Source organism: Mustela lutreola, chromosome 9 (genome assembly GCF_030435805.1).
Source record: "Mustela lutreola isolate mMusLut2 chromosome 9, mMusLut2.pri, whole genome shotgun sequence".
Lineage (NCBI taxonomy): Eukaryota > Metazoa > Chordata > Mammalia > Carnivora > Mustelidae > Mustela > Mustela lutreola.
This window is the reverse complement of record NC_081298.1, coordinates 26,882,921-26,955,009: the sequence shown is the minus strand read 5'-3', so window position 1 is coordinate 26,955,009 and position 72,089 is coordinate 26,882,921. Positions and strand designations below refer to the sequence as shown.

Genomic DNA, 72,089 nt, shown 5'->3' with positions numbered 1-72,089 from the left:
ACAGGGTATATTCAGAGGCAGAGAGGCAGGCAGAGAGAGAGGGATAAGCAGGCTCCTCGCTGAGCAGAGAGCCTGATATGGGGTTCGATCCCAGACCCTGGGATCATGACCTGAGCCAAAGGCAGAGACTTTAACCCACTGAGCCTCCCAGGTGCCCCTCTTTTGTTTTAAAAATAGATATATCTAATGCTTTAGTTTTCATCTCCCTTTTCTGCCATCATTCTCTTCTTGGTATGGAGAATTCCAGGTTACTTAGAGTCACTGAAGCCAGGAACAGAAGAGCAGCAAAAGCCAGAGGCAAGAACTTCATGCTTGAAGGATGGGGACATGTCTGGGGACAGTGCAGTGGGGTGGATGGACAGAGGTACCTATGTCACTTGCCTGGAGCTCTATCTTTTATACAATTTCAGATGAGATAAAAAGTTGGGCAGTGAGCAAGTAATAAGGTAAAATAAAGCAGAAATCTCAGCCATCAGGGCAAATGGATTTGGCCAGGCTGTCTCACTGGCTACTGCCTACATTTACTGAGTTCTACCAGAATATCTGGAAGACTATTAGAAATATACTTTAGAAATATACTTTCTAGAAATATACTTTAGAAATATACTTTCTAGCTACTGTTGGTAAGGGTGAAGCAAAACGGGGACAACTGTGTACTCTGTGTGTTTAAATTAATGGAATATATTTTGGAGAGAATTTGAAATATATATTCAGTGTCTAAAAAAATTTAAACAGCAGAACTATGCTATCCTTTGACCCAGAACTGATACACATGGAATAAATGGATAAGTTCACAGAGATGTCTAAGCACTACATTTCCTTCTTAGCATTGCTCATAATGAGGGTGTGAAAATCTAAATGTCCACCAACAGAGAATATGCTGATTTATGGTACATAACATATTAGAATTCCATCCAACTTTAAATAGTGATAATAATTGAGGACTTATGAGATAAAAAGCTGTCAATGATATATTCAGTGAGAAAGGAAAATTATGGGTTAGTAAGAGCTAGCCTTTATTGTATATATTTATACATAAACATACATGGGTTTAAAGTATAAAAAAAATAACCTGGGGGCGCCTGGGTGGCCCAGTGGGTTAAAGCCTCTGCCTTCAGCTCAGGTCATGATCCCAGGGTCCTGGGATCGAGCCCCGCATCTGGCTCTCTGCTCGGTGGGGAGCCTGCTTCCTCCTCTCTCTCTCTCTGCCTCTCTGCCTATTTGTGATCTCTGTCTGTCAAATAAATAAATAAAATCTTAAAAAAAAATCTGGAAGATATATACACCAAATTTTAAGGGTTCTTTATCTTTGTGAAGGGTTATTGTGATTTTTCGTTTTATTTTTCATAATTTAATATTTCATATGAATGTTCCAAAATTACTCTGTGTAACTTCATAATTAGAAAAAGTCAATTTGGGACACCTGGCAGGTTCAATCAGTAGAGGAAGTAACTATTGATCTCAGGGTTTTGAGTTCAAGACCCATTTTGGATGTAGAGATTTCTTAAATAAATTAAAAAAAAAAACCTTAAAAAAAGTCAAACTACTTCCATATAGGAAGCACATCTTATTCTTTTAAATAATTTTTTATTATGTTATGTTAGTCACCATACAGTACATCATTAGTTTTTTAAAATTTTTAATTTATTTATTAGCATATAATGTTTTATTAGCCCCAGGGGTACAGGTCTGTGAATCGCCAGGTTTACACACTTCACAGCACTCACCATAGCACATACCTTCCCCAATGTCCATAACCCAACCACCCTCTCCCTACCATCCCTCCAGCAACCCTTAGTTTGTTTTGTGAGATTAAGAGTCTCTTATGGTTTGTCTCCCTTCAGATCCCATCTTGTTTCATTTATTCCTTTCCTATGCCCTCAACCCCCCATGTTATCTCTCAACTTCCTCATATCAGGAAGATCATATGATAATTATCTTTCTCTGATTGACTTATTTCGACCAGCATAATACCCTCTAGTTCCATCCTTTCTTTTGATGGCTGCATGGTATTCCATTGTATATATACACCACATCTTCTTTATCCATTCATCTGTTGATGGACATCTAGGTTCTTTCCATAGTTTGGCTATTGTGGACATTGCTGCTATAAACATTTGGGTGCATGTGCCCCTTGGGATCACTACATTTGTATCTTTAGGGTAAATACCCAGTAGTGTGATTGCTGGGTCATAGGGTAGCTCTGTTTTCAAATTTTTGAGGGACCTCCATGCTGTTTTCCAGAGAGGTTGCACCAGCTTGCATTCCCACCAACAGTGTAGGAGGGTTCCCCTTTCTCTGCATCCTCACCAGCATCTATCATTCCCTGACTTGATAATTTTAGCCATTCTGACTGGTGTGAGGTGGTATCTCATTGTAGTTTTGATGCCGAGTGATGTTGAGCACTTTTTCATGTGTCTGTTGGCCATCTGGATGTCTTCTTTGTGAAAATGTCTGTTCATGCCCTCTGCCCATTTCTTGATTGGATTATTTGTTCTTTGGGTGTTGAGTTTGATAAGTTCTTTATAGATTTTATCTATATGTCGTTTGCAAATATCTTCTCCCATTCTGTCAGTTGCCTTTTGGTTTTGATGACTGTTTCCTTTACTGTGCAGAAGCTTTTGATTTTTGATGACGTTTAGGAAGAAGTTGTTGTGGCTGAGGTTGAAGAGGTTGCTGCCTGTGTTCTCCTCAAGGATTTTGATGGATTCCTTTCTCACAGTGAGGTCCTTCATCCATTTTGAGTCTATTTTCATTTGTTGTGTAAGGAAATGGTCCAATTTCATTTTTCTGCATGTGGCTGCCCAATTTTCCCAACACCATTTGTTGAAGAGGCTGTCTTTTTTCCATTGGACATTCTTTCCTGCTTTGTCGAAGATTAGTTAACCATAGAGTTGAGGGTCTATTTCTGGGCTCTCTATTCTGTTCCATTGATCAAAAACAAACAAGTGTGTCTGTTTTTGTGCCAATACCATACTGTCTTGATGATGACAGCTTTGTAATAGAGCTTGAAGTCTGGAATTGTGATGCCTCCAACTTTGGCTTTCAATATTCCTCTGGCTATTCGGTCTTTTATTAGGTCTTTTCTGGTTTCATATAAATTTTAGGATATTTGTTCCATTTCTTTGGAAAAAATGGATGGGATTTTGATAGGGATCGCATTAAACGTGTAGATTGCTTTAGGTAGCATAGACATTTCCATAATATTTGTTCTTTCAATCCATGAGCATAGAACATTTTTCCATTTCTTTGTGTCTTCCTCAATTTCTTTCATGAGTACTTTATAATTTTCTGAGTACAGATTCTTTGCCTCTTAGGTTTATTCCTAGGTATCTTATGGTTTTGAGTGCAATTGACTCCTTAATTTCTCTTTCTTCTGTCTTGTTGGTGTAAAGAAATACAACAGATTTCTGTGCATAGATTTTATATCAGTGTCCCACAGATTTTGAACCATTGGGTTTTCATTATCATTTGTTTCCATGAATTTTTTCAATTCTTCTTTAATTTCCTGGTTGACCCATTCATTTTTCAGTAGGATGCTCTTTAGCCTCCATGTATTTGAGTTCTTTCCAAATTTCCCCTTGTGATTGAGTTCTAGCTTTAGAGCATTGTGTTCAATCTTTTGATACTGGTTGAGACCTGATTTGTGACCCAGGATGTGATCTGTTCTGGAGAATGTTCCATGTACATTAGAGAAGAATATGTATTCTGTTGCTTTGGGATGGAATGTTCTGATTTATATCTGTGATGTGCGCCTGGCCTAGTGTGTCATTTAAGGCCTTTATTTCCTTGTTGATCTTTTGCTTGGATGATCTGTCCATTTCAATGAGGGGGTTGTTAAAGTCCCCTACTATTATTGTATTATTGTCAATGTGTTTCTTTGATTTTGTTTTTAATTTGTTTATGTAGCTGGCTACTCCCATATTAGGGGCATAGATATTTAAAATTGTTAGATCTTCTTGTTGGACAGACCTTTTGAGTATGATTCAGTGTCGTTCCTCATCTCTTATTGTAGTCTTTGGCTTAAAATCTAATTTATCTGATTTAAGGATCGCCATCCCAGCTTTCTTTTGATGTCCATTAGCATGGTAAATTGTTTTCCACCCCCTCACTTTTACTCTGGAGGTGTCTTTGGATCTAAAATAAGTTTCTTGTAGACAGCATATTGATGGGTTTTGTTTTTTATCCATTCTGATACCCTGTGTCTTTTGATTGGGGCCTTTAGCCCATTTACATTTAGGGTAACTATTGAGAGGTATGAATTTAGTGCCATTGTATTACCTGTAAGGTGACTGTTACTGTATATTGTCTCTGTTCCTTTCTGCTCTACTACTTTCTGCTCTACTACTCTTTGCTTAGAGGACCCCTTTCAATATATCCTGTAGAGCTGGTTTGGAGTTTACAAACTCCTTTAGTTTTTGTTTGTCCTGGAAGCTTTTTATCTCCTTCTATTTTCAATGATAACCTAGCTGCATATAGTATTCTTGGCTGCATGTTTTTCTTGTTTAGTGCTCTGAATATATCACGCCAGTTCTTTCTGGCCTGCCAGGTCTCTGTGGATAAGTCTGCTGCCAATCTAATATTTCTACCATTGTATGTTATAGACTTCTTGTCTGGGGCTGTTTTCAGGGTTTTTTTCTTTGTCACTAAGACTTGTAAATTTTACTATTAGATGACGGGGTGTGGACCTATACTTATTGATTTTGAGGGGGGTTCTCTACACCTCTTGGATTTTGATGCTTTTTCTCTTTGCCGTATTAGGGAAATTCTTACAATGATTCACACCAATTCACCTCTGTCCCCTTCTCTCTTTCTTCTTCTTCTGGAATCCCAATTATTCTAATATTATTTCATCTTATGGTATCACTTATCTCTCGAATTCTCCTTGTGGTCCAGTAGTTGTTAGTCTCTCTTTTGCTCAGCTTCTTTATTCTCTATCATTTGGTCTGCTATATCACTAATTTTTTCTTCTGCCTCATTTGTTCTAGCAGTAAGAGCCTCCATTTTTTATTGTACCTCACTAATAGCTTTTTTGATTTCAGCTTGGTTAGATTTTAGTTCTTTTATTTCTTCAGAAAGGGCTTTTATTTCTCCAGACAGGATTTCTCTAATATCTTCCATGCCTTTTTTGAACCCAGCTAGCATCTTGAGAATCATCATTCTGAACTCTAGATCTGACATATTACCAACATCTGTATTGATTAGGTCCCTAGCCTTTGGTATTGCCTCTTGTTCTTCTTGTTCTTTTTCTTCTACCTTTTTTTTTTTTTTTGTGGTGAGTTTTTCCATCTTGTCATTTTATCCAGATAAGGATATATGAATGAGAGAATAAAATACTAAAAGGGTGGCAAAGACCCCAGAAAAATGTATGTTAACCAAATCAGAAGAGACCCCCAAATCGTGGGGAGAGGAAAGGGGGTAAAAAGAAGTAAAAAAAAAAAAAGTTAAACAAAAAAGAAAAAAGAAAAAAATATATATTAGACTGGTGAATAGAACAGAGCCATCGACTTAATTTTGGGTGTATTTTGGTCTCTTAGAAGAAACTACCTCCCAAAATTTTAAAGAAAGACAAACTTTTATATATATACATACATACAAAAATAAGGGTAAACATGATGAAGGGATGGAATATGACTGTAAAGATGAAAATTTAAAAAAAAATTCTGAAAAAGGAGTTGATAAAGTAAGTTGCTTGGGAAAAGAAAGGAAAAGAAAGTGGAGAGAATTTGCTCAGGCTGGAGACTAGAACAAAGCCCTGTACTAGAATTATGGTATATTTTGATCTATTAGAAGAAGTTGTATCCCAAAATTTTTTAGAAGAAAAAACCCTATGTATATATAAAAAATAAAGTTAGATATGTTGAAGGAAAAAATATGACTATAATAATGAAGGTTCAAAAAGATTTTTAAAAAACATTTTATTTATTTATTTGAGAGAGATCACAAGTAGGCAGAGAGGCAGTCAGAGAGAGGGGGGAAGCAGGCTCCTGCTGAGCAGAGAGCCTGACATGGTGTTCAATCCCAGGACCCCACGATCATGACCTGAGTCAAAGGCAGAGGCTCAACCCACTGAGCCACCCAGGTACCCCAAAGATTTTTTTTAAAAGAAAGGTATTGTTAAGATAAGCTCGTTAAAAAAAATGTTAAAAGAGGAAAGAGTAAAGTTAAATTAGAATAAGAAAAAAAATTAAAAATAATTTAATAAACTTTGCAAGACTAAAGAATCATGGGGAGAAAGCTATGAATTCCATGTTTTGCTTTCCCCTCTTCTGGAATTTCGCTCTTCTCCTTGATCGGTGAGCTTGGTCTTGGCTGGATGTTCTTGCTGATCTTCTAGGGCGAGGAGCCTGTTGTAGTGATTCTCAGGTATCTTTGCTTGAGTCAGAATTGCTCTGCCCTTGCCAGGGGCCAGGGTAAGTAATCTGCTTGGGTTCGCTTTCAGGAGCTTTTGTTCCCTGATCGCTTTCCATAGAATTCTGGAAGACGGGAATGAAAATGGCAGCCTCCCAGTTTCCGGGGAAGAGGAGCTGAGAGCTTGTGGTCCCACTCCTCAGTGCACTCTTGGAGAAAAGCAGTCAATCCCTTCTGCTCCCTGACCTCTGGCCCCGCTCCAAGCTCACCCGGCCTATGACCGATGGTCTCTGTCTCTGGCACACAGCCCCGCCTGGAGTCTCCAAACCCAGCAGATCCCTGCTGCTCTTCCAGGGGCATCTCCCCAGATCTGCCACTTGTGGGGTCCATGCTCAAAGAGCAGTGGTCTGACTGTGCCACGGATCACAGTTTAAGGTAACCCTGAGTTGAGAGCTCACTCCCCAGTTCTGTCTCTGTAGCCGGCTTCCTTGCTCTAATACCTGTGAGCTCTGTGATACTCAGACACCCCTGATCCTTCTGTGACCCCATGGGACCTGAGACCATGCTGTCCCTGTGAGGGCTCCAACCCCGCTTAGCCTCTGGAGCAATGTCCCTCAGTGGAGCAGACTTTTAAAAGTTCTGATTTTGTGCTCTGTTGCTCCACCACTTGCCAGGAGCTGACTCCTCCTCCCGCGGTCTATCTTCCCGTTGCTTCAGATTCACTGCTCCGCAGGTCCTACCTTTCAGAAAGTGGTCAATTTTCTGTTTCTAGAAATGTTGCTCTTTTTCTCTTCAATCTTCTGTTGGATTTGTAGGTGTTCAGAATGGTTTGATAAACTATCTAGTTGATCTCCTGCTACCTGATGTCATCTCAGCCTGCTACTCTTCCGCCATCTTGACTCCTCCCCACTTCATTAGTTTTTGATGTAGTGTTCCATGGTTCATGGGGGAGCACATCTCCTTTGAAAACCTTTTTTCTTTTCTTAGTTCTTTGTTTTGTTTTATTTTATTTTAATTTTTTAAGTTTTTAAATAATAGTTGACATAGTATATTCGTTTCAGGTATACAACACAATGATTCAACAATAATATGCATTACAAAAAGCTCAGTGCAAAGAGTAGTTACCAAAGAGTAGTAGTTGTTGCAATATTATTTCCTATATTCCCTATGTTACACTTTCATCCCTGTGAATGATTATTAATTTTATAGCTGGAAGTTTGTATATCTTAATCCACTTTACCTTATATTGCCTATCTCCTCCCCCATTCTGCCCCCTGGGAAGCACCAGTTTATTCTCTATATTTATGAGTCTATTTCTAATATTGCTGTTTGTCTTGTTTTCCAGATTCCACAAATAAGTGAAATCATATGGTATTTGTTTTTTCTGTATGACTTGTTTCACTTGGTATTATACCCTCTAGTCCATCCATGTTGTAAATGGCAATATTTCATTCTTTTTTATGGCTGAGTCGCATTTCATTGTGTGCATAGATCACATCTTCTTTATCCATCATCTGTTGATGAACACTTAGGTTGCTTCCATATCTTGGTTATTGTAAATAATGTTGTAGTAAACATAGAGGTCCATCTTTTTGAACTAGAGTTTGCGTTTTCTTTGGATAAATACCCAGTGGTGGGATTACTGGATTGTATGGTACTTCTATTTTTAGTGTTTTGAGGAGCCTCCATACTATTTTCCAGAGTGTTTTTTGAAAAATTTTGAGATGAATATACTTACACAGTATTACAGTATTTGCTTTCTTTCCTGATTAACACAAAAGAGGTAAAGGATCTGTATTCAAGGAACTACCTTACACTCATGAAAGAAATTGAAGAAGACACAAAAAGATGAAAGACCATTCCATGTTTATGGATCGGAAGAATAAACATTGTTTTAATGTCTATACTGCCTAGAGCAATCTATACTTTCAGTGCCATTGTGATCAAAATTCCACCAGCACTTTTCAAAGAGCTGGAGCAAACAATCCTAAAATTTTTCTGGAATCAGAAGAGACCCTGAATTGCTAAGGAAATGTTGAAAAAGAAAAACAAAACTGGGGGCATCATATTGCTGGATTTCAAGCTTTGCTACAAAGTTGATCACCAAGACAGCATGGTACTGGCACAAAAACAGACGCATAGACCAGTGGAACAGAGTAGAGAGCCCAGATATGGCCCATATAGTATTACCACTGAATTTGTGACTTAAAAAGTGTGTGTATGTTTTTTTTTTTTTTTTAAGATTTTATTTATTTATTTGACAGAGATCTCAAGGAGGCAGAGAGGCAGGCAGAGAGAGAGAGAGAGGAGGAAGCAGACTCCCTGCTGAGCAGAAAGCCCGATGCAGGGCTTGATCCCAGGACCCTGAGATCATGACCTGAGCCGAAGGCAGAGGCTTGAGCCACCCAGGCGCCCCAGTGTGTGTGTGTGTTTCTTAACAGCAATTTTAAGTACTTTCATTATCATGGTTCCTATCCTGTGCTCTAAAGCCATTTCTTCTAAATTCCTTTTACAGTATGGTAGCCAGAAGAGAAGGCAATAATCCAAGTGTGAAATAACTGGGTCTTGAATTTGACAAATGCAGGAGTCGTCCAAGTTTTGGGGTTTATTAAATCCTTTAGGACAGGCATATTTGCTCCTCCTCCTCCTCTTTATGCTGGATCACCAGCAGGTGTAATAATCAAGTCCTGTACAGCTTCTTCCATGCTACTGCAAAAAGTACGAGATGAGGTTATCCATATAGATGCTGCAGTATGTAACTGACACTGGGCACATGCTCCAAAGCTGTTGCCACTGGCAGTCAAGGTAGCATGGCAACTAAGGGTAGAGGCTCTGTTCTTAGACAGACATGGATTCAAGTCCTGGTTCTGCTACTTATCTGTGACCGTCAGCAGTTTAACAGAAACCTCAGTTGTATTATTTATATAGTGTGTATAGGGTTGTTGTTAGGATAAAGGAGATAATGCATTCAAGGTTCTCAGTCCTGTACCTGACACTTTAAAAGTGTTCTATAACTCTTAAAATGTTCTCATTATTAGTGTTTTTCTATAGATCTTCTTCCAGGTTGCTATCTTTCCCTTAGCATCCTGTGGTGTTATGATCGAGCACTTATTAATTCATTGGGTTGCTTTTGAATTGAACTTCCATTTATTGATCTTGTTCACCCGGACTGATTTTTAATTCTCAGGTTCTCCAAGAGTTACAATGCACCAAATGATAAACTCTGGATATGAGGAATCTGGGGTTACAAGGGGTTCTTTGTCGTATATCCATAGAATCTCTAGAGCCGAAGTGATCTTACCATTAGCATCAAATGGTACTTTCACCATGAGTATGTGTTTGTTTCTAGGATTGCGCTCAAAGCTGAAATTCAAGATGGGAGGTCAGACAGTAGGAAGCACACTGAGTTTTCTTTCTTTGCCCAGACTTACTTAAGAGAAAAAGCAACCGACAATATTAATGATTACTTGTCATGTAATTCTTGAGCAATTTGTTTTCACCTGGTAGAGACTGCAGAGCCCTCTCATCATCTTCTCTTAGTTTTTCTCCCTTGGATGCACAGGATCTACAGTGTGCCAACTGGGCCTGGTGAAGAGAAAGTAGTTGGTAGCTTAGTTGCTTCCTATATATACACCAGGAAATAGAGCAAAACTCTATGAAAATAATGGAGACTTCCACTTCAGCAGAGTTGCTGTAGATCCATAGTTGGTTCCAAAGAGAAAGAGAGTTTGCCTCCTTACACTTACATGTTAGCTGAGCCTCTGAATTTTTGAAGTAGATTGAGAATGTTCTCATTAAAAGTATTTATCTAAGTGGATTTTCTGAGGTCAAGGTTTTAATAGTTTTTTAAAAAATATTTTATTTACTTATTTGACAGAGAGAGAGAGAGAGAGAGCGATCACAAGTAGTCAGAGAAGCAGGCAGAGAGAGAGAGAAGCAGGCTCCCTGCTGAGCAGAGAGCCCGATGTGGGGCTTGATCCCAGGACCCTGAGATCATGACCTAGACCAAAGGCAGAGGCTTAACCCACTTAGCCACCCAGATGCCCCAAAATTTTAATAGATTTTATCAAATAAAAACATTGCAGGGAAGAAGCAGAATTGTTACTTTGGACTTGTAAAAAATACATCTTTTAAATTGAAGACTGAAATTCTTTCAAGTGTGAAATGTAAACAAATTTATTTTTTAAGGTTAAGGGCAAGCTCATGAATGAAACCTTGTTAATGATGTCATTAGGTAAATTAGGAGAAATAACTTAAAATTGGATGAATTTAATTAAAAGAACTTGCAGTTTGAAAAGTACTTGGCTCAGATTTATTTTTTTTTCTAAAACAGAGCATGTTTTAAAGACAGTGTTTTTATGTGAACTGTACTCTAGGATAAATTGTATTAACAAAGAGTGATTTTTCTAGGTGTAATCATCCATTGCGTCTATGTCAAGATGGCATATGTGTTGTAACTGCCATTACAGAGAGGTAAATTGCTCTGTTTAAAGTGATTTTAATCCTTATTTAAACTTCTTATGTATAATATGTATTATGTCTGGATTTATATACCAAATTTTGGAATATAGTTTATTTATTTTGAGAAATATGTTTCCATGACACCTTTGCAATACTTGGAATATGGTACCCAAGGAATTATTATTTGTAAGTAATTTGAAATTTTATTGAAACAGTGGAACAAATGTTACAGTCTTAATTTAAATAAAATATTCAATATACCATTTTAAAAAATGTTCTCTGGCTCGTGACTTGAAGATTTTACTGTGGCCAAGAGTGAGCAAAGGTTTCCTATTTGGTCTAAGCTGTAGTGCAAACAACTCTGTCCCTTATTATCTGTTCCTTTCACCACCCCCCCACCATTGTTTTAGATCTCAGCTATGGAATGAAACACTCTTCTGCATTCATGACACATAATCATTGGTCTGTGCAAGGCCCATCTCTTGTTTTATCCATTCATTTCTCTTTCATTGTATACCTTATTTGCTTGAACGAACTTAATGAATATCTTTTACTTGTCTTTTAAATGTGTTATTCTCTGCATGAATTTTTAGTTTACATAAATGGTATTTTACATTTGTTTCTTATTTTTTTTCACTCAGGGATATAATAGTTAATGTCCACCTACGTAGCTATGTGTATAGTGAATCATTGCTTCTAACTTACGAGTTGTATTCTAAAGTATGCATCCATATAATCTTATCAATCCACTACTCCAGAATGGGTATCCAGATTGCCTTAGATTGGTAGTGGGATTACCCATACTAATAATGCTGTAACTAACAACATATTACATGTCCTCTTAGGACTTGGGCAAGAACATTTTTGGGATATACTGAGGAGTCAAATTCTTGAGTCATAAGATAAGTATATAATGAATTTAACTAAGTAGTAGATTGTTCTCAGAAACATGAATTATCCATACTTCTCCAAGTAGTATTAGAGGGTTCCTGTGACCCTACATCTTCTCCAACATGTGCCATTATCCAGCTTTCTAATTTTACCAGTGCTATTGGTTTGATTTGTTTTTCTCTGATTACCAGTGTATTTGAGCATCTCTCAGTATTGCTCTGTTGACTATAGAGTCAACACAATCCCTATCAAAATTTGGGCAGGACTTTTTTTGGAAACTGACAAGCTGATCTTGTCAATTATATAATAAGACCAATAATAATAATAATAATTTTGAAACAAGAGCAAAGTAGCAGGTCTTTCATTTAGTGACTTCAGAACTTATAGGGGCACCAGGCTGGCTCAGTTGGTAGAGCATGTGACTGTTGATCTTGGGGTTGTGAGTATGGGCCCCATATTGGGTCCCATGTTGTGCATGGAGTCTAGTTAAATAAAAACAAAAAATAAATAAAAATGAAGCTTATTGTTCAAAGATTTTTAAAAAAATTTCTTTATTTGACAGAGAGTACGAACAGGTGAAGTAGCAGGCAGAGGGAGACCTCTGGACCCTGGGATCATGACCTGAGCCAAAGGCAGATGCTTAACAGAATAAGCCACCCAGGTGTCCCTAAAAACAAACTTTTTAAAAAATGACAGTCATCAAGACATTCTTAGCACAGTAGGAAGAGAATGTAGCCCCCTAAATCTCATAAAGATCACTTGGTTGGCAACTAAAACCACAGTGTACATGTTTCTCTCCCTCTCCCCTACAAAATAATTCCTAATGTAATTTGCCCCCTAAAATGTGTCTTGCCCTGTCTTTTCTTTTTAGTTTATTTCTTCAGTCTTTCTCGGATCATTAAAAATCACCCATGTGGACATATATAAAAGTTATCTAGAGAGGGAAAGATTGAGGGGTTATCACTCTAGTTTGAGAAGTCCCAAAGTTGATGATGTCACAGACCACTGATCTGTAGGACAAACCCAAGTCTCTGTCACCAGGCAGCCCTTTCAGAGCTCAGAGGAAGTCCTTTAAGAACCCTCAACAAATTACTCTCCCTCTTCCCATATTAAAACAACATAAAGCTAAACAAAGTCAAAGTTGCACCCCTTCCCAGAACAGGAGTTTACTTAGAGAGCTCATCTGCAGAGAAGAAAACTACTGCTTACTGGAGAAAGTTGTTACGTGTGAAAGTCAAGTGGAGTCTGGTGAGACCCGTGGGGACAGTGCAGGGTGCTACAGATGATGCTGACTTTGGAGGGCTAATGACAACTTTGGGTGCTTCATCAGACACAGTTTTTGGCTTTAGACCCATGGAACTGTCCTGAAAAGAAACATTTCTGATCATAGATTTCTCTTGGGCCCTGTTCTTTCTATGGATAGTTAGATCCCAAGGGACTCATGGTTTGTGTGCTCCCCTGTCTCCCAAGCTTTTTCTTATTGGGGTGTTTTTCTTACCTTAACTGAGTTTCCTGGGGTCATGTCCAGATGGGTAGCCTAGATTAGGAAAGGAAGTTTTTTGAGGGAGCAGTGCTCAAAGAGGCTGGACTCATTCATTTAGATTCTCACTTAAGAATGTATTTCTCTTTGGGCGCCTGGGTGGCTCAGTGGGTTAAGCTGCTGCCTTCGGCTCGGGTCATGATCTCAGGGTCCTGGGATCGAGGCCCACATCGGGCTCTCTGCTCAGCAGGGAGCCTGCTTCCCTCTCTCTCTCTCTGCCTGCATCTCCATCTACTTGTGATTTCTCTCTGTCAAATAAATAAATAAAATCTTTAAAAAAAAAAAAAAGAATGTATTTCTCTTTATAGCTCAGGAGATCCATGGTTGTTGGAGGTGTTGGTTTCTTTTGGTATCTGGAGCAGTCACCTGTGAACTCCATGTGGTGTGGTCCTTTATAGCTCCCTGGATACTTCTCAAGAGACGAGACTTCTTCCATCCTTGGACTGAGGGTTCCTGAAGGGTAGAAATGGTATTTTTCTCATGTTGACTGTTAGCCAGCTTGGTGTAAGGAAGGGCACACTCAACCATGAGGGAAAGACAGAAGCTATATGAGTCTGGCATGGGGCCTGAAGCTGCTACTTCTTCATGCAAATTGGGATGGTAGGATGGCCATTGCTGGAGGGTCAGATACACTCCAGTAGAGAATTAATTAACCAAGAACTGAGAATTAATGGAAGAGAACAGCTCTCTCATGCAAATAAGTTCTTGTCCAAGTGAGCAAGGATTCAGAGACCCAGGGATGGAAGGAAATTCTAAGCACTGCCTTACATGGTGTTGTACATTATCTTATAGCAACCCATGTGACCTTGAGTCTGTAGTAAACCAAATATATGGGACCAATTAAAAGACATGTTTGTTTTGTGTCCTAATATATTAATCTTTTTGAAAGTTTAATTTTATGTACTCTCCACACTCATGTGGGTTTTAAACTCACAAGCTTGAGATCAAGAGTCGCATGCCTACCAATTGAGATAGGCACCTGTATTAATTTAATTTTTATGTCTGTCTTCTGCCTTTAGAATGTAATCTGCATCAGAACAAGGCTCTATTTATCTTGCTTACTTTGGAGCCCCAAGAATTTAACTCTTACTCCATCCCTACATACTGGGTCCTCATTAAATAGTTCTCAAATGAATGAATGAAAGACCAGAAATAAAGGATGAACACAGGCCTGCCCTGATTTATGACATGGAAAGAAAAGAACCCATTTCTATTGAGTATAACTGTGGGCTACAGAGTGTCCAAGGGGTGTTATATAAGTGATATCATTTAGTATTTTTAGGAATTATTCTAGGCAAGGAATATTCTCCCCATTTTGCAGATAAGAAACTGGAGGCAATGGGAATTCTAAGTTTGTTAGTAGAGGTCTTACTATGAGTAAGTAGCAGAAATAAAATTCACTTTCATGTCCTTCTGACTCCTAAGGGTTGTGTGTTTGAGAGGCTGGCACCTTGACTGGAGGAATTACAGTAATGGCCATGACTGAGGCAATCACAGTAATGTTGTAAGGTGAAGCTTCAGCCAGAGGATGCAAATCAGGAATCCTTTTTTATGAGGTAGCGGGAGAAGGATGAGCCAAGCAGTAGGGCAAGATCTGTAGAGGAAGCATGGACAAATGGGAGTCCCGGGGCTAGTGGGGGACATGACATCCTGACAACATATTCAGTTGTCCGTAATTGTCCCCAATTGTCTTTGATAATTTTTGTTCCCTTTTCAAACCACGATCCAATTAAGGACAATGCATTGTATTTCATTGTTATGGCTCTTCATTCCTTTTAATCTCGAGTAGTCCTCCCCTGACCCCCATCATTGTCTCTTCAAGAGCTGAGACAGTTTTCTTGTAGAAAACTTGATTCTTAATTCATCTGATTATTTTCTTGTGAGTTTGTTTAATTTGTTCTTTTTTTCTCTGAATTTTCTATATACTTGCAGTTAAATGCAAAGAGTTCCTTCACTTTAGGTCAAACATTTTTTTTTTTTTTAAAGATTTATTTATTTGACAGAGAGAAATCACAAGTAGACAGAGAGGCAGCCAGAGAGAGAGAGAGAGGGAAGCAGGCTCCCTGCTGAGCAGAGAGCCCGATGCGGGACTCGATCCCAGGACCTTGAGATCATGACCCGAGCCGAAGGCAGCGGCTTAATCCACTGAGCCACCCAGGCGCCCCTAGGTCAAACATTTTTGACAGTAATATTTCACGGTGTTTCTGTGTGCTTTGTATCATACCGCATTAGGGGGCACACATTTTAAGAATATGCCAGGAATTGTCGTGTTAAGTCTGGACATTGGATTAAGGTGGTGCTGCTGAATCTCTACCTTCTAAAGTTACATCTCTCCTTCTGTCACTGGCTAATAATCTGTGGGGTAATATTTTGACACCAAGCAAATACCTAGTTCTCCATCAACATTTCAGCTAATTTTTAAAGTATCTGTTCATGATTTTTATCTGAATCAGTTGTTTCATTTGGGACTGCAATTTCGTGATCTTCTCATTCTATCATCTGAGGAATGCATCTTTTTGAGGTCTGTTAGCAGGCATGTTATCTCTAGGGAGATAATCTTTCAGATAGTCCTGGCTGAGTCGAAGTAGCCATTCTTGTCTTTAGGCCACTTTTCTTTAGGCACTCTATTAGCCTTCTGATCACTCAGTTCTTTATTTTGTACCTGGAAATCCTGGGATAATTGACCAGGTGTCTTAGTCTCTTTGGGCCACTATAATGGAATAACATAGAACAGGTGATATAAATAACAGACATTTATTTCTCATTTCTGGAGGCTGGGAAGTCCAAGATCAGGGCTCTGACAAGTTCAGTGTCTGCTGAGGGCTTGCTTTCTGGTTTATAGATGGCTGTCTTTTCACTGTGTCTTCAGATGGTGGAAGGGGTGACTGAGCTCTCTGAGGTCTCTTTTGTAGGGTTACTAATCACATTCTCAAAGGCCCACCTCCAACTACAGTAACATTGGGGGTAGGATTTCAACATAAATATACATATTTTTAAGATTTTGTTTTTATTTATTTTTAAAAAAGATTTATTTATTAGAGAGAGAGTGTGTGTGCATGCACTAGCTGAGAGGGACAAAGTGAGAGAGAGAATCTCAAGCAGATTCCCTGCTGAGTGTGGAGCCTGTTGTGGAGTTCAGTCTCACAACCCTGATCATGACCTGAGCTGAAATCAAGAGTTGGATGCATAACCTACTGAGCTACCCAGGTGCCCCTTAAAATTTTATTTTTTTATTTTTTTTTAAAATTTTTATTAACATATTATGTATTATTAGCCCCAGGGGTACAAGTCTATGAATTGCCAGATTTACATACTTCACAGCACTCACCATAGCGCATACCTTCCCCAATGTCCATAACTCAACGACCCTCTCCCCCACCCCAGCAACCCTCTGTTTGTTTTGTGAGATTAAGAGTGGAGCACTTTTTCATGTGTCTGTGGGCCATTTGGATGTCTTTGCAGAAATGTCTGTTCATGTCTTCTGCCCATTCTTTTTTTTTTTTTTTTTTAAACATTTTTATTTATTTGAGAGAGAGACACACAATGAGAGAGGAAAACAGGCAGGGGGAGTGGGAGAGGAAGAAGAAAAATTCCTGCTGAGCAGGAAGCCCGATATAGGGCTCAATCCCAGGACCCTGGGATCATGACCTGAGCTAAAGGCAGATGCTTAAGAACTGAGCCATCCAGGTGCCCCATCTTCTGCCCATTTCTTGATTGGATTATTTGTTCTTTGGGTGTTGAGTTTGATAATTTCTTTATAGATTTTGGATACTAGCCCTTTATCTGATATGTCGTTTGCAAATATTTTCTTCCATTCTGTTGGTTGTCTTTTGGTTTTGTTGACTGTTTCCTTTTCTGTGCAAAAGCTTTTGATCTTGATGAAGTCCCAGTCATTCATTTTTGCCCTTGCTTCTTTTGCCTTTGGCGATGTTTCTAGGAAGAAGTTGCTGTGGCAGAGGTTGAAGAGGTATCTGCCTGTGTTCTCCTCATAAATTTTGATGGATTCCTGTCCCACGTTGGGGTCTTTCATCCATTTTGAGTCTATTTTTGTGTGTGGTTTAAGGATATGGTCCAGTTTCATTCTTCTGCATGTGGTGGTCTGATTTTCCCAACACAATTTGTTGAAGAGACTGTCTTTTTTCCATTGGATGTTATTTCCTGCTTTGTCTAAGATTAGTTGACCATAGATTTGCAGGTCCATTTCAGGGCTCTCTATTCTGTCTTTTTCCTTACTTTTGTGAAAAAGCAAATATGTACCACAATGTATAAGGCAAATGCTGTGATGTGAAAGTTGCAGTTTTCAAAGAATACAGGGAAGTTGACTTAGACAGTAGTGGTGGTCATGTTAATTAAGCATTCAGGAATAGCATGACAAGTCAGTTTGCAACATCAAATCTGTTTCAGTTTCTTTTTTTCCTGATGATTAGAGAGGTCTTGTGTTGTTTCCAGCCTCTGTTATGTTTTGTGTGGGCCCTATCACAGAAGCTTTTCAGAACTTTAGTAATAGCAATGTACAGCTTTATCTCCCAAATCCTCCTTGTCAAAAGCATGTACTGTCTTGGGACTGTCTTTCTGGATGTGAAGGCTTACCATTGATTTGCTGCAATGATCTGTAACACAAAATCTTTTGTAAGCTAGATAACCAATTGCAGCTGTTCCAGCAGCAATGGTAACTGCTGTGATCCACTCAACTACTATGCTGGAATTAGAAGTCAGACTCATGGCTTGCAAAGTATGTACAGGGACACTGAGCACAAACAGACTTGCCTCCCCTGCATAGCAATATTTGATTTATTAGTCAACTCAAATTATTAGTAAACTCAAACCCAGTGTTTGTGCAAAAATCCAAATTATTTGACAACAATTAAGTAATCGTTCTATGCTTGTTGCCTTCCTCTGTGTTCTGTGAGTTTTATTCTCATAATTAACAGTCACATCTGACCACCATTTTAATAAACTAATATCTTGGGTTTGAGTATAAAAATCCTAGTAAGGTTGTTTAGCCTTGTCCAAAGTCAGTGACTGATAAACCCAGAACAAAAGCTCAGGGTATTCTCAGAGACACCTGTGGTTCCTATGTCTTTTTACTTAGAGCTCAGAAAGGAGGAGGAAAAGTGTATCATCTCTTTTATGGGCTGTATCAGTCTGCTTGGGCTGCTATAACAAAATACCACAGTTTGGGTGGCTTCAACAACAGAAATGTATTTTCTCACATTCTCACATGTATTTCTCACTTTCTCACAGTTCTGGAAACTGGAGTTTAAGATCATGGTATTGGCAGACTTGATTTCTTCTGTGGTTTCCTTCTTAGCTTGTAGCTGAGAAGGATATTCCCCAGTATTACTCATCCTGAGAAGAAGGGTAAGTTCCATGATAGGACTCAGAAGAAGGCCTTACATTTAGACAGGAAAGAAATTTCTTTTCTTTCAGAGGGTAGACAACGAAGAGGGCACTCCCAGCTGTTGGAAGGTAAGCTGGATATTCAAGAGTTTGGCAAGTAGTGTAGCAGGGAGGGAATCTCATGTCTGTAAGATATTTGGGCTTCTTCAGGGGAACACATGTTTAGCAAGAGTTGAAATTATTCTTCATATGGCAACTCTTTTGTGTTATACAAAAACTTCCAGGAACATGTTTTATTTTTACTTTTTATTATTCTATCTATCTATCTATCTATCTATCTATCTATCATCTTTAAAGATTTTATTTATTTGACAGAGAGAGACTGGGAGAGAAGGAATACAAGCAGGGGGAGTGGGAGAGGTATAAGCAGGCATCTCACGGAGCAGGGAGCCTGATACAGGGCTTATCATGACTTGAGCTGAAGGCAGATGCGTAAAGACTAAGCCATCCAGGTGCCCCTTATTTTGTATTTATTTAAACATTTTTTTCATTTAAATTCAATATAATTAACATATACTGTATTATTAGTTTCAGACGTAGAATTTAGAGATTTGTCAGTTGTGTAAAACACCCAGTGCTCATTCCATCAAGTGTCTTCCTCAATGCTCATCACCTAGTTGCTTTTTACCCCACCCACCTCTTCTCTAGCAACCCTGTTTATTTCCTAAAGAGTCTCTTGTGGTTTTTCTCCCTCTCTGTTTCCATCTTATTTTATTCTTCTTTCCCTTACTCTATGTTCATCTGTTTTGTTTCCTAAGTTCCACATATGAGTGAAATCTTATGGTATTTGTCTTTCTCTGACTTTGCTTGGTGTGATACCCTCTGGTTCCATCGACAGCATTGCAAATGGCAAGATTTTGTTCTTTTTGATGGCCAAGTAATATTCCAGTGTGTGTGTGTGTGTGTGTGTGTGTGTGTGTGTGTGTGTAACATCATCTTTATCCATTCATCTGTTGATATAAAGCTAGACTCTTTCCATAGTTTGGCTATTGTGGACATTGCTGCTGTAAACATTGTGGTGCAGGTGCCCATTCAGATCATTACATTTGTATCTTTAGGGTAAATACTCAGTAGTGCAATTGCTGGGTTGTAGGGTAGCTCTATTTTCAACTTTTGAGGAACCTCCATGCAATTTTCCAGAGTGGTTGCACCAGTTTGCATTCCCACCAAAAAATCCTTGCCAACATCTGTCATTTCCTGACATGTTAATTTTAGCTATTCTGACTGGTGTGAGGTGGTATCTCACTGTGGTTTTGATTTGTATTTCCCTGATGCTGAGTGATGTGGAGCATTTTTCATGTGTCTGTTGGCCATTTGTGTGTGTCTTCTTTGGAGAAATGTCTGCAGGAACATATTTTAAAAAGATTGTGGGAAAATCTTTGCCTTGGTTAGAGTGACAGTGTAGTAAAGAATCAGTAGGTTAAGGAAAGGTAGTCTCTAAATTGAGGGAGGTAGTGGGTAGTAGAGAGGAACATGCTCAAAAAGTGGAATAGGGGTCTGTGCTGTTTTAATTTGGGCAATAAGAGAAGTGTGATGTGGGATAGAAGAAAGTAGATTCTGGGATATAATGCCATGTTTACATTTCTGTTTTGTGAATGATTAACAGATGCTCATATATGGATACATTCTATACCACAGCCCTTAGAAACATGGCTGGCTTTTGATTAGCATCATCTCCTTCACCTAACAGTTCAGTAGATGCTTGAAAGTCTCTGACTTGATGCTGTCCAGTATAGTCGCCACTGGCTACATGGGACTATTGAGCACTTGAACTGTGGCCAGTATGAATTGAAATGTGCTATAATATACATGTGAGATTGCAAAAACTTAGTGCAAAAACAGAATGCAAAAAACTCAAATATTTTTTATATTGATTATATGTTGAAATGATAATATTTTAGATTTATTGCATCAAATAAAATTTATTATTAATATTTGTTTCATCTAGTTTTACTTTTTTAAATGTAGCTATTAGAAAATTCAAAATGACCTATATGATTTGCATCTGTGGTCTGCATTATGTATCTTTTGGAAGCACCACTTTGCCTATTGCCTGTTGTGCCTTGGGAAGTGCTTTGGGCTGGAGATAGAAATCGTATGCTTCTCCTTTATTGCTCTTCCCTTCCACTTTTCCCCTGTATTTTTACCTTAAGTGGCTCCATGAACTAGGTTAAGCTCTTGGGTTAGTGGGGAAGGTAGACTTGCCCCCCCTTAACCCCCCACATTCTGTTTTTGTATTTGGACTTTTCTACAAAATCTGTGAAAAAAATAATGTCTCTCTTTTTTTTTTTTCCCCTGTTACCGCAAGGAAAGCACATCTTATGAGAACCATAAACCCTTGTTAGAGCCCTAATCTGAGCTATCCATGAGCCAAATTTAATGCTACCCTCACCATTCCTGGTGCTTGCTTTTTCTTGGACATGCAAACTAAAGTTCCATTCCTCTCCAGTTCCACCTCCTCTGTGATGTTTCTGTAAGAATGATAACATTATATAAACTATAAGTGCTTAAATAGTATTTATTGAATGACTGATGACAGAGGAAACAGATCTGTGTTTCATGTTACAGCTAGCAAAGAAGAGAAGAACTTGGTGTTTTAAGGGAAAGGCCCACATCCCTGCTCATCTGCTTCCTCCAGCTCCAGTCATGTCGTTGGTAGTGTCTAAGGGTGGTGGTGCTGGTGGTGGGAAGTCAGCAGCTAAGTTTCTGCTTTCTTTGGTGTCTCTCTTGGTAGAAATAGCAGTATATGAAATCTTTCCTGAGAATACAGGGCTGGTGATGGCAGAGTTTACATTGGTGGTGTTTGGAATGATGAGGGTGTTGATGTTGGCAAAATGGTTGATGCTCATGATTTGGGGGAAAAGAGGTAAAATCTTATTTTTTGTTTGTATCTCAGCATCAGAATTCTTGGTAGTTTGTAGGTGTTCTTGGTAGCTCTCTCCAAGTGTGTGGGACATTTCATTTTGCATGTAGTTTTTTATCATTTGAACCACTTTTGGTCCAATACAACATTTTTTCTTCTTGCATTTCTGTATCTCTTTTTCATCCACACCACAGTGGTCTTTGCATCTTCCAAAACCCATTAAACATCTTCTCAAGCCAAAGTACTCTGCACAAAGAAAAGAGAAAACCATTGGGCTAAGGTTACTAACTATATATGATGTTAAGACTGCTGAAGGGTGAGGCATAGAATAAGAGGATGTTTATTAATGATAAGTGCAGTGTTTAGGGATGTTGATGGAAGCACCTGGATGGCCAAGAAAGTCTCTGTATACCCCTAAAATCCAAAGGGGTGGATCTGTACACCCCTAAAACCCAAAATAAATCTCTCTAGACCCCTCATTGAGTAACTTTAAAAATCTAGAGCACATAGAGGAAAGGAGAAAAGGAACACTTTTTTTTTTCTTCAGGATAAGATTTTAGACCTACAGCTTAGACCCTTAGACACTTACAGAGCATCACTATCTCTCTTCATGATCCTAGAAAATACCAACAAGAACAAAGCCTGTCATAAAACTAATCCAAGGAAGACTTTCAAAAGGGATCAGTAGGATTTTCAGCAGTGCTGACTTCTTGCCAAACCTAGTGGTCCATGACTTCACTCTCCTTGACAACCGCTTGACCTGTGGTTCCTGGGGCATGGTGTTCTATCTTTTGTAGTCTCTCTGGACATTCTGTTCCTCAGAGGCCTTATTTATCATCACAGCCTTAGCCTCATCTCTATCAAGGTAACTCCCACATGGTTATCTACAGCTCCAGATTCTCTGCTCATTTTTAGTACTTCATGTGCATCTGCTGAATTTTTTTCATCCCAATGCCTTGCCTTTTTTTCTGAATCAAGAAAGTTCTCCCTCACTCTGTAATCTTAACAACTGATTTCCCGTGAATAGCAAGAAGCTTATATAGGACCTAATATTCACATACATTTTAATTTCATTTCTCTCCAGAGACAAAATAGTAAAATTCTTATATTTCAAGCAGCTACATTGATTAAACTGCTACACCCATGTGGAATTAGGGGCTCAAAGTGGCTAAGAGACTTTACCCAAGATGACACAGCCATACTTGCTTATGTTACTGCTCTTCTCTTAAGGTCCCAAGATAAAAACATTAGAAATATATTGACTCTTTCACTTTCCCTTCCCTGACCCATTGTCAGTTATTCTAAATATCAGGGTGATTCTTCTGTTCTGAAACAAATTCTCAGAATTTGCTTCTCTATTCTTTCTAAAAAAACAGTGACCAATCATCTGCTTCAGGCTTTTGCCAAAATGTATTCCTAGATGCCCTGATGAGTGATTTGGGGGTTTCCAAGAAGACAAACCCTGAGAAGAAGGATGAAACTCTGTAAAAATCTGAAAAAGTTGTGAGGGAGAACATAGACCTATTTCCTGGATCCTTAGAGGAGATTTTTTTTAGCACAAGGGTAAGGACTTCCTCCTTGTTATACCAAGGTATAAACTAATATGAACGTTTGCTTCAAAAGATGATTTAAACTAGAAATAGAGCAGAATTGAGATAGATTTGGCTGAGTCCCAGATGATAATGATATAGAAAGCAGGAAAGCAGCCTTTATATGTTGGATAGTTTCTGAATACACAGAAAACATCCTGCTTTCTCTGTAATTCCCTGTGTATCCCCATCAGACAGAGTCTAGGGTGGTTGGGGCTTATGGGATGCATGGGGGATGGTGCATGACTGAGGCAATAGTTAAACTCTTCAGCCATCAGTTTGGGCATCTCCTCTTTTCAACATTACTTGGGTTCCCATTGTCATGGACAGCCACATCCCTGCTTCCTAACACCGACCCCTTCAAAAACTCAGGATTCCATATTACCTGTGTTCACCTGGTACTGTAGCATGAGGCTGGCAAAGATAGGAAAAAGGAGCTTCATGGCTGGGTGCCAGAGAGGAAGCCTTGGATCTGGGTTGGTGTTCTTGAGCTCCAGCCTTTATTGGCCTCTTCATGGCCTTAGGCCATGAGCAGTGAAGTGCAGCCAAAGCTCCTAGCAGTTGTGTTTTCACTGATGCTGTCTGAGAACAGCCTTTCCTGAACACTTACTTCTATGCAATACATTCCCTGCTCTTGATCTTGGGGGAAACATAAGACATATAAGATGTGAAAGAAAGTGTAAGCCTTTTGCATCCCTTCTTTTTTTTTAAATTTATTTTTTATTTTCAGCATAACAGTATTCATTATTTTTTCACCACACCCAGTGCTCCATGCAATCCGTGCCCTCTATAATACCCACCACCTGGTACCCTGACTTCCCACCCCCTGCCCCTTCAAAACCCTCAGATTGTTTTTCAGAGTCCATAGTCTCTCATGGTTCACCTCCCCTTCCAATTTACCCCAACTCCCTTCTCCTCTCTAACTCCCCATGTCCTCCATGCTATTTGTTATGCTCCACAAATAAGTGAAACCATATGATAATTGACTCTCTCTGCTTGACTTATTTCACTCAGCATAATCTCTTCCAGTCCCGTCCATGTTGCTACAAAAGTTGGGTATTCGTCCTTTCTGATGGAGGCATAATACTCCATAGTGTATATGGACCACATCTTCTTTATCCATTTGTCCGTTGAAGGGCATCTTGGTTCTTTCCACAGTTTGGTGACCGTGGCTATTGCTGCTATAAACATTGGGGTACAGATGGCCCTTCTTTACACTACATATGTATCTTTGGGGTAAATACCCAGGAGTGCAATAAGTGAGCATGGCAAGAATAATATATTTGTTTTTCTATTTGTCAGCTAATTATGCCCAAGGCACTTAACATGGGAGAGTCAGAAGCATAGAAATTGCTATAACCATCAAGTTTTGGAAGATTGTCTCTGTCTAAGCAATCTCCACTGTTTAGTAGGGGCACTGGATCAACATTAGAGCTCAGTGCATGCATGCTGAATGAGTTTGTTGGAGGCAGCTCCTGGCATAACTTTAACTTCTTTTTTTATTGAGATATAACTGACACATATTTGTTTCAAGTGTACAACAAATGATTTGATATGTGTGTAAACTGTGAAATGATTATGTTTGTAAGTCTAGTTAACACCCATCACCACACTTTTAATACTCTCTAGCAACTTTCAAATATAAAATTCAGCATTATTAACTATAGTTACCATGCAGTGCATTATACCCCTGGACTTAATGATTTTGTAACTGGATATTTGTACCATTTGACGATCTTTACCTGTTTTACCCACTCGCTCCTCCTCTGTACCTTGGCAACCACCAGTCTGTTCTCTGTATCTGTGAGTTCATCTTTTATTTTGATGCTACATATAAGTGAGATCATGTGGTTTTTGTCTTTGTCTGACTTAATTCACTTAGCATATCCTCAGTGTCCATCCATTTTGTTGCAAATGGCACTGTTTTCCTTCTAATGGCCAAATAGTATTCTGTTATATATATTATATTTTCTTCGTCCTTCATTCATCAATGGACACTAAACATTGCTTTTATATCTTGCTATCGTAAATAATGGTGTAATGAATTTGGGGATGCATGCATTTTAAAAAAATTTTTATTTATTTTTAAAATTTATTTTCAGTGTTTCAGAATTCATTGTTTATGCACCACACCCAGGGCTCCATGCAATACATACCCTCCATAATACCCACCACCAGGCTCACCCAACCTCCCATCCCCGGCCCCTCCAAAACCCTCAGATTGCTTTTCAGAGTCCACAGTCTCTCGTGGTTCGTCTCCCCCTCCAATTTCCCCCAACTCCCTTCTCCTCTCCATCTCCCCATGTCCTCCGTGTTATTTCTTATGCTCCACACATAAGCAAAAACCATATGATATCTTCTCCCTGATATGAGGAAGTGGTGATGCAACATGGAGGCTTAAGTGGGTAGAAGAAGAATAAATGAAACAAGATGGGATTGGGAGAGAGACAAACCATAAGTGACCCTTAATCTCACAAAACAAACTGAGGGTTGCCGGGGGGAGGGGGTTTGGGAGAAGGGGTTGGGATTATGGACATTGGGGAGGGCATGTGATTTGGTGAGTGCTGTGAAGTGTGTAAACCTGGTGATTCACAGACCTGTACCCCTGGGGATAAAAATATATGTTTATAAAAAATAAAAAAATTATTAAAAAAAAAACATATGATAATTGACTCACTCTGTTTGACTTATTTCACTCAGCATAATCTCTATGTTTTTGAGTTAATGTTTTTGTTTTTTTTCAGAAGAGTACCCAGAAGTGGAATTTCTGGATCATGTGATAGATCTGTTTGTAATTTTTTGAAGAATCTCCATGCCATTTTCCATAGCAGTTGCCTCGATTAGCATTCCCACCAAAAGTACACAAGGGCCTTGTTTTTTCCATATCCTCACCAACACTTGTTATTTCTTGTCTTTTTGATAATAGCCATTCTAACAGGTGTGCGGTGATATTTCATTGTGATTTTGATTTGCATCTCCCTGATAATTAGTGATATTGAGCACCTTTTAATGAACCTCCTGGCCCTTTGTACATCTTCTTTAGGAAAATATATATTCAGATTCTCTACCCATTTGTTAATCACATTTGTTTTTGTTGAGTTGTATGAGTTCTTTGTATATTTTGGATATTAAATCCTCTCAGATATATGATTTTCAAGTATTTTATCCCATTTGGTAGATTGCTTTTTCCTTTTGTTGATGGTTTCCTTTGCTGTGCAGAAGCTTTTTAGTTTAATGTAGTCCCATTTATTTATTTTTGCTTTTATTGCCTTTGCTTTTGGTGTCAGACTAATTTCTTTGGTTTTAGTTATAACATCTCTTCCATTTCTGATTTTATTTAAATCTCTTTTTTTCTTGGTGAGAAGATTTGTCCATAAACAAATTATCTTTTCCAAAAAACAGCTCTTAATTTCTTCGATCTATTCTACATTTTTTAAATTCTTATTTCTCTAATTAATTCTTATTTTAATTCTTATTTCTCTAATCTCTAATTCTTAATTACTCTAATCTTTGTTATTTTCTTTTCTATTTCCCTGAATTGTAAACTTAGGTTGTTTATCTGAGACTTTTCTTGTTTCTTTTTTTTTTTTTTTAAGATTTCATTTATTTATTTGACACAGAGAGAGAGACCACAAGTAGGCAGAGAGGCAGGCAGAGAGGGGGGGCGGGAAGCAGGCTCCCTGCCGAGCAGAGAGCCCGATGCAGGGCTCTATCCCAGGACCCTGAGATCATGACTTGAGCTGAAGGCAGAGGGTTAACCCACTGAGGCACCCATGTGCCCTATCTTTTCTTGTTTCTTAAGATAATCTTGTATCATTATGATTTTTCCTCTTAGGACTGCTTTGCAGCATCCCATATGTTTTGGTATGTTGTATTTTCCTTTTCATTTGTCTCAAGGCATTTTTTTATTTCTCTTTTTATTTCTTACTTGGCCCATTGGTTTTTCAGTAGCATGTTGGTTAAGCTATATTTACTTGTGAATTTTCCAGTTTTCTTCATGTAATTAATTTCTAGTTTCTATACAATTACAGTCAGAAAAGATGTTTGAGGGGGTCTCAGCTGGGATGACTGAGTTCGTTAAGTGACTGACCCTTGATTTCAGCTCAGATCATGATCTTGGGGTGTAAGATTGGACCTGTGTCAGGCTCTACATTCTGCTGAATGTCTACTTGTTTCTCTTTCCCTCTCTCTCTGCTTACATTCTCTACTCTTTCTCTAAAATAAAAATAAATAAATAGATAAAATCTTAAAAAAAAGAAAAGATGTTTGATATAATTTCAGTTTTCTTAAGTTTACTAAGACTTATTTTGTGGCCTAACATATGATCTATCCTGGAGAATGTTCTATATATGTTTGAGAAGAATGTATAGTGTGTTGATTTTGGATGAAATGTTCAGCACATGTCTGTTAAATCTGTCTGGTCTAATGTCTGGTTTGACCCTTATGTTTCCTTATTGATCTTTAATATAGATTATCTATTCATTGATGAAGGTGACTTATTAGTCTCCTACTATTATTGTATTGCAATTTCTCCTTTTAAGTCTGTTAGCATTTGCTTTATCTATTAGGTGCCGCTATGTTGGGTGCATAGACATTTAGAAACGTTATGTCATCTTGTTGGATCACTCCTTCGTCTTATATAGTTACTTTCTTTGTCTCTTACTGTTTTAGCCTTCGAGTGTATTTTTTCTAAGTGTAGCTGTTCCAGTTTTCCTTTGGTTTCCATTAGTATGAAGTATTCTTTTTCATCCCTTCATTTTCAACCAGTATGTTTATTTACATCTGAATTGAGTCCATTGCAGGTAGCATTTAGTTGGGTCTAATTGTTGCATCCATTCAGCCACTTTATGTCTTTAGATTGGAGAATTAAGTCCATTTACATTTAAAGTAATTATTGGTAGGCATGCACTTTTTTAGTATATGTGCTGCCGAAGTGAGCACAGTAGACATGCGCTTTATGTTAATTGTTTTCTGAATGCTTTGTTACTCCTTGATTCCTTTCCTTTTGTTCTCTTCCTTTGTGATTTGATGATTTTCTATAGTGTTATGCTTAGATTCCTTTCTCTTAATCTTTTATGTATCTATTGAAGGTTTTTAGTTCATGGTTACCATGAAAGCTTACATAAAATATCTGATAACAGCCAATTTAAATTGATAACAGTTTAAATTCAAAAGCATTTTTTAAAAAGATTTTATTTATTTAGTTGACAGAGAGAGAGAGATCACAAGTAGGCAGAGAGGCAGGCAGAGAGAGAGGGGGAAGCAGGCTCCCTGCTGAGCCGAGAGCCTGATGTGGGGCGTGATCCCAGGACCCTGAGATCGTGACCTGAGCTGAAGGCAGAGGCTTTAACCCACTGAGCCACCCAGGCACCCCCAAAAGCATTTTTTTTTCAAGATTTTATTTATTTATCATAGAGAGAGAGGGGGAGAGAGCGAGCACAGGCAGACAGAATGGCAGGCAGAGGCAGAGGGAGAAGCAGGCTCCCCGCAGAGCAAGGAGCCCGATGTGGGACTCAATCCCAGGACGCTGGGATCAAGACCTGAGCTGAAGGCAGCTGCTTAACCAACTGAGCCACCCAGGCGTCCCCCCAAAAGCATTTTTAAAAAGGATTTTATTTATTAATTTGCAGAGAGAGAGACAGAGCAGGAACACAAGCAGGGGGAGTGGGGGAGGGAGAAGCATGTTTCCTGCAGAGTAGGGAGCCCGATGTGAGGCTCAGTCCCAGGACCCTGGGATCATGACCTGAGCCAAAGGCTGAAGGCCAATGCTTAATGACTGAGCCACCCAAGTGTCCTCAAATGCATTCTAAGACTCTACAATTTCTCTCCCCTTCCTGTTTTTTTTGATGTCACAATTTATATTTTTTATTTTGTGTATCCATTAACAAATTATTATGGTTATGTTACTTTACTACCTTTGTTTTTTTAACCTTCATATAGCTTTATAAGTAATTGACCCATCACCTTTACATTACATTGTTCTGAATTTTACTATATATTTACTTTTACCAGTGAAATTTATACTTTCATGTTTTCCTGTTACTAATTAGTTCCCTTTCATTTCAGCTTAAAGAAGTCCCTTTAGCATTTCTTGTAAGGGTGGTCTACTTGTGATGAATCCTTTAGATTTTGCTTATCTAGAAAACTCTATATTTCCATTAAATCTGAAGGACAATTTTGCCAGGTAGAGTAGTCTCAGCTGGCAGTTTGTCTTTCAGTGTCTTACAAATGTTGTGCCTCTTTACTCTGGTTTGTAGTTTCTGTTAAAAAAATCTGCTCATAGTCTTAGGGTGAGTCCTTGTGGATAACAAGTTATTTTCTTCTGCTGCTTTTAAGATTCTCTTCTTGTCTTTACATTTTGAAACTTTAATTATAATGTGCCTGGTGTGGGTCTCTGTGGGTTCATATATTTTGGAACTCCCTGGGCTGCCTGGATCTGGATGTCTGTTTCCTTCCCAGGGTTAGGGAAATATTCAGTCATTATTTCTTCAAATAAATTTTCTGTCCTTTTGTCTTTATCTTCTCTGACACCCTTATAATGTGAATGTTGGTCCGCCTGATATTATCTCATAAGTCCCTTAAGCTTTCTTCTTTATTTTTCATTCTTTTTTCTTTTTGCTGTTCTGATTGGGTGAGTTTCTGCTGTCCTTTGTGGTCACTGATCCTTTCTTTCACTGCATCTAGTCTGTTGTCAGACCCTCTATTGTATTTTTCAGTTATTATATTCTTCAACTCTGTGACTTTTACTCTGTGATTTTTAATATTTTTTATTTCTTTGGTGGAATTCTCACTTTGTTCATCTAGTCTTCTTCTGAGCTTGGTGAGCAACTTTATGACCATTATTTTGAACTCATTATCTGGTAAATCACTTATCTGTGTTTCACTAAGATCTTTTTCCTGAAGTTTTATGCTCTTCCTTTGTTTGGAACATATTCCTCTGTTCCTTTACTTTCCTTGACTCTGTGTGTTGGTTTCTTTGCATTAGATAAAACATCCACCTCTCCCAGTCTTGAAGGATTTGCCTCGTGTAAGAGATGATCCTTATTGTTCAAACCTACCCTTGCTTTGACTCTCAAATCATCATGATTGTCCAAGCAGGTTACTTTATTTTTAGTGGCTACCAATAGCTGAGGTGTGACAAGACCTGTTAGTGTTCCAAAGGGAAGGATCTCAGTTAGCACTTAGGTTCAGGCTGATTGGAAGCCTGATTCTCAAGCAGCAGCTTTTAAAATATCTGAGTATACTTTTTCTAGGAGAAGACTGGGAGATGGGCATTCCTGTCTGTTCCCTCTGTACTGGGCTGGTGATTGGCCATTTGAAAGCTATTCTTTTTTTTTTTTGCTACCATCTCACTGAACCTGTGAACACAAGACTCACCAGCCACCAGAGCCAGGCTCTCAAGAGATGTGTTCTCTGGGTGGCAGACATAAAATCTGTGGCACAGATGTATATACACAAGCTCCTTGAGACACTGATAACCTGGGGCAGGTCAGAGGGAGAATATGAAGATGGTACCTGCTGGTCTTCCTGTCTCTGGTGAGGATTGCTGTTGCCCCCTAGATGTGTGTTTAATTCGAAGCCTATCTCCAGGCTATTGCTGTGAAGGAAGCTAATAGGCCTTTTTCACAGAAAGACTGGGGATGCATTTCAGTCTGTTGTCACTATGCTGGGCCCTTTAGGAGAGAGGGTGTAACAGGCTAAGAATTCTTCCTTTGTAACAGTGCTGCAGGCCTTATGAGCACAAGCCCCACTGACTGCCAGAGCCAGGTGATAGGAGATGTCCCCTGTGTGGCAGCTGCAAAAATCTGGGTGCACCGTGAGTACACAAGCTTCTCCCTTGGAGATACTTGTGACCCAGAATGAGGCAGAGGCAAAGTAAAAAGATCGAGGCCACCAGCCTATCCCCAAAGAGCACCTCAGTAAACCTCTAGATGTTTTCCAAACCAGAAGTTCCAAGATAAGAAATAAGCTTCTTTCACAGAAAGACTGGGCATGTGTTTCAGTTTGCTGTCTCTGCATTGTGCTCTGTGGGGTTGGTAGCTAGCCAAGAACTGTCTCTCCATTTGTTGCAATCCCATGGGGCCCATGGATACAAGCCCTGCTGGTCATCAGAGCCAGGCAATCAAGAATTGTCCCCTGGGTGGCAGCCACAAAAACTGGGGCACCAGTTGTAAAAACAAGGCACAATTCATGTGTATAAACTCCCCTCTTGGCAATAATGGTATTCTATAGTGGCGGAGGGAGAGAGCAAAGATAAGTGCCTTTCTCTTGAGGTCTCTGGAGAGGATTACTGTTGGTTCTTAGATGTGTGTTTAATTAGATACTTGCTTCTTAGCTGCAGCTCTGAAGCTAATAGAGCCCTTTCACAGGGAGACTGGGCACCTCAGTCTGTTGCCTGTCTTCTCTGCCTTGGTGTTGGTAGTAGGTTAAGAATTCTTTCTCTCTTCTTGTCCTGTGGGATCTGTAAGTGTAAGTCCTGCTGGCAGCTAGAGGCAGGCAGTCTAGAGGTGTCCACTGGGCAGCAGCAGCAAAAACTAGGGGGGCAGATGCTATACAAGCTCTTTTGTGGGGGATATGGGCGAGCTGAAGAGAAGCAGAGGGATAACACAAATATGGCACTCACCAGCTCCAGTCTCTGGAGAGTATTTCAGTAGTCCCCAGGATGTGTGTTAAAATAGATGCCTACCATGCTGGGGGGCGGGCGGCATTTATAGGGAGATTGTGTCTGAGCTTCTCCTACCTACTTCAGTGTGTAGGTCCATTTGTCCAATGTGTAGGAGTTATTCAGCTAGTCCCAGGCTCCTGCAGAAATTGTTCTGTATGTAGCTGTAGATTCAGTGTGACTATGGAAGGAGCATGTCTGCTTTATGACATTTAAAAAATACTAAAATAGGGTGCCTGGGTGGCTCAGTGGGTTAAAGCCTCTGCCTTCGGCTCAGGTCATGATCCCGGGGTCCTGGGATCGATCCCCACATCAGGCTCTCTGCTCCGCGGGGAGCCTGCTTCCTCCTCTCTCTCTCTCTCTCTCTCTGCCTACTTGTGATCTCTGTCTGTCAAATAAATAAAAAAAAAAGATCTTTAAAAAAAAATACTAAAATAAGCCTTGGATCTTTTATGGGTCACTAATTATCTAGTGAAAAAATCCATCTATTTTTTAATTTGTGTTTTTAAATCCTTTACCATGATTATCAGTAAATTTGGATTTTGGCCTACTGTTTTAGTATTTGTTTTCTGTTTGTTCTCTGTTTTTTAAATCTCTTTATTTCACCTTTCCTGCCTTCTTTTAGATTATTTGAACACGTTTCTAGTATCTCTTTAAATTTTTTAGTTTTTTTTTGACCATAGAGTATTTTGGTGATTTCTCCAGGGATTACAATATATAAACTTATCTTTTCATAATCTACATAGAATTAATATTTTATCATTTCAAGTGGAATGTAGTATTCTTACCACTATATAAGTCCCATTATACTACCCTCTTTAGGTTGTCATATGTGTTACATTTATGTATAATAAAAGCCCCATGAGACATATTATAGTCATTGTTCTCTGTTGCTATACATATCTTAAAGCTCTTAAGAGAGTAAAGACTAGTCTATTAGCTCTTAAGAGAGTAAAGACTAGTCTATTAGCTCTTAAGAGAGTAAAGACTAGTCTTTACTCATATACATATCTTTACTCTATACATATCTTAAAGCTCTTAAGAGAGTAAAGACTAGTCTATTATATTTACCAGAATATTTACCATTTCTGTTGCTCTTCCTTCATTGTTGAAGTTCCAGTTCCCCCTGTTTCACCCTCCCACCCACCACCTTTTTTGGGAAGAAATTTCTTCAGTATATTTTTTAGAGCAGGTATGCTGGTTTTCCTTTATCTGAAAATGGCTTTTTTAAAAAAACATTTTATTGGGATATTATTGGCATACAAAATGTGTATAAACTTAATGTATGCAATTTGATGAGTTTGGAGATAGGTAGGTATACACCTATGAAACCATCACCACAATCAACATCATGTCATAACCATGTATGACCTCCAAAAGTTATTTAAAATCTATTTAAAATCTTCTTACATTTAAAATCTATATTTTTACATTTGAACATTTAGTATTTTATCATTTAAAATCTATTTTTTATTATTTTTAATTAATTTAAATTACTTTTTATTTATTTTTAAAAAAGTTTTATTTATTTAAGTAATCTCTACACCCACTACGGGGCATGAACTCAAGATCCTGAGATCACGAATCACACAGTCCTCCAACTGAGCCATCCAGGTGCCCCTAAAATCTATTTTTAAATTTATTTAGTGATAAGAACACTAAAAACATAATAAATACTGTTTTAGTAAATTTTTTTAAAAAGATTTTATTTATTTATTTGACAGGGAGAGACAGGCAGGTAGGGGTGTGGGGGAGGTAGGCTCCCTGCCTAGCAGAAAGCACGATGTAGGGCTCCATCCAGGACCCTGAGATCATGACCTGAGCCAAAGGCAGAGGCTTAACCCACTGCGCTACTCAGGTGCCCCTGTTTTAGTAAATTTTTAAGTGTACATTGTAGTATTGTTAACTATGTTCATTGTGCTATACAGTACTTATGTTTGCATAACTGAAACTTTGTACACTCTGACCAAAATTTCTCCCATTTCATCTTCCCTCCAGTCCCTGGTGACCACCATTTTACACTCTGTTTTTGTGATTGATTAATGTGGATACCTTATTTCAGTAGGATCAGGTAGCATCTGTTCTATGTCTGGCTTATTTCACTTAGCATAATATCTTCCAGATTCACCCATGTTGTCACAAATGGAAGGATTTCCTTTACTATTAAGAGGGAACAATATTCTAGTATATATAAATACCATATTTTCTTAGCCATTCATTCATCAATGGGCATTTAGATTACTCCATGCATTGGCTATTGTGAATAATATGCAGTGAATATGAATACAGATATCTCTTTGAGACAGTGATTTCACTTCCGTTAGATATATACCCAGGAATAGGATTGGTAGATAATTATGGTAGTTCTATTTTTAATTTTTTGAGGAATCTCCATACTGTTTTCTATAGTGACTCAATTCACATTCCCAACAACAATGTACAAAGGTTCCAAATTTTTTCAGATCCTTGCCAATACTTGTTAACTTTGTTTTATTGATAATAGACATCCTAAGAGGCACAAGGTGATAATCTCATTGTGGTTTTAATTTGCATTTGTTTCTCTAATAATTGTGTTGTCAAGCACCCTTTTCTTATACTTCTCGGCCATTTGTATATTTTTGGAGAAATTTCTATTAAGGTCTTTTACCCATTTTTAAAAATCAGGTTAATTTTTTTTTTTTTTTGGTACTGAGTTGTAGGAGCTCCTTTAATATTTTGGATATTAATTTTCTATCAGATACATGGTTCAAAAATATTCACTCCTATTCTATAGATTGCCTTTTACTCTATTGGTTGTTTCCTTGAGTAGGAGCTTTTTAGTTTGATATTTTGGCAATTGTTTGCTCCTCTCCACTCTTCCCCTTCTTTTTTTTTTTTTTAAAGATTTATAAATTCATTCATTCATTCATTCATTCATTTATTCATTAGAGAGAGAGATTGAGAAAGAGAGAGGATGAGCAGAAGGGGCAGTGAGAGAGGAAGAAAGAATCTCAAGCAGACTCATGCTGAGTATGGGGCCTGATGTGGGGCTTGATCTCCTGACCTGTAGATCATGACCTGAGCCGAAATCAAGAGCTGGGTATTTAACCAATTGAAACATCCAGGGACCCTAAGACTTTATTTTTTTAGATTAAATGTTAGGTTCATTGCAAAATTATTGGGGGTGGGGAGATCCAGAGATCTGTCATATACTCCCTGCCCCTGCATGTGCATGGTCTCCACCATTATCAACAAACTCTGACAGAGTGCTTTACTTGCTACAGTTAGTATATAATAATCACCAAAAGTCCATAGTTTACATTACGGTTTATTCTTGGTGTTATATTTTCTATGAGTTTAGGCAAATGTATTGACATGGATTCATCATTCTAGTATCATAGAATAATTTTACTGTCTTAAATACTTAACTATGCTCCACCTACTCATCCGTCCCCCCATCCCAATCCCTACAGCACTAATCTTTTTGTTTCCATAGTTTTTTCCTTTTAGCAAATGTCATACAGTTGTAATCTTGCAGTTTGTGTCTTTCTGAAATTGGCTTCTTTCATTGAGTCATATGCATGTAAGTTTCCTCTGTATCTGCTCATGGCTTAATAGCTCATTTCTTTTTGGCACAGAATAATATTCCATTGTCAGGATATATCACAGTTGTTATCCCTTTACCTTCTAAAGTATATCTTGGTTGTTTCCACATTTTGGCAATTATGAATAAAGCTGCTTTAAACTTTCACATGCAGGTTTTTGTGTGGGCATAAGTTTTCAACTCCTTTAGGTAAACACAGTTTTCCCCTAGTCTCCAAAACTGGAGCATTTCTATGAAGCCTTTTGTGAGATGAAACGGTGTAAAGTGAAGAGATAGTTATCATTAATTTTTTTTAAAGGATTTTGTTTATTTATTTGACACAGACAGAGATCACAAGTAGGCAGAGAGGCAGGCAGAGAGAGAGGAGGAAGTAGGCTCCCTGCTGAGCAGAGAGCTCAATGCGGGGCTTGATCCCAGGACTTTGAGATCATGACCCGAGCCGGAAGGCAGAGGCTTTAAGCCCCTGAGCCACCCAGGCGCCCCAATTATCATTAATTTATATGGAAAAATTTGAGGGTGTTCCCAGACCTTAGAAGTAACTTTTCTTAGGCGTTTCTGAGATCTTTAGACACGTCTTGTCAATGAATGCACAGAAGAAATCGAGGTAAAGCACAGATGCTCATGGATCCAGTTTAAAGCTCTGGCAGCTTGATGCTGAGATGCTGAGAGGCTGACTGTAGATGTGGGAGAAGGGGCTTGGCAGCATTGCCATCGTTGCTCAGGGTGCATGCCGCCTCTCTAACAGCTTGCTGCAAAACAAATGCTGAAAGCTATTTTCACTTTTTTGCCTTTTTTTGTAAAAGTAAGAATCCTCTTAAGATTTCTTTTGGTGCTTTGTCGATTTCTATATCACCAAAGCACCAAAAGAAATCTTAAGAGGATTCTTACTTTTACAAAAAAAGGCAAAAAAGTGAACTCAGCCGCAGCAACATCTTCCTAGGAACAACGCCAAAGGCAAGGGAAGCAAGGGCAAAAATGAACTATTGGGATTTCATCAAGATCAAAAGCTTTTGCACAGCAAAGGAAACAGTTAACAAAATCAAAAGACAACTGACAGAATGGGAGAAGATATTTGCAAACGACATATCAGATAAAGGACTAGTGTCCAGAATCTATAAAGAACTTAGCAAACTCAACACCCAAAGAACAAATAATCCAATCAAGAAATGGGCAGAGGACATGAACAGACATTTCTGCAAAGAAGACATCCAGATGGCCAACAGACACATGAAAAAGTGCTCCATATCACTCGGCATCAGGGAAATACAAATCAAAACCACAATGCGATATCACCTCACACCAGTCAGAATGGCTAAAATCAACAAGTCAGGAAATGACAGATGCTGGCGAGGATGCGGAGAAAGGGGAACCCTCCTACACTGTTGGTGGGAATGCAAGCTGGTGCAGCCACTCTGGAAAACAGCATGGAGGTTCCTCAAAATGTTGAAAATAGAACTGCCCTATGACCCAGCAATTGCACTACTGGGTATTTACCCTAAAGATACAAACGTAGTGATCCAAAGGGGCACGTGCACCCGAATGTTTATAGCAGAAATGTCCACAATAGCCAAACTATGGAAAGAACCTAGATGTCCATCAACAGATGAATGGATCAAGAAGATGTGGTATATATACACAATGGAATACTATGCAGCCATCAAAAGAAATGAAATCTTGCCATTTGCGACAACATGGATGGAACTAGAGCATATCATGCTTAGCGAATTAAGTCAAGCAGAGAAAGACAACTATCATATGATCTCTCTGATATGAGGAAGTGGTGATGCAACATGGGGGCTTAAGTGGGTACGAGAAGAATAAATGAAACAAGATGGGATTGGGAGGGAGACAAGCCATAAGTGACTCTTAATCTCACAAAACAAACTGAGGGTTGCTGTGGGGAGGGGGTTTGGGAGAAGGGGGTGGGATTATGGACCTTGGGGAGGGTATGTGCTTTGGTGAGTGCTGTGAAGTGTGTAAACCTGGTGATTCACAGACCTGTACCCCTGGGGATAAAAATATATGTTTATAAAAAATAAAAAATTATTAAAAAAAAAAAGATTTCTTTTGGTTAGTGGAAACAGTATTTTTTTTTTTTTAAGATTTTATTTGTTTATTTGACAGAGAGAGATTGCAAGTAGGCAGAGAGGCAGGCAGAGAGAGGAGGAAGTAGGCTCCCTGCTGAGCAGAGAGCCCGATGCGGGGCTTGATCCCAGGACCCTGAGACCATGACCTGAGCCACAGGCAGAGGCTTAACCCACTGAGCCACCCAGGCGCCCCTAGTAGAAACAGTATTAATGGATACTGTTCTTATCCAATTACGTGGTTCGCAAATATTTACTCCTATTCCATAGATTGCCTTTTCACTCCATTGATTGTTTCCTTTTTTGAGTAGGAGCTTTTTAGTTTGATGATTCAATCAGAAGTCTTTTGTACAAGTTAAGTGGTATAACTGAACTTTGGGGAAGTAGGGGTTACCTTTGTGAGGAAGCACAATTGCTGAATCATAAGTAAGAGTATGTTTAAATTTGTGAGAAACCACCAAGCTGTCTTTCAAATTGGCTGTGCCATTTTGCATCCCCACCAGCAATGAATGAGGTTTCCTTTTATTCCACATCCTCATTAGTATTTGGTGTTGTCCGTGTTCGGATTTTGGCCATTCTAATAGGTGTGTAATGATATCTCGCTGTTGTTTTAACTTCAATTTCCCTGACGACGTGTAACATCTTTTCACATGCTTATTTGTCATCTGTGTATCTTTGTTGAAATGTCTGCTAAAGTCTTTGCCCATTTTTTTACTTGAGTCGTTTATTTTTTTATTATTTAGTTTTAATAACTCTTTGTATATTTTGGATAATAGTTCTTTATCAGATGTGTCTTTTGGAAATATTTTTCCCCAATCTGTGGCTTGTTTTCTCATGTTCCTGACATTGTCTTTTGCAGGGCAGAAGTTTTTAATTTTAATGAAGTTTTCTTTATCAATTACTTAGTCATGGATCGTGCCTTTGGTCAGTCATGAAATACTTCAGCTCTAGGGTGTTTTGGAGTGGGGAGTGACAAAGGGAGAGAGGGAGAGAGAGAATCTTAAGCACGTTCCACATCCGGTGTGGGAGTCTGATGCTGAACTTGATCTCACAACCCAGAGATCATTGCCTGAGCTGAAATCAAGAGCTGGACGCTTAACCATCTGAACAACTCAGGTGCCTCTAGGAATTTTTTTAAAGTGATTTTTTAAAACTTATTTTAAGTATTGTTTTCCTAGTTTTGTTTAGTTGTCTATGTTTTCTTGTAGTTCACTGAACTTCTGTAAAAGGATTATTCTGAGTCCTTTGTCAGTCAGTTCACGTATCTCTATTTTTAAGGATCAGTCATTGGAATCTTAGTTTTCTTAGGGGTGTCATGTTTCCCTGATTCTTTGTAATCTTGTATCCTTGTATTGGTGTCTAAGCATCTGAGGAAGCTGTCATCTCTTTTAGTCTATACAGGTTCAGTTTGGATGGAAAGACCTTCAAGACTCAGTTCAGCCCTGGGTTCTGGATGGGTTAGCTCATACTTTCACTGGCAGGTGGGGCTTGCTATAGGGTCTTTGGTTGGATGGAGCTTCTGCTTGTGCTGTGAGCTTTGATAATGCTGCTGGCTGGGCTCCCACCCACTGGCTGGGTTCTGTAGTTGTAATTTGTACTTTGTGAAATGATGCTTCTAGCTGGATTTTATGTTAAGTGAAGTTAATTTTACTTTATGTTTTAAGTGAAGTTGCAAGCTGTGCTTCATAGTTGGCTGGGGCTACTGGCTGAGGCCTGCAATTGGGCAGGGCTGCACGTTGTGCTCTGTGGTTGGTTGGGAATGATGGCTTTGCTCTCTGGTTCAGTGGAGTCACTAGCTGTTCTTTGTGATTGGGCAAGGTCCCTGACTGTGTACCATGATCAAGCAAGTACCTAGTCTTTCAATTGTCCCAGTATTCTACAAGATAGAAGTAGGCTTCCAGGGAGTGACCCCGAAATGCTGGAGAGGCTGAATGTCTGCTTCTGGTCCTCTTTTCTCCACTGGAGAAATCATAGGCCCAGAAGATCACTCTTGGTGTGGCATTCTGTTGGCCTGGGGAGGGGTGATATGGTCAAAGTGAACTTACTTCTCTTATCTTTCTAAAGTAGATTTTCTTATTTTTTGTGCTTCAAAGGACATGCTTCAGCCACACTCCCAAGTTCTGGGATTTTCAAAAGGCGTCTTGTTTGTGGATATTTGTTCATTTGTATTTCTGTGAGGAGGACTTGATCCAGGAGCCTCCTATTCTACCATCTTGCTTATTTCAACAGCAGAAGTGCATTTGGTTGCAAGGTAGAGACTGAATCTGAGTATGTTCATAAGAGTGACAACGGGGATGGAGAGAATAGAAGAGCTTTGAATAGAGAGAATATTTAGAACACTGTGTGTAAAGTAGGAAGGAGGGATCTTAGGAATGCCTTTCAATTTCCCTTTAATACTATGCTTTCCATCTCCTCTCCTGAGCGAACTCCTACTTCTCTCTCAAGTCTCTGCTTAATTGTAACTTCCAATGCAAGGTTGTTTAAATCCTAGACTATTGTTGACCACTTAAGGCTCTTTTTCATTTAATGTCTTCATTAGATACTTATTAAGCATATATCATGTCTTAGGGGCTGGCAGTATGTACCACAGGCAGTTCCCAACATCATGGAGTTTACATTCAAAATGGTTTGAAATAATGAGCAAAACCAGATATTACTTTTACTTTCATCAAGCCTTCTCTTGAATGGCAGTCAAATGGCTGCTGCTGAGTGCTGTGTAAATATTGAAAGTGACAAATTCAGATATTGTTAATCTGTACAGCTTTGTGATTTTCTCTAACATTCTTATCAGGGTTGGGATTTGTGTTTGTTTGGTGGTGAAGAAAGCAAATACTTAAAATGATCTAGGGTTGGGGTGCCTGAGTGGCTCAGTTGGTTAAGTGTCTGCTTTCTGCTTGGGTCATGATCCCAGGGTTGTAGGATGGAGCCCCATGCTGGGCTCCCTGCTTAGTGCGAGATTGCTTCTCCCTCTCCCTATTCCCCTCCCCCCATGCTGTGCTCTTACTTGTTCTGTTTTTCTCAAAAGAATAAATAAAAAATCTTAAAAAAAAAAAAAAAGGATCTGGGGTTGAATTTTTTCCTTACAGATAGGTGCAGAAAATAATAGTGTTTGGATTCTTAAGATGTTGGCAAGAAAGCAATTGAAGTGATGAATCATGGAATGGACACTGATAAAGAAAAGTGAAGAAGGAAAAGTCTGATCAATGCATGGAATTTATTTGGGTCAAGGGAGTACACATCTTGATGAATTCAAGAAGTTTTCTATAATAACAAAATCAGGGAGCTAAAGATGTTTCTGGGTGTGATTACAGAAGGTAGAGTTAGGCAGAATGGATTTCATTCAGCTTGCACTGCTGATGCATTAATGAGACCCTGGAAAAGTCATACCAAACCTCTGAGCCTCACTTTCCTCAATTAAAAATTGCTGGCAATGACATCAAACTCAAAGTGTTACAAGTTTTAAGTGTGATAACTTAAGTAGCAGTCTGCACATGGTTGGTGTCCACAGAATATTTGCTCACTACTGCTTGATGCCATGCAGCTGCCTTTTATTCCTTTCTTCTCTCCTGTTGTTATTGTTAGAGGCCTAACAGAGTTATTCTCCCATGAAATAAGATGAGGAATAAAGAATTGAGCAGGACAGACAGGTTAAGGAACTTGAAGAGACTAGAAGATAAAAGACCTTAAGAACAAGAGCTTAGCAAGGTCAGTTCCTTCATCTAGGTCACATGAGTAGGGATTTCAGGGATCGAGGTAGTCCCAAGTGGGAAGTACAATGGAATCTTCAGGGAGCCTCTGATAACTCCTCTGTCTGGGCAGATAGATCCCAAACTCTTTGTACCTGTGACTTATCTTTCCTAGTCGTACTAATGGGTCTTCACCTCAGGGCACAGCATGATCTGCAACCACTTGCATACCTATACTTCTGCCATGGTCCAGAGAGCAAAGCTTTAGGAGAGAGTTCCCCTAAGCTCCCTGTGAAGCTTGCATGCTACTGAAAATATGCACAGGTAATTGTGGAGTGGATGCAAAGTATGTGCTCTTCTAAATCCCCAGAGGAGAAAATGGTGTACGTGTCAGAAACAAGATAGATTTCTAAAACTACATAATAGCAGCAAAAGCAAGTTGAATGCTTTTCAAGTTCTTTTTTTGTTTTGTTTTGGGACAAGGAACAATGGTTTTTTGCATTGTAATAGCAAATATAAAGAAAACATACCATTTTAGTACAATACTTTGGCATTTTGTGGAATCCCAGACTGGATGGAGTCTTGATTACTTAGCCACATAATTACTTTTTAAATTTAGACTCTTGAAGAAAAATGCATTTAGACTTTTGAATTACTTTGGTACAAAAATGCTTTTTCTTGTTGAATGCTTGGATATATAACAAGAGTTGTGCTTTCTTTTTGGTGATTATTATTCGTGAAACAAGAAGAGTGTTGACTCTTATACATCATCTGATGGCTATGCCCTTCTCTAATAGATGTGTGACACTTTCTTTTAGCTGCTCCTCATCTCTCAACTCTTCTGTAGCTCTCTGTATCTTTTAGCCCTCTGCCATACCTGTGGCGACTCTGACCAGCTTTCCCCTGAAATGCATCCTCCCCTTCCATAGTATATAATTGTCACTTGGGAAATGTTGCCAAAGTCCCATGCCCCCTGCATCTAAGTGTGGTCATGTGATTTGTTCTTACCAATGGAATGTGAGGAGAAATGATTGGTGTCACTTTCAGGAATAGGCTTTTAAGAATTAAGACTTTAAGAAGACTTTTAAAGGGCGCCTGCGTAGCTCAGTGGGTTGAGCCTCTGCCTTTGGCTCGGGTCATGATCCCAGCTTCCAGCCCTGTGTTGGGCTCCCTGCTCAGCAGGAAGCCTGCCTCTCCCTCTCGCACTCCCCCTGCTTGTATTCCCTCTCTTGCTGTGTCTCTGTCAAATAAATAAATAAAATCTTAAAAAAAAATAAAAGAAGACTTTTAAGTCATTCCTATGACTTCCTTGTATTTCCATACTTTGGCACCAACAGGCTGGACCTCATTGATCTATTTATGAGAAACATAAAGAAGGTGTATGAAGTTGTTAAATGATCGGGGTTAAGGTCTCCTTACAGTGGGAGATGTGGATCTAGGTAGAAAGAGGCTTACTGATGTGTGTGAATTGTGGCAGTGCCTTTCTGCAGTGTAGCTAATGGGAACCCAGTCCCTGTGCTGCTGCACAGCATAATACGGCTTGTTAGGATAGATCATCAGGGACTCTTGTACTTGGTAATAGAATGATGTAATGCCCATCACCAGGTGGTTATTAAGGAGGGCAGGGATAGCATGGAGCACTGGATGTTATAAGCAATGAACCGTGGAACACTATATCAAAAACTAATGATGTGCTGTATGGTGACTAACATAATATAATTTTTAAAAAGATTAATGAAAAAGAAAAGATTGGCATAATGCATTCTTCAGGAACATAATGCTTTACCATAATCTATTATCACATCAGGGAGCACATTGAATGTCCTAGAGCACCCTCTGGAGGAGTGACAAGATGTTTTACCGGTGTTTTTTGTAGGGTGAGTCCCAGTCTCATTTTTACTGTAGATCTTATTTTCTTAAGTGCTATGGGCAATGTTTGTGGCCTTCACTTTTCTAGTTATTAACTTCTAGATCAGTTTAGTTTCTGTATAAAATCATATAGAACTTTGCCACTTTAGAAACAAAGTGGATTATATATATAAAACTATAAAAAAAAGAATCACTCTGGCTGTTGGAGTACACGATGGGTGACAGGGAGGCCAGGGAAGAGAGTCCCATAGGAACAGGTAGGAGACAATGGAGAATGAAGCTGAGACAGAAAGTGGAGCTGGGGAGTGGGGGATGGGTGTGGAGGGTTTGGGGTGGTTAGTGGAGGAAATAGCAGCAGATGAAACATCTAGGAATCTGTTCCAGTTACCATTGTATGTGGGTGTGGACACAACCTCCCCTCCCAATTATCTCATGTACCCCCAAATTATAGAGTAGGTCTTTCTTAAAAGGACAAAGGGAAATTTTCATCCCTGGGGATAAATTGAACTCCTGGCTTAGAATACAAGGACTTTGGTGGACATCTAAGTCTAACATTTATATGTTACAGATAGGAAGAGTGAAGCTAAAGAAAGAAAAGGGAATTATCCAGGGATCATCCAGCAAGGTCGAGAATTTGAGTCCTCACTGATTCACAGACCAGTGATCTGTTATTTTATCCCTGAAACCTTTCTCATCCCCCTCTTCAGAAGACACTGAGATTAAAAGTTGGTTGTATAGACTTCTACACATCTTTTAAGGCCTTTAGAAAGAGAAACATTTAGTACATTTAAAAATTATTATTTTTTATTGACGTGCAGTTGATATTGTATCAGTTTAAGGTGTACAGTGACACTGTATAAGTTTAAATTGTACATTTATGTACTGTAATATGATTACTGCTGTACTGTTAGCAAACACCTCTGTCTTGTCCTATAATTGCCATTTTTGGGCTCTTTTTTTACATTTTTAATTTTTTATAAAACAATTTCTTTTTAAAAATTATTTATTGTTTTATTTGAGAGAGAGTGTGCTTGCACTCGTGCATGTGGTCGGGGAAGGGATAGAAGGAGGGAGAAACAGACTCTTCATGAAGCAGGGAACCCAAAGAGGGATTCAATTCCAGGACTCTGGGATCATGACTGAGCCGAAGGCAGATGCTTAACCATTTGAGCCACCCAGATGCCCCTATAATAAAACAATTTAGGGCACCTGGTGGCTCAGTTGGTTGGGCAACTGCCTTCGGCTCAGGTCATGATCCTGGTAGTCCCAGGATCAAGTCCCACATCAGGCCCTCTGCTCATCAGGGAGCCAGCTTCTCCCTCTGCCCCTTGCCCCTTTCATGCTCACGCTCTCTCTCTCTCAAATAAATAAAATCTTTAAAAAAACCAAAACAAACAAACAAAAAAACCAATTTCAAACTTATAGAAAAAAAATACTGTAAAATACCCCATATCCTTTACCCAGATTCATTTATTAAGATTTAATCTCAGCAATTTTGAAGTATATAATACAGTATTCTCTTCTATACTTAATATGCTGTGTTGTAGATCGCCAGGATTTATTTATCAATCCATTTCTCTCACACACAGTCCCAGGTAATCACCATTCTACTCTCTGTTTCTACAAGTTTGGCTTTGGCTTTTTTTAGTGATACCATGCAGTAGTTTTATCCCTCTATTGGAATTTTCTCACTTAGTGTAATGCTTTCAAGGTCCATTTACATCGTCAGAAATAGCAGGATTTCCTTCTTCTCATGACTGAATAATATTCCATTGTATGTATACATATAAACACATCTTCTTTATCCCTTCATATGGAATAAAGCTGTTTTCATTATGGAAAAACAATCTAATGCATCCTTTGAGGCCTATATATATATATATTTGAGGCCTATTTATATATATATATATATATATATACACACACACATACATATTCATTGGGGAGCTTTCTTTGACCTGTATTCCATGAGACCCCCAGACTGGAATGGGAGCCCCATATTTTTATAGATTTTGGCATGGCCCTATCTTTTCATCTTTTAAACCTCTGGTCTTTTTTGTTGGTGGTGATGGTGGTCAGTGATATGCTGTATTTTTTTCTTTTTCTTTTTATCTTTGACCATCCTCACCCATTTCTTCCACCTCTCCACCTTTACTCTGGCATCCACCAATCTGTTCTCTGTATCTGTGAGGTTTTTTTTTTTTTTTTTAAGATTCCACATGGAAGAGAGATCATATGGTATTTGTCTTTCTCTGTCTGACTTACCTCATTTAGCATAATGCCCTCAAGGTCCATTCGTGTTGTCATGAATGGCAATGTTTCATTCCTTTTTATGGCTGAATAATATTCCACTGTGTATATGTGTGTGTGTGTGTGTGTCTGTGTGTGTATATGCACAATTCTTTATCCATTTACAATTTCTTTATCCATTTACTCATCATTGGACACTTGGGTTGTTTCCATATCTTGGCTGTTGTGAATAATGCTGCAATGAACATGGAGATGCATATATCTTTTCAAATTAGTGTTTGTATTTGTTTTTTATTTTGTTTTTTTTTTTTTTAAAGATTTTATTTATTCACTTGACAGACAGAGATCACAAGTAGGCAGAGAGGCAGGCAGAGAGAGAGGGAAGCAGGCTCCCTGCCGAGCAGAGAGCCCGATGCGGGACTCGATCCCAGGACCCTGAGATCATGACCTGAGCCGAAGGCAGCGGCTTAATCCACTGAGCCACCCAGGCGCCCTGTATTTGTTTTTTAGATAGATACATATTATAAAATTTCAGGACCAAATGGCTGAAATGATTCTACCAAATGTTCAATGAAGAATTAATATCTATCCTTCTCAAACTATTCCAAAAAACAGAAGAAGGAACTCTTTCAAACTCATTCTATGAGGCTAGTATTACCCTGATACCAAAACCAGATAAGGACACTAAAGGAACAGAAAACTGTAGGCCACCTCTCTCTTTATATCCTATTTTCATTTCCTTTAGGTATGAACCCAGAAGAGGTATTGCTGAATCATATGGTAGTTTTATTTTTACTTATTTGATGGACCTTCATGTTTTCCATAGCAACTGAACCAATTTGCATTTCTACCAACAATTTTTAAAGACTCCCTTTTCTCCAAATCCTCACCAATACTTGTCATCTCTTATCTTTTTGTTGATAGCCATTCCAACAGATATGAGATGATATATCATTGTGGGTTTGGTTTTTTTTTTTTTTTTTTGCATTTTCCTAATGTTTAGAGATGTTGAATATCTTTTTTTTTTTTTTAAAGATTTTATTTATTTATTTGACAGAGAGAAATCACAAGTAGATGGAGAGGCAGGCAGAGAGAGAGAGAGGGAAGCAGGCTCCCCGCTGAGCTCGCCCGATGCGGGACTCGATCCCAGGACCCTGAGATCATGACCCGAGCCGAAGGCAGCGGCTTAACCCACTGAGCCACCCAGGCGCCCCAAGATGTTGAATATCTTTTTATGTACCTTTTGACCATTTGGGTGTGTTCTTTGGAAAAATGTCTATTTCTTCTACCAATTTGTTAGTCAGATTTTGTTGTTGTTGAGTTGTATGAGTTCTTCATATATTTTGGGTGAAATTTCTTATCGGATATCTGGTTTGCAAATATTTTTTCCAATTCCATAGGATCCCTTTTCATTTTGTTAATTGTTACTTTTGCTGTGCAGAAGTTTTTTTAGTGTGATGTAGTTCCACTTGTTTGTTTTTGCTTTTGTTACTTGTGCTTTTTGTGTCATATCTAAAAAATCATCATCAGGACTAATGTCCCTAATTATCAATTAACATTTATTTCTCATTACTAACATATGATCTTTTTATTTTATCTTATGTTCCTCTGACCTGACAGTTTTCATCAATAAAAGACTGGAAGAATCAGACAGACATGGGTAGCCCTACACACACACACACACACACACACACACGCCTCACCTGGAGAAAATTCTCATTTTGACATGCTGTGGAATGCTGCATCAAAGTCACAGGTGATAGCTCTTCTATTGTAGATTCACCTTTCATGGTACTATTTAACTATCAAAAAATAACAATAACAGACCTGTGTGTTGCCAGAATTTCAGGTGCGAATTCAGCTGTTACCAGCTCTGAAAGTTTTATTTAAAAAAAAATTTTTTAAAGATTTTATATATTTATTTGACAGGCAGAGATCACAAGTAGGCAGAGAGGTGGGCAGAGAGAGAGAGAGGAGGAAGCAGGCTCCCCACTGAGCAGAGAGCCTGATGCGGGGCTCAATTCCAGGACACTGGGATCATGACCTGAGCCGAAAGCAGGGGCTTTAACCCACTGAGCGACCCAGGCGCCCCAAGCTCTGAAAGTTTTAAAAATATGTCTCAGGGAGGCACCTGGGTGGCTCAGTGGTTAAAGCCTCTGCCTTCGGCTCAGGTCATGATCCCAGGGTCCTGGGATCGAGCCCCGCATCTGGCTTTCTGCTCAGCGGGGAGCCTGCTTCCCTTCCTCTCTCTCTGCCCGCCTCTCTGCCTACTTGTGATCTCTGTCTGTCAAATAAATAAATAAAATATATAAAAAAAAATATGTCTCAGGAAGGTGATTATGGGAAGTGGACAATATCCAATAGTGATGAAAGTGAGGAGGAAAAGCCAAAACTAGACAAGTCTCTACTTCTCCCCTCCCCCATGCTGGGCAGGGAGCAGGAAATGAACCAAGATACACCTGTTCTGAGACTAGGAAAGCTGCCTATAGAAGAAAATCAATACTTGTGAAGTTCAGCAACACAGATTGACAAGTTTCACCTCTCCAAATGTGAAGAAGTCTTCACCTCTCAAAAGAAGAGTAGTTCCCAGGAAGATCTAGGTTGGTGTCTCTCTAGCAGCGACAATGAGCTGCAACCAGGAACACAGCAGAAGCAGGCTAAAAACATAGTGGTCAAAGAGGAGAGCAGCATCTCTTCTTCCAAAGACAGTGCTGTCCAAAGAACTAGAAATCACAGTCCTCCTGCCCACCATGGATTAAAAGAGGAGAAAGAGGAGTATGAAACCTCAGGGCAAGGCCAAGACATTTGGGACATGTTGGATAAAGGGACTCCCAATTTTACCTCACTAGAGTCTCCGGAATTAAGCCAAGTTATAACTCTGGAGCCCTCCACATCAAGGATATTCTATCTCCTCTATTTGGGGCACTTGTATCTTCAGCTCAGTTTAACTACTGCTTTGATATGGGCAGGCTCATAAAACAGTATCCACCAGAGTTCAGAAACCAATCCTGCTTGTGGATGGAGATAAATGAGAAGCTAAGGCTCACTTACATATCTAGGCCAGGCCTTATGAAAACATTTCCCTCTTGCAGGAAAATGATGTTACTATTGTCTGAAGAAGTCCTCTGGGTTGTCATACACACCTCCAACCTTATCCATGCTAACTGGCACCAGAAAACTCAGGGAATATGGTTGAGACCCTTACACCCATGAATTATCCATGAAACCCACAGATCTGGAGAATCAGAACACATTTTAAAGTTGGTATCATCAGCTACTTGATGGCTTACAATGCTCCTTCACTCAAGAAGTGGATAAACACCATCCACAAGCATGATCTCTCTGAAACCAATGTTTATCTTATTGGATCAACTGCAGGATGCTTTCAAGGAAGTCAGAAAGATAATTGGGGACATTTTAGGCTTAGAAAGCTTCTGAAAGAGCATGCCTCATCCATGTCTAAAGGAGATTCTTTGCTGATAGTAAGTCAGTTTTCAAGCATTGGGTCTGTGGGAGCTGATGATTCGAAATGGTTGTGTTCTGAGTTTAAAGAGGCTTGGTGAAGCTGGGAAAGGAAAGCAGGACCCCAGGAAAAAGTGCCATTCCTCTTCACTTGATCTATCCTTTTGTGGAAAATGTGTGAACCAACTTAGAAGGATATCCAGCTGGGATGTCGCTTCCCTATAACATCCAGACAGCTGAAAAACAGAATTGGCTCCCTTCCTATTTTCACAAATGGTTGGCTGACATATTTGGCCACAGCAATGCTATGCCACATATTAAAACATATATGAGACCTTCTCCAGGCTTCAAATTGCTTGGTTCCTTGTCACAAGGAATTTGTCCAAGGCCACCTGGGGAGCATTAGCGAACAGCACCCAGCTGATGATCCATTCCTATGAGCTTGGGGTCCTTTTCCTGCCATCAGCATTTGGCCTGGACAGCTTCAAAGTAAAACAGAAATTCTCAGGGAACAAGGAGCCAGTGGCTGTCTTTCCTGTGCCATATGACCTGGCTCCAGAACTGTATGGAAGAAAAGACTGGCCATGGATTTGGAACATTCCTTATACCAAAGGACCAGATACACATGGGAATATATGGGTTCCCTTCTGAGAATCTTAAAGCACTGTGAAATTTAGGTATAAGACTTCAAGCCCCAGATAACACATGTTCTTATTTGTACCAGATGTTCAACCTTAAAGTTTTATCTACACCCCTAACAAAACTCTCTATGGCTCAAACAAAAACAAAACAAATAAAACTTCAGATTCACTTTGATTTTTTTAAAGATTTTATTTATTTGGGGCGCCTGGGTGGTTCAGTGGGTTAAAGCCTCTGCTTTCAGCTCAGGTCATGATCCCAGGGTCCTGGGATGGAGACCGGCTTTGGGCTCTCTGCTCAGCAGGGAGCCCGCTTTCCTTCCTCTCTCTCTCCTGCCTCTCTGCCTACTTGTGATCTGTGTTGGTCGAATAAATTAAAAAAAAAAATTAAAAAAAGATTTTATTTATTTGACACACAGAGAGAGATCACAAGTAGGCAGACGCAGGCAGAGAGAGAGAGACGGAAGCAGCCTCCCTGCTGAGCAGAGAGCCCAATGCGGGGCTCAATCCTAGGACCCTGAGGTCATGACCTGAGCCGATGGCAGAGGCTTAACCCACTGAACAACCCAGGTGCCCCAGATTCATTTTGATTTTATAAAATGATCTGAAACACACTGCAGCAGGAAGAGAAACCGTAACATCATTTATTTCCTATATCTTAATCTTTTAGTAGTTCCAGAGAAAAAAGGAGAAAAATAGTTAAGTGGCATATTTAAAGCTACTTAAAGCACTTATATCTTTAGTATTTAAGAAAATATTGCTTATGAGCCAATATTAATTATCACATGAGACGTTGATATACTTTTTGTGTAGGGTTTTACAATTATTGTCCAAACACACACATAAAAGATCCAAATGCACATTTCATAAAATATGACACATTGCTAGTAAGGTCTCAAGAGTACAGTGGAATGAGAAGGAACAGTAATATATAGCAAATTGCAACCTGTTGGGTCCCACAATCTTACCCAAATGAATTTATTTTGTGAGATAATTTATGGATTAAAAACAGACTCTTAAAATGAATAATGTATTTCTAAATTATATCAACCTTCTGCAAGAGATGCTTACATGTTTTGTTTCTATGATATTGTTTGCCTGTTTTCTACTAGGTCATTTGTCATTTTGTTACTGATTAGTAAACATTCTTTATATATTATGGATATTAATCCTCTTATAGTATATAGTGCATTTATAAGTTTTATTTTACTCTGATTATCTTTTAATCTTCTACTGGTTTGAACCTTTTCCTGCATGCATTTTGTTATTAATATGTTAAGCATTTTATGTAGTCAAATTTTATAATTTTAATTTTTAAATTTAAATTTAAAAAATTTTAAGGATTATTTATTTATTTATTTATTTGAGAGAGAACCAGTGAGAGAGCGCATGAGAGGGGAGAAGGTCAGAGGGAGAAGCAGACTCTCTGTGGAGCTGGGAGCTCGATGCGGGACTGGATCCTGGGAATCCAGGATCATGACCCAAGCCGAAGGCAGTTGTCTAACTAACTGAGCCATCCAGGTGCCCGAAATTTTGTGATTTTTAATAATTCTATTCTGTCCTCATTATTAGCTTTATTTCCTTTGAGGTCATTTATCCTTATTGTTCATTTAAGTTCTTCTCTTATATTGTTTATTTTCCTGAAACTATCTGATGACATATATTTAGGCATAATGCTGGATTAGTAAAGGCAGCTGAATGTGGTTCCTCTGTACTGGTCATGTCTCTTTTGCCAGTAGGCCCATTTCTTTCTTTCTTTTTTTTTTTTTTTAAAGATTTTATTTATTTATTTGACAGACAGAGATCACAAGTAGGCAGAGAGGCAGGCAGAGAGAGAGAGAGAGGGAAGCAGGCTCCCTGCTGAGCAGAGAGTCCGATGCGGGGTTCGATCCCAGGACCCTGAGATCATGACGTGAGCTGAAGGCAGTGGCTTTAACCCACTGAGCCACCCAGGCGCCCCGGCCCATTTCTTGAATTGGAAGAGTGAGTATAGACATTGTTTGAGTATTATTATATGTGTGCTCAGGGAGTGTTGACTAGCAGACTTTATTTTAAACAGAGTAACTGAAAAGCAAACAAGCCTACTTTGATCTTACCTCTCATACAGTTGTCAAATTTCTTTTGGAGGGAAATATTTAGAAGGCTAAACACCAGAATGTTAACAGAGGTAAGATTATAGGTGGTTTTTTCCACCTTTTTGTTTATCTGAGTTTCTGATTTTTCTAGCATTAAATGTTAATTCAGCTTCCTCACATCCATAAATGAAGAACAACAAAAGAATTTTGCTTAACTCCTCCAGTCTTTATAAGAGAGTATTAATAGTCCTATTTCTTGCCTGGATTCAGCCTATTCAACAGTTTGGGAAGATAACATCTTAACTAGAATTCAGAGATTATTTCTAAGAAATGAAACACATTTAAAGTAAGGTATTAAAAGCAATTTGTATGACTGTGGGTCACAGTGGGATGTGCAGTAACAAATGTTGATGAGTGATTTTTTTTTTAATGACCATGACTAAAATGCAGCAAATTATTCAATTTAGCCTACTCAAGGGGAAATCTATTACTTAGTCACAAAAGACTTTGAAAATGAGGAGACTGTGTATATATACCATGGAATATTACTCACTGGTAACTAACATAACACAAACACAAACACACACACACACATACACACGCACACAAAAGAGCTCCAAATTGAATGAAACCAGTGGCCTGCCCTTGAGGGGCTCATAGCTTATTACAGATGAACAAATAATTGGAACATGACATATTATGACTGTCAAGAAAAATATGGACAAGGTACAGTGTTGACATAAAGAAGGGAGTTTGCAGCTCTGTTTAGCTGGATCAAGGGAAATTTCATAGATGTGGAGATGATTGATTGTAGTTTTGAAGGAAAATTGGGAGCTCACTGGGACCAATTTAATGGATAAGTGGGAGAGCATGATGTAAGTTTGTGAAGAGGGATTTAAATGTGCAAAGAAACAGGTTATGGAAGTAACAAGTTGGGTTGAGGTGTCTACACTAATTTGTAGAAACGTTAAGTGGTTCTGGAAAATGCCTAGGAGAGGTGAGCAGGGACCAGTTCATAATGAGTTGAACACTGTGCTAAAGAGATTTGATCTTTTGAAAGACTTCATTTGTAGAATTGGGCTGAACTGGGAAGACCTATGGGAAACTCTGAAAAAATAGCAGTTTATCTAGCTAAACCTAAATGCAGTCTTACTCCCAGAGGGCTTTCTGGAAGTTTCATACATTAAAAAGTGTAATTATTGGGTTACCTAGGTGGCTCAGTCGTTAAATGTCTGCCTTCGGCTCAGGTCATGATCCTGGGGTCCTGGGATCAAGCTCAGCATTGGGCTCCTTGCTCAGTGGGAAGCATGCTTCTCCATCTCCAACTCCCCCTAGTTCAAATAAATAAATAAAATCTCAAAAAAAATGTAATTATTATTGGATGTGCATATGTGTCTCCCTTGATTAGTTCATGATTTAATTAATCTTCCAAATGGGTAACTTTTGTGAGTAAATGGTGGCATTAGCTGGGTGGGATATTGGAATGAGAGGAATAAACTAGGACTGATTCACACAAACAAGAACATATCCTACCAGACTTGATTCAATTGGGCTGATGGCCCAGGTGGAGAAATCAATGTTCCTGCTCTCTGGGAGCTCTTATTCTTTTTCTTTTTATTTGTTTGGGAGCTCTTATCTTGAGCAAAGAAGAGTAGGTGTAAGGTAATGGAACCTTCTGTGACTATGACCTCCATATATGGGAAAGAAGGTGGTATGGACTTTGATTTCCAGTCCACCCATGTGGGTTAAAATGAGAGCTCAGAATGCTGATAGCACCAAAAGCTCTTGTCTCACCTTGAAAAACTCTGTGTGACAGAGATCACTAGACAAAGAAATTGTGCTGCCACTTTCTCTTGGGAAGTCTGTAAACATGAAGCTATTTCTGGTTCTCATTATTCTGCAGTTTGAGGTACCAATAGGTAAATGTACCATGAAATCCTAGGAGATATTACTGTTTGTAGGAGTGGGGTCAGGGCCCTTGAGATTGTTGATATCTTGCCAATATCATCAAAAGTACCCAGTCTCCTTAAGCCTGTGTCTTAGAAGAAAGTATTTGGGGAGGTAAGAGGTAAGAAGACATCAGGGCTGTACTTTCAGACATCCTCTCCAAACGTAGGCATGAACCCTGCATCTAGAATTATCTTTATAATGTTGAATATGGTTTTCATTCAGGAACCCTACCATCTGTTTTTCCATTTAAACTCTGCCTTTACAATAGTAATGAGAAGAGCAAAAGCTTTGGAATCATGTAGATGTGAGGTTAAAATGTATCTTGATCACTGATTCATTGTATGAACTGAGCTAATTATTCCCTTTTTTAAAGATTTATTTATTTATTTTACAGAGAGAGCGAGAGCATGAGGAGAGGGGTGGAGGGAAAGTGAGAGAATCCTCAAGTAGACTCCCTGCTGAGTGCAGAGCCCAGCACAGGTTCAAATCCAGGACCCTTAGAGTTAACCTAACCAAGAGTTAGATGCTCAATTGAGTGAGCCATCCAGGCACCCCTGATTATTCCCTTTGAATCTAAGTTTTCTCATCTGTCAATTGAGTATAATGACACAGTTTCATAATGATTGAATTTCATATGAGGAAATGTCTTTGTTTTCCCTTTGTTCCAGGAGCTTGTCCAAATTTGTGTACAAGGGCACATAAAGAATGTGAAATAGGTGATCTAGGCCCTCAGTGCAATACTCCAAATAGGCGACAGTTTGGATCTCTAGGGAGATGGGTACACATGGAATTGAGTTTGATCCGTGGGCAACACATTTATCTGAGATCAAAAAGGAGGATGGAGAGAGAGAGAGAAGGAAAGAGAGATTGAGACTGAATCCAGGAGGATCATGGTCATGAAGACATAGAAGCTGAATAAGGGAATTTCTCAGCAGCATTTATTGCTGAGACCCATGAAGTCTTGGCCTTAGCAAAGGGAGATTTCTACTCTTCATATCAGTGAGTGTGAAACCCTATTTCTCTCTTAACTTAAGAAGTCCTGTTTGTAGTACTTTTTTAAAAGTTAACTTGTCTCATGGGGCGCCTGGGTGGCTCGGTGGATTAAGCCGCTGCCTTCGGCTCGGGTCGTGATCTCAGAGTCCTGGGATCAAGCCCCACATCGGGCTCTTTGCTCAGCAGGAGCCTGCTTCTCTCTCTCTCTCTCTCTGCCTGACTCTCCGCCTACTTGTGATCTCTCTGTCAAATAAATAAATAAAAATCTTAAAAAAAAAAAAAGTTAACTTGTCTCTGAATAGTGTGGTGGTGGCAAGTTGGTACTCTATGGGGACACTGAGCTAGAATAAGGCTGAGGGAGTGCTGACTTTGGAGTATGGAAGACAGAGTCAGATTTTCCAGAGTCCAGGAGTGGGACATAGCTCCAATTGATAACCATGAATTGTTCTCTCTTCCTTTTTGTCATGTAAGTACTAATGTCCTCAGAGCCAACTGAGTTTCGGCTAGGAGCATGGACTTTTGATGTTCTTAATTTGTTGGATGATTTTCTTTCTTTTTTAAAGATTTTTATTTATTTATTTGACACAGAGAGAGAAAGAGAAGAGAGAGAGAGAGAGAGATATCACAAGTAGGCAGAGAGGCAGGCAGAGAAAGAAGGGGAAGCAGGCTCCGTGCTGAGCAGAGAGCCTGGTGTGGGGCTCGATCCTAGACCTTGAGATCATGATCTGAGCCGAAGGCAGAGGCTTCAACCCACTGAGCCACCCAGGCACCCTTGTTGGATGATTTTCAAGGAGGATGCTCTTAATTTTCTCTTATCAGCATAAGGTTCACTTCGGAAGCACAGGAGGCCAAACCTGTGGGTACCACATACTACTTCTACTCTGTCTTAGAAGCTAATCTTCATTCAATGTTTCCTGTGCACAGATACAGCATGCCCCAGAAAATGCTTTAGTAATATAATAGACTACTGCTGGAAGAAATGTGAAATGGGGGAAGTATATGAAGTGGCATGTCTAAATGGGAAATTATGTTGTGTAAATGAAGTCAAAATAAAAAAAACACAAGAAAGCCCCAGAGTCACCCTTCTCTTTACCACAGCCTGATGGGAAGATAGACTATGTCATTTTACCCACCACCACACTTCTCACAGTGCAACTATAAATTGAGCGTTTGCTTCACTGGTCTCCACTCTTCCTAAATCAAAAGTACCACCTCCTTTGACAGCCAGGAGTAAGAAATTTATCTACTTCTTCTGTGAACTTGATTCTCCATGTAAAAAAATTTTATGCTTTTCTCTGGATTTATTTATTAATGTATTCACTCATTTTTAAAAAAACACTTTAACTATAAATGGATAATCATGTTCCAGGCATTATACTGGTAAGATGGGTGATACAGAGATGAAATGAAAATGTTGGTATAAGTGGGAGTTAGCTCCTCCATTTTCTATATTTCATAGCATTTCAAGTACTACTCCTCTTTTAAATGAAGTTTCTTGGGTGTAAGCAGATCTAAATGTCCCAACTTTGTGTGTGTAGGATGAAGAAGGGTATTGTTAACAACTGAGAATTCATTAAAAGAAGGCAAGTCAGGGGCGCCTGGGTGGCTCAGTGGGTTAAGCCGCTGCCTTCGGCTCAGGTCATGATCTCAGGGTCCTGGGATCAAGTCCCGCATCGGGCTCTCTGCTCAGCGGGGAGCCTGCTTCCTCCTCTCTCCTCTCTCTCTCTGCCTGCCTCTCTGCCTACTTGTGATCTCTGTCAAATAAATAAATAAAATCTTAAAAAAAAAAAAAGAAGGCAAGTCATTGGAACATTTCATAACGTTTATTAGCCAGCTCTAATGGGCAGTGATGACACCTAGTGATAATTCCAATACAGGTTTCCCCTACTATCCAAAAGTAGAGTGATTCTTTGAGAACCTTTATAGGCCAGAATTGTGTAAAATGAAGAAGCACTTACCATGAATTTATATAATGGAAAATTTTTTGAGTGTTCCAGACCCGAAAAATAACCTCTTAGGCTTTTTTGATACCTTAGGACACATCTTGCTAAGGGATGCCCAAAGTAAGCCAAGATAAAGCAATGATGCTCACAGACACAGCTCAAAGCTATGGTGGCTTGGTGCTGGGATGCTGAGTACAGTCCTGGGGAAGGAGCTTGGTGAGGCCACTCTTGCTGCTCAGAGTACCCATGGCCTCTGTAATGGTTTGCTGCAAAACATACACTGAGTGCCATTTTTTCTTTTTGGCTTTTTATGCAAAAGACAGTATCTTCTTCAGATTTCTTGAAGGTAATGAAAAAAGGTACTAATGTGGGTCTTTTGTAAAAGTGAAGTGGTGTAACTACAAACTTTAAAAAAGCAGGGGATATCTATACATCATATGAAGCTTATTTAATGTGTGTCCTCCATTTCCTTTTTAATAGCAATCAGACCAGTCGACACAAGTTTTAGACAATATTACCCTTAGAATCTTGAAAACATTACATATTCAGTTGTTTGTTTGTTAATAGTGTGAAATCTGCAAGCTTTCAGTTATAATAAAATCTGAGCATCTAATGTGAAATGCAATGACCATGGTTTAGAACACTGTATTGTGTAATTAAAATATGCTAGGACAATAGAATTTAAATGTTCTCACACACACACACAAAGAAAACCAAAAACCACCAAGTAAATATGGGAGGTGATGGGTGTGTTAATTAACTAGCTGGGGAGGGAGTCCTTTCATGACATACACATATATCAGAACAACATGATGTACCTTTTAAATATCTTAAAGTTTGTGAGTCAGTTATACCTCAATGAAGCTGAAAAATAAGTAAATAAATAAATAAAATACTATGAAATTTAAAGCCTTATAAATGAGAGAGACATATTTAAGAAGCTCCTCATGAGCTAGATACAATCTTAGTAAGTCATGATGCTCTCTAGATGAACAGAACAGAACATTTTGTGGTACCATCCACTGATGTTGCTTGGTTAAGGTACTGGTCATAAATAACCTTTGTGGAGCTACCTTTTGCTCATCTGAGATAACTCAATGGACCTTATTCCTCCACGTACAGCTCACCATGTGCATCTCATTTCACTGGGAGGACAGGGAGACAAATATTTAGATAGCTATGGCAACATTTTAAGAGCCTATAAAGACCTTCCTTTTAGCAGTTGTGGCTTTTAAGAATCTTGGAGAAGTGTATAGGAAACAAGGACCAGACTAAATAATAGAATTAGAAATTATTTTGTTGGTGAATTCACCATGGAAACCGATCTAGGACTATTTCAGTCTAATTATCAAGATACCCACATAAGAAAGCCCTTTCTTTATTGCAACACTTCATAAGCTCCTCTTTTTCAGTCTTCTATCTCTATGGGTTACCAGAGGCATTTTTAAGGAGCGTCCATTTTGTCACTATGATATGAAGATGGGTCTTGCCCACTGTCTTTAATTTACATGTGTCCTCTACACGAGTCCCTTGATAAATTAGATAAAAGAATCCATTTTGGCTTAGTTAGTATGAGATCAACCAGTAAAGTGTTGCAGAGTCAGGGAGAGAGGTATAATGAAAGGAACAAACAAATTAAGCTTTGAATTCTGCTTTGAATGGGTGGAACTAATCTTTGCTTTGACTTTTCCTTGTTATCCTTTTTATACCCCCTTCATACTCATAGAAGAGTGAATGTGGTCAGTATTGATAGGCACATGTTTTTTTGGTTGACTTTATTTTTATACACAAATTTAAATTGAAATCCTATATTTTTATTATATACCTTTCTGGCACAGGCAGTATTATTGGTTATTTTTCTCAAATCTGTTTTAGGACATCCTTCAAAATCTTATTCATTGGACATTTTGAAATTGCTGGAATGTTTCAGATAGATTTTTCTACTAAGTCGCAGCAGTTGGGACCACCCACCTCTTTGGGGGTCTTGGATAATGCTCATGAAAGGTGCTGGAGATTAAATTATTTATTTTATATCCACACTCACACCTTCTTAGAAAATTTGCTCAGCCTTTCTCAGGGAGCTTATTTCAATGGGCTCCAGCAAGAGAGTTGAAGGCCAGAAAACCTTATTATTTTGGCTACAAGTAACTGGACCGGGATGGATGACAGATGTGTACATAGAGATTGAACTTCTTCAGATTTCCAAGTTGGGTCCTGGTAAACTGATGAATAGGAGAAGATGGAGGGAAAGAGAGAAGGAGTGAAGGAAAGCGAGAGGGAGGGAGAGAGAAGGAGAGGGGGAGAGATTTCTAGTTACTGGTTCTAGTCCTTTAGGCTTCATGTATTTGCTAAAATTTCTTATAATTAGGTCCTTCTTTTCTAAAATGGGCTTGAGTTGGTATATGTTTCCTATGACCTCATATCCCAGATATGAAAATTATATGTAGGGCAAGTTTTTGGGCACAGAGGTACAAACAGGGTTTTCTCATTAGTAAAAATTAATTAGTGAAGAATAGAATAATGATAGTGGCAGTGATTCAGACCCACTTCAACAACTAGTTTTAGAAATTCCCAGGTACTTAACAGAGGCCATGTTCAAAGCAACTTTATGATGATATTTTGTATTCACATATAAGTTCTAAGTTAGCTTCATTTACTTGGAGACACTTAGGAATATGTAGGTACTTATTACCTCATTTTGGTACTTTTCAAACTTTAAAAAAATAGCTAATAAATATTAGGAAACACAATTGGGTTAGTGGAAAATAGTTATAAGGGATAATAACTCAGATATTAAAAAAAAAACCCTTCCAAATAGTGCGTGTCAGATAAATATGAAAAGCCCAGATGTCTTTAAATAGTATTTCCTGAGTCCAAGAATCAGGTTGCGTAAGACTTATGGACATCTGAAATCCTTATCTAATGGAAAAATGGAAGCACAGAAATGATATGATAGCTCTCTTTGAGCATTTTTTTTTTTTAACTTTCAACCAGGTAAAAGTTGGAAGGCGAATTTTTTGTAACTTCTACAAATTAAGTTACAATTTGTAGTGAAAGTAAAATATAGTTAACCAATTTGAAGTAATAAAATATAAATTTAGCAATGTATCTATATCCTTTGGTTAAGAATAGAAAGTTCCCTCCATCTTCAACAAAACATTTTAAGTAACATACAATTAATGACTGGCAGACACACAGAATATCACCCAGAGTTTGCACAAAACCTATCTTTATTTTTGTGTGTGTGTATTTTTTCTTTTATTCACATATATTTTTTTAAATTTATTTTCAGCGTAACAGTATTCATTGTTTTTTGCACCACACCCAGTGCTCCATGCAATATGTGCCCTCCCTAATACCCACCACTTGGTTCCCCCAACCTCCCACCCCCCACCCCTTCAAAACCCTTAGGTTGTTTTTCAGAGTCCATAGTCTCTCATGGTTCACCCCCCCTTCCAATTTCCCCTCAATTCCCTTCTCCTCTCGATCTCCCCATATCCTCCATGCTATTTGCTATGCTCCACAAATAAATGAAACCATATGATAATTGACTCTCTCTGCTTGACTTATTTCACTCAGCATAATCTCTTCCAGTCCCGTCCATGTTGCTACAAAAGTTGGGTATTCATCCTTTCTGATGGAGGCATAATACTCCATAGTGTCTATGGACCACATCTTCCTTAACCATTCGTCTGTGGAAGGGCATCTTGGTTCTTTCCACAGTTTGGTGACCGTGGCCATTGCTGCTATAAACATTGGGGTACAGATGGCCCTTCTTTTAACTACATCTGTATCTTTGGGGGTAAATACCCAGGAGTGCAATGGCAGGGTCATAGGGAAGCTCTGTTTTTAATTTCTTGAGGAATCTCCACACTGTTCTCCAAAGTGGCTGCACCAACTTGCAGTGTACCAACTTCCCACCAACAGTGTAAGAGGGTTCCCCTTTCTCGACATCCTCTCCAACACAAGTTGTTTCCTGTCTTGCTAATTTTGGCCATTCTAACTGGTGTAAGGTGGGATCTCAATGTGGTTTTAATTTGAATCTCCCTGATGGCTAGTGATGATGGACATTTTTTCATATGTCTGATAGCCATTTGTATGTCTTCATTGGAGAAGTGTCTGTCCATATCTTCTGCCCATTTTGTGATATGATTGTCTGTTTTGTGTGTGTTGAGTTTGAGGAGTTCATCATAGATCCTGGATATCAACCTTTTGTCTGTACTGTCATTTGCAAATATCTTCTCCCATTCCGTGGGTTGCCTCTTTGTTTTGTTGACTGTTTCCTTTGCTGTGCAGAAGCTTTTGATCTTGATGAAGTCCCAAAAGTTTATTTTCGCTTTTGTTTCCTTTGTCTTTGGAGACATATCTTGAAAGAAGTTGCTGTGGCTGATTTCTAAGAGGTTACTGCCTATATTCTCCTCTAGGATTCTGATGGATTCCTGTCTCACGTTGAGGTCTTTTATCCATTTTGAGTTTATCTTTGTGTACGGTGTAAGAGAATGGTCGAGTTTCATTCTTCTACATATAGCTGCCCAGTTTTCCCAGCAACATTTATTGAAGAGACTGTCTTTTTTCCACTGTATATTTTTTTCCTGTTTTGTCAAAGATTATTTGACCGTAGAGTTGAGGGTCCATATATCTGGGTTCTCTACTCTGTTCCACTAGTCTATGTGTCTGTTTTTATGCCAGTACCATGCTGTCTTGGCGATCACAGCTTTTTAGTAAAGCTTGAAATCAGGTAATGTGATGCCCCCAGTTTTATTTACCAAACTTTGAAAGAAGAAATAACACCTATTCTCCTGAAGCTGTTTCAGAAAATTGAAGCAGAAGGAAAACTTCCAGACTCTTTCTATGAAGCCAGCATTACCCTGATCCCCATCCAGGCAAAGACCCTACCAAAAAGGAGAATTTCAGACCAATATGACTGATGAATATGGATGCTAAGATTCTCAATAAGATCTTAGTAAACAGGATCTAATAGCACATTAAAAAGATTATCCACCATGACCAGGTGGGATTAATCCCTGGGCTACAGGGATGTTTCAACATTTGCAAATCAATCAATGTGAGAGAACAAATTAATAAGAGAAGAGAGAAGAACCACATGGTCCTCTCAATTGATGCAGAAAAAGCATTTGACAAAATCCAGCACCCGTTCCTGATTAAAATGCTTCAAAGTATAGGGATAGAGGGAACATTCCTGAACTTCATAAAATCTATCTATGAAAGACCCACAGCAAATATCATCCTCAATGGGAAAAAGCTTTCAGCCTTCCCGTTGAGATCAGGAACTCGACAAGGATGCCCACTCTCACCACTCTTGTTCAACATAGTATTAGAAGTCCTAGCAACAGCAATCAGACAACAAGGAGAAATAAAAGGTATCCAAATTGGCAGTGAAGAAGTCAAACTCTCTCTCTTCGCAGATGACATGATTCTTTATATGGAAAACCCAAAAGACTCCACCCCCAAACTACTAGAACTCATACAGCAATTCAGCAACGTGGCAGGGTACAAAGTCAATGTACAGAAATCAGTGGCTTTCTTATACACTAACAATGGAAATACAGAAAGGGAAATTAGAGAATCAATTCCATTTACTATAGCACCAAGAATCATAAGATACCTGGGAATAAACCTAACCAAAGAGGTAAAGGAACTGTACTCGAGGAACTACAGAACACTCATGAAAGAAATTGAAGAAGACACAAAAAGATGGAAGACCATTCCATGCTCTTGGATCGGGAGAATAAACATTATCAAAATGTCTGTACTGCCTAGAGCAATCTATACTTTTAATGCCATTCCAATCAAAATACCACCGGTGTTTTTCAAAGAACTGGAAGAGTTGGAGCAAATAATCCTAAAATTTGTATGATCCAAGCATTCTTAAGCAAGGTGGTCTTTAGGTTCCAGGTGTTTGAGTTCCTTCCAAACTTTTCCTTGTGATTGAGTTCCAGTTTCAAAGCATTGTGATCTGAGAATGTGCAGGGAATAATCTCAGTCTTTTGGTATCAGTTGAGTCCTGATTTGTGACCCAGTGGTCTATTCTGGAGAAGGTTCCATGTGCACTTGAGAAGAATGAGTATTGTTGTTTTAGGGTGGAATGTTCTGTATATATCTGTGAAGTCCATCTGGTCCAATGTGTCATTCAATGCTCTTGTTTGTTTATTGATTTTCTGCTTTGATGATCTGTCTACTACTGAGAGAGGTGTGTTAAGATCTCCTACTATTAATGTATTCATATCAATATGACTATCTTGATTAATAGTTTTCTTATGTAATTGGCTGCTCCCATGTTGGGGGTGTGCATATTTACAATTGTTAGATCATCTTGGTGGATAGTCCCTTTAAGGATTATGTAGTGTCCTTCTGTATCTCTGACTACAGTCTTTAGTTTAAAATCTAATTTATCTGATATGAGAATCACTACCCCAGCCTTCTTTTGAGGCCCATTGGCATGAAAGATGCTTCTCCATCCTTTCACTTTCAGTCTGGGTGTATCTTTAGGTTCAAAATGTAGACAACATGGGGATGGGTTCTGTCATTTTATCCAGTCTGCAACCCTGTGTTGTTTTATGGGGGCATTTAGGCCATCCACATTGAGATTAATAGATATATTTTTATTGACATCGTGTTACCTTTGAAGTCTGTCTTTCTTTCTGTAGATTGTCTCTATATTTCTGTTCCATGATATTTTTAGGATTTTTTCTTTTATAGAACCCCCCTTAATATTTCCTGCAGTGTTGGCTTGGTGGTTGCATAGTCTTTAAAGCCTTGCTGGTCTTGGAAACTATCTCTCCACCCATTTTGAATGTCAGTCTTGCTGGATAAAGTATTCTTGACTGCATGTTCTTCTCATTTAGTGCCCTGCATATATCTTGCCAGCCCTTTCTGGCTTGCCAGGTCTTTGTATACAGGTCTGACGTTATTCTGATGGGCTTTCCTCTTACATAAGGAGCTTCTTTGTCCTAGTTGCTTTCAAGAAGGTATGCCTACAATTACAATTCTTCATTCTTACTATTAGGTGTCTTGAGGACTTTCAAGAATCTATAATCTTGGGGAAAACTGTTCCGCCTCTAGTACATGAACGCTGGTTCCATTCGTGAGGTTGGGAAAATTTTCATGGAGAACTTGTTCCACTATATCTTCTAGACTTCTTTATTTCTGTTTGTCTTCAGGGATTCCAAAAATTCTGACTTTGGAACGTTTTATGGCATCATTTATTTCCCTGATTCTCTTTTTGTGGCTTCTAAGCTGTTTGTTCCAGGCTTCCTCCTGATCCTTTCTCTCTGTTTGTCCTCCAGATCACTAATTCTATATTCTGTCTCAGGTACCCTAGCTTTTAGAGAATTTAGATTAGATTGGAACTCATTGAGAGCATTGTGAACCTCTTCCCTGGTGGCTTTCAGTTCTGCCCTAATCAATTCTGTTTGGTCATCCATGGCTTTCTCCAACCTAGCTGTTGCCTGGATAATTGTTAGCCTGAATTCTCTTTCCGACATATTGTCTATGTTGATAGCCGTTAGCTCTGTTGCAGAAGGTCCATCCTCTGTATTTTTCTTCTGTTGGGCATTCCTCCGCCTAGTCATTTTGGTGAGAGATGACTGAATGGATGTAGCTGGATGTATTGACTGTGGTGCAGTCAAGCTGCACCCTGGAATGCTTCTGAGCAATCAGAATTCCCCACCCAAATGAGAGAAAAAAGAAAAGAAAAAGAGAGAGAGAGAGACAGGAAAAAAAGGCAAGATAAAAGAGAAGGTTCAGCCCAAATGGGCCCCAAGGTAAGATTTATGAAGTATACAAACAAAAACAGACAAACAAAAAAGACTGATAAAAGTATATGACAAGAGAAAAAAATGTATATATATATAAAAGCAAAAAAAGGAAGAACTTCATCAAAAAGAACCCCAAGTATAAGATTTATATACTATCAGGACAAACATAAATACACAGAAACACTGGCGGAAGAAAAAGATGGGAGAGTGGTTATAAATTCTCAGTGTGTGAGAGGAAGGTTATTTGGATTCTTCCTGGATGTATCTTGATATCTTTGTTAAAGGACTGAACTTTCCTAAGATAAAGGGGGATTAAAAATTGGTTTATATATAGGGGTAGCATTGATTGGGGAGAGGGGATTACCTTGAAGTTTAACTCTATACGAATATTAGAAAATAAAAATAAAAAATAAACTAGAGTAAACTAAAATTAAAAAAAATTAAAAAAATAGAAAAGCAAAAGACAAACACGGGTATATGTATCAAAAAGTTCAGGTTAAAAAGTTATTATGGAATTTGATGTACTGGACATTTCACTGTGATGGTAAATAGGTTAAAAAAATTACCTATATAAAGAAAAATGAACCAGAATTGTGGGAACGAGTTAAAAATAAAAGTTGTATCTATGAAGTAGTGGTGGTGGTTCTCCTGTCGTCTTTTTTTTTTTTTTTCTTTTTTTTTTTCCTGGTTGGTTTTCTGGGGGAGGGGCCTGCCACGTGGGTTTTCAGTCAATGATGTTCCCTGAGTTAAGTCCTCCCACCTCCCTCAAGGGGGTGGGTTCTGAGGAAACTGGTTTTTCAGGCTTTTGTTCTCTGGAGGTTTTTATGTTTGTTCATTTGTTTTCTCTCGCCTTGACAGCTTTTGATGGTTTTTGGAGGTTTAGAGGAAAGCAAACTGCACCCCAACCTCCCTCTCAGAGAGAAACCTCAGTCTGCTCCCCTGTGGATGCTACAGAGCACATAAGTTCCCCCTCTGCTGCTGGCAGAGCAGGTTCTGAGTCGTGGTCCCTGGGGACACAGGAGCTCCTGCTTGTACCCAAAACAACCGTAGTGGCAGCTGTTTGGGCTGCCTCAGACCGCCAGAGAGGTTCCAAGCAGCAATCAAACACTGAGATTTTCCTGCTGGCCCGGGCTGAGAGTGCCTGGTCTTTCTGGGTCCGAGAGCACCAGGCTGGCGCCTGCGCGCACCTCTCCCAGGGGTTGTGTGTGTGGGGTGCGCGCATCTTAGGCTCTGATAGCATGGCGCAGGTCTAAGAGCACCAGACTGGGCCTTCTCGCACCTCTCTCAGGGGAGGTGTGGGCGCGTGCATCTCAGGCTCTGATAGCACGGCGCATTGTTCTGCCATATGGCACGGCTCCCAGCCCCTCACGGAAGCTGGACCCCACATGTTCTTGGGCGCACCAAGACCTGGTTTCTCCATTGCATTCTCTTTAGTTTAGTGCCAGGGGTGGCTATCCTGGGTCCGGGGACTTAAGCCCCTGTCCCTATTACCCCGATTCCCACAATTTCCCCCCACGATCCTTTGCTCTTTTTGAGTGCTTTCAACCAGACTCCAAGTTCATGCTGGTCCCCAGACGCAGGGCACTCTCGTGTTGGGGTATTACTTTCCAATTGGTCGCCTCTGGTGGCTCCCTCCCCCTTTTGTTTATCTTCTCATATCAGTCCGACATTCTCACTCTGCTTTACCTGCCCACTGGCATCTTCTGCCCCTGTAGAGATCCAGACGTGTATAATTCTGATCTCAGGCTGATTTCTTGGGTGATCAGAGTTCTTTGGTAGGTAATCAGCTCACTTTAGGGTACAGGTTGAAATGGCGCCTCCTCCTACTTCCCTGCCATCTTGTCTCCCCATCTTTATTTTTAAAAAGTGTACAGTGAATATTAGACATTATTCAAATTAAAATCTTTGGGGCTTCAAAGGACACCATGAAGAAAGTGTAAAGGTAATTCACAGAATGGCAGAAAATTTTTGCAAATCATTTATTTGATAAGGGACTTGTATGTAGAATATATAAAGAATTATTACAACTCAATAATGAAAAGACAACCCAATTAAAAAATGGACGGAAAATAACCTTTATCTTTTTGCACATTGGGCCAGCTGGTAATGCTGGGAAGTCAATACATTGCAATCTGCTGTCACTGTTAGGGATTTTGGCTCTGTGGAGCAGGACCTTAAAGATAGCCACAATGGAGGAAAATGGTGATAATGAAAAAAAATGGCTGCTTTGGAGGCCAAACTCATCAAATTGAGTATTTGATGAGTAAGTGATTCAATTTGCCACGTGATAAAACTTTAAAGGCACAGTTCAAACCAGATGAGGGTTGGTTACCTTTAAATATAATGATAAAATTCATCTATCTATTTAACTTTAATGTACCAGTGGAAGCACTGAGCAAATCAAAGGCAGGACTCATGGAAATAAATGAAGCTAAAACTAAAATCAGAAGTTCACCAAGCAAACCTTACCCGCAAGTAACGGATAAGTATAAAAATGATGTTAAAAAAAGGATGTGTTTACATTAAAAGCTTCCCAACTGATTCAGTGCTTGATGACATAATAGTGGAAAGAGATAAAGGTCAAATACTAAATATTCAGATGAAAAGATCATTGCACGCAGTATTTAAGGGATCAATATATGCTGTGTTTGATAGAATTGAATCTAAGAAGTTTGTTTAGAACCCCTGGCCAAAAGACAGGGACTTGACTGCTTCAGAAAGAGAAGTAACAGAAGCAGAAGAGGAAGAGGAAGGAGTGATTGGGTGGCTCAGTTGCTTAAGCATCTGCCTTCGGCTCAGTTCATGATCTTGGGGTTCTGGGATTGAGTTCTGTGTTGGGCTCCCTGCTCAGTGGTGAGTCTGCTTCTCCTTTTCCTTCTCCTTCTATGATCTCTCTCACTTTCTCTCAAATAAAATCTTAAAAACAAAAGAGGAAGAAGGAAGAGAAAAAAAAAAGGGGAAGGGAGAGGAGGAGAAGGATGCCGAGGAGGAGGAAGATGGGGAAGAGGAGGAAGACGAAAAAGAGGAAGAAGAAAGAAAACAAAGTGAAGTAAACTATATGCTAAACAAGATCAGGAGGAAAAATGAAAGATAGCAGAAAATGCTGAAATGAAATCTCTAGCAGAAAGGATCGGATGGAGATAAATAATGAGAAACCATGTGTGGATTCTGAGAAACAAACTGAGGGTTTTGGAGGGGAGGGGGATGGGGGGTTGGATGAGCCTGGTGGTGGGTATTAATGAGGGCACAGATTCATGGAGCACTGGGTGTGGTGCATAAACAATGAACTTTGAAACACACACACACAAAATTAAATTAAAAAAAAAGTATTGGATGCTTGCTGAAATTTTGGGGAAACTTAGATGATGAGACCTTTAGAGAAGATTTGCGCATCTTTCTCTTAAATCATGGTGAAATAAAATGGATATACTTTGTTAGAGGAGCAAAAGAGGGAATAATTCTACTTGATGAAAGAACTGAGGAAGCATTGGATAAAGCCAAAGGTGCAAATAACGGTAATGTACAATAAAGGAACAAAGAAGTGACCTGGGGATGGGGCACCTGGGTGGGTCAGTCAGTTAAGTGTCTGCCTTCGGTTCGGGTCATGATCCCAGGATCCTGGGATCAAGCCCCACGTTGGGTGTTCTGCTCAGCGGGGAGCCTGCTTCTCCCTCTGTCTCTGCCTGCTTGTGCTCCCTCTCTATCAGGTAAATAAATAAAATCTTAAAAAAAAAAAAGTGACCTGGGATGTACTAAAGGAAGAAATGGAACAAGAAGCATTGAAAAAACTCATAAATCAGCAAGAATCCCTAAACAAAAGGAAGCCTAAAGGTCTCAGATTTAAAGGATAAAGAAAAGGAAATAAAGCTGTCTAGGATGGGTAAAGGAAAAGTTCAGTTTCAGGGCAAGAAAATGAAATGTGATCATGATTATGAAGGTGATAAAAATGGTGCAGCTGGACAAGGAAAAAGAGCAAGAAAAGAAACAGACAAGAACGTGCATTGAAAGAACAGAAAACACAAAATGGTGCTGGAGACTGGCAGTTTAGGAAACAAAGTGTTTATTCATTTTATTTTTAAAATTTTTAAATTATTTTTAACTTTTTATTTTTTTAGTTTGAGATGTGGTGTTCAATAATTTATCAGTTATGTATAACACCCAGTGCTCATCATATCATATGCTCTCCTTAAGGTCCATCACCCAGTTACCCCACCTCCCCTACCACCCCTCCTCCAGCAATCCTGTTTGTTTCCTATAGTTAAGAGTCTCTCATGGTTTTTCTCCCTCTCTTCTCATTCAGTCTTTAGTCCTTTCCCCTATGATCTTCTGTGCTGTTTCTTATATTCCACATAAGAGTGAAACCATATGATAATTGTCTTTTTCTGATTGACTATTTCACTCAGCATCATTATGCCCTCCAGTCCCACCCGTGTTGTTGTAAATGGTAAGCATTAATCTTTTCTGATGGCTGAGTAATATTCATTTTAATTAGATTTTAAGTTGCTTTTGTCTTTGGAGGCTTTTATTTTTTTAAAAATCATTTATTTATTTATTTATTTTTAAATATTTTATTTATTTATTTGACAGAGAGAGAGAGAGATCACAAGTAGGCAGAGATACAAGCAGAGAGAGGGGAAGCAGGCTCCCTGCTGAGCAAAGAGCTGGATGTGGGGCTCGATTTCAGGACCCTGGGATCATGACCTGAGCTGAAAGCAGAGGCCCAACCCACTAAGCCATCAAGGCACTCGTCCTGTAACTTTCTTTTCTTTTCTTTTTTTCTTTTTTCTTTTCTTTTTTTTTTTTTTTTTAAAGATTTTGTTTATTTGTCAGAGAGAGAGGGAGAGAGAGCACAGGCAGACAGAATGGCAGGCAGAGGCAGAGGGAGAAGCAGGTTCCCTGCCGAGCAAGGAGCCCGATGTGGGACTCAATCCCAGGACGCTGGGATCATGACCCAAGCCCAAGGCAGCTGCTCAACCAACTGAGCCACCCAGGCGTCCCTTGGAGGCTTTTAAAAAGAAAACTGAATTGGGTCCCCTTTAGTGTCACTTGTAAGAAAGGAAAACCTTTTTTGTTGTTTAGTGTGTCTCTTTTTGTTATCCAAATGAAGATTAAAAAAAAAAAATGTGGGGCGCCTGGGTGGCTCAGTGGGTTAAGCCGCTGCCTTCAGTCCAGGTCATAATCTCAGGGTCCTGGGATCGAGTCCTGCATTGGGCTCTCTGCTCAGCAGGGAGCCTGCTTCCCTCTCACTCTCTCTGCCTGCCTCTCTGCCTACTTGTGATCTCTGTCTGTCAAATAAATAAATAAAATCTTTAAAAAAATAAAAAATAAATGTGTGGGGGTGCCTGGGTGGCTCAGTGGGTTAAGCCTCTGCCTTCGGCTCAGGTCATGATCCCAGGGTCTGGGATCGAGCCTCGCATCGGGCTCTCTGCTCAGGAGGGAGCCTGGTTCCTTCTCTCTCTGCCTGCCTCTCTGCCTACTTGTGATCTCTGTCTGTCAAATAAATAAATAAAATATTTTAAAAAACATGTGTGGCTCTGTTTGTGTTACTTTAAATGATTCAAGTATCAAAAAGACTCTTCCACTAAATTGCTTTTATAATATGAGAATGTATTTGTACAAACTAATAAACATATACCATGTGAAAAGCAAAAAAAAAAAAAAAAAAAAAGATGAAAGATCTGAGAGACATTTCTCCAAAGAAGATATACAAATGACTGATACACACATGAAAAAAATGCAACATTACTAGTCATCAGATAAATGCAAGTCAAAACCATAATGATATACCATTTCATACTCACTACGATAGCCATAATCAGAAAGGCAGATAATAACAAGTTTTAATGTGCATGTAGAGAATCTGGAACACTCATACCCCACTGGTGGGATATAAAATGGTGCAGCCATATTGGGAAACATTCTGGTAGTTCCTCAAATGTTAAACAAAGATTTACTATATTATCCAAAAGTTGCACTTCTAGTTATATATGCAAGAAAAACGAAAACGTACTTCCAGAGATTGTACATGAATGTTCATGACACCATTATTGGTAATAAATAGCCCAGGTCACATGCTTATACCCTAGGAGCTATTATGGATTGTACGGACCCATTCCTACAACTAAAATAAGAATTGTGTTGAAAAAGTGTTGAGAAGCCAAAAACCTGATAGTTGTCCATTACACCAGTTTTTCGATAAGAATTCAGGAGCAGAACCTCTTCCTTTCATGCAGGTGTAGCTAGGTAGATTTTCAGGGACAGAAGCAGAGTAATTGGCCTAGACTTAGAGATACCACTAGAGACAGTATAATACGGTGTACAGTGAGAAGACACTGCACTATAACCTACAGTGCTTATTTTTTGAAGAAAACAGGGAGACAGTGCTCTTGGTTTACAGTTTAAGGAAAAGACCAATATTTCTTAGGGCAATGTCTCAGCTTCAGAGCCATCTCAGCCCTGATCACACCACATCTCCAGGTATAGAGAAGATATAGTCTCCTTTCCCTCTATGACTGGGTTTAAGAGAGGGAGAGAGTAATTTGGGGCATGCAATTGTAGCAAGTCTGTGGACTGTAGGTGACTTGGGTAACTGTATTTTAAGGAAGAAGGATCAGTACCGTCTATTGTCAGTGAAACAAAGGAGGATTTATATATGATTTCCACAGATTCACTGTGTACTCTGAATGTAGGATCCTGTTGTCCGCTTGGTGTGTTGTCAGGATCTCACTGAGCTTCACTTTTCAACTCTATGTGCCATAATTGTTAAACTGTACCACTGGTTCAATCCATGGCTTCCAGAACTCATTTAAGGGGCTTAAATCAGAAGCTGGTGTTGTGATAATGAGACAACACAAGGACACATACTATCCTTCAGGAAATGACATTATTGTCATTCAGTTTCTCATGTCACTGTGGGCTGAAACCATACAGTCATCCTCCCTCCCACCACATCCAATGAATAAGCAACTACTATAAATTACAGCTAAAAATACCTCTCAAATCTATCCACTTTGCAATCTTTGCTATCTTAACTTTGGTCCAAACCCCCTCTCTCCTGGCCCACTGTAATACCTTTTATCTTTTCTTTCCCTATCCACTCCCAGTTTCAATGCATTTTATGTACTCAGTACGGAACCATTAAAAAAGTGCAGACCTGACCACATCATTGCATGCTTAAAATACTTAATGGCTTCCTATTCCTCTTCAGTTAAACATTAAAATGATCTGTTAATCTCTGCCTATTAGTCTGTTGGTCTCTGCCTATGTCACCAACATAATCCTTCGTCCTGTTCTCTGCCCACAAGCCCTGTTACTCCATTTTTCTTTCCTTGCATGTGGCTGTCCAGTTGTCCAGCACAATTTGTTGAAGGAACTATCTTTTCTCCATTGAATTGATTTCCCTCCTTTGTCAAAGATCAGTTGACTATATTTATGTAGGTCTGTTTCTAGGCTCTCTATTCTGTTCCATTGATCTACTTATCTTTCTCAATAATACGACACTGCCTTGATTTTAGCTCTATAGTAAATCTGTATGTCTGGTAATGTCAGTCCTCAGACTGTTCTCTAAATAACATATATGTTTTAATAATATGTGCACACCAAATTGGCACATTTAAAAATTATTTATGTTTTAATATATATTGTATTCTACAGGGAGGTTAATTGAAGAATTCCAGGTTTTACAGCCTGCATCGACACAGGTGGATTCAGATATATGTGTTTGTTTTAAAAATCAGTTCATAGTGATTCAACTTGCTTCAGGTCCCATTCATGTTTCCAAACCTTCAAGTACCATGTGTTTCTGTAAATAGTGGATTTGAACTCATCAGTGATACCATAGTGATTGTAAAGGTGAAGGAATAGTACTAGAGTTAGTTAATTCAGTTCTGTCACTCTATGTGACCAAATTTATGTTTATCCAAATGGTGAAAGAGAATGCAAGTTGTAATATTTTTGCATGGTTATTACTAATTTCAATTCATATATGAAGTATTTTTTTGAATTTGCAGTCAAATGCTCTA

The 72,089-nt window shown here is 39.1% G+C and overlaps 2 protein-coding genes and 1 pseudogene across 2 annotated transcripts; 2 read left to right on the top strand and 1 right to left on the bottom strand.

The window, feature by feature from the left end:
• Positions 1–21,249: 21,249 nt before the first annotated feature.
• DEFB129 (defensin beta 129) lies at positions 21,250–23,538 on the bottom strand. The gene is made up of 2 exons (XM_059134577.1): positions 23,481–23,538; positions 21,250–21,752 (listed from the first exon to the last, which is right to left on the bottom strand). The coding sequence occupies exons 1-2, from the start codon at positions 23,536–23,538 to the stop codon at positions 21,265–21,267; spliced, it is 546 nt and encodes a 181-aa protein (XP_058990560.1). The 3' UTR covers positions 21,250–21,264.
• Positions 23,539–47,549: 24,011 nt separating this feature from the next.
• LOC131808089 (tyrosyl-DNA phosphodiesterase 1-like) lies at positions 47,550–49,361 on the top strand (annotated as a pseudogene).
• A 3,913-nt stretch (positions 49,362–53,274) lies between these two features.
• DEFB128 (defensin beta 128) lies at positions 53,275–55,508 on the top strand. Its single transcript, XM_059132625.1, is given in 3 exon segments — positions 53,275–53,323; positions 55,272–55,390; positions 55,392–55,508. Coding segments are annotated over 3 exon segments (285 nt in total).
• Positions 55,509–72,089: the final 16,581 nt, after the last annotated feature.

Bases quoted from the DNA above. Each gene is read 5' to 3' on its own strand.
- DEFB129 (XM_059134577.1), bottom strand. From the start codon at position 23,538: ATGAAGCTCCTTTTTCCTATCTTTGCCAGCCTCATGCTACAGTACCAG. The intron at 21,753-23,480 runs GTAATATGGAAT...TTCTTTGTGCAG, and splicing joins ACAGTACCAGGTGAACACAG to AGTACTTTGGCTTGAGAAGA.